This window comes from Platalea leucorodia, assembly GCF_965183815.1.
Source record: "Platalea leucorodia genome assembly, chromosome: 5".
Lineage (NCBI taxonomy): Eukaryota > Metazoa > Chordata > Aves > Pelecaniformes > Threskiornithidae > Platalea > Platalea leucorodia.
In genome coordinates, this window is record NC_138827.1 from 72,615,039 (window position 1) to 72,672,631 (window position 57,593).

Genomic DNA, 57,593 nt, shown 5'->3' on the forward strand with positions numbered 1-57,593 from the left:
ACCGAGCAAGCTTAGGAAATGCAGTTGCTGCTCCAGTACCAGTCTTTTTCCACAGCCTGGAAGCCACAGCCACTCTGTATATCTATACAAAATAGGTTTGATTGTATCAGAACAGTGAAAATAAGATTCGCAACCAAGACTTTTGGTCTGTCCAAAATCCCATCACGGGTTTCACACGAGGCTGAGGGCAGCACAGTGGGCATCAAGGACTCGGCTGGTGTTGCTGGGTTGGTTCCCGCAATGCAAACACGATCAGGGAGCTCACAGCGTACGTGTCTCACAGATACGGCTGGTTGAAGGCACTGTCTCGCAACACAGAACGTGTCTGTCTCTCACCAGCCACAACACGTCCTCTCTCTGCTAATTAGCAACATCGCTGGCAGAGTCTCAGCTGAAAGGATTACACTGTCTTCTCACCTTGCCCTTTCCCTTCCTCCCCCAAAGAGGGATGTTGAGTCCTGTCGGGATGCAGCCTGGCTGGCCCAGGTAAGGAATCGGCCTCGTTCCCCTCCAGATTGCCCCTCTACCAGAAAGGGATTTTGTCTCCAGGACAATCAGTCTGGCCCTGACTGAATGGACGCGCAGCCTCGCATCCCTGCAGCGTAGCGCCGGAGGTTGTCAGCCTAATGTGCTCTAGTGGAACGGAAGCAGAGAGCAGCGTCTGCACCAGGAGCCAGAATAGTCTTTTTCCAGCTCAGGACTGAAGGGTTGATTTCCCAGTTCTGTGTGGCCACAAGGGCAAATCACAGAACTTTTCTGTCTGCAAAAGCAGGGAGAATTACCTGTCCTTTCTCCCATTTTTTGTGTTCCTTGGCTGCTCAGCCTGAGAGCTGTTTGTACTGCAGGTACATTCAGCACCCAGCACAGTGAGGGGCAAATAGTGAAGCTGCATGGTGGAAGCTTGCGCAGTAATTTCTCTGAGTGCACCCAGTGGGGTCCTGTCTGCCTCGTGACAGCGTAACGGCTGGGGGGTCCGGCAGTGCCAGCCTGTGGGAGGCATGGAGAAGGGCTCAGCTGCTCCCTTGTCTCAAATAGCAGAACAGTTAATTTCACCAGCATAAGGGAAATACATACAGAGAGTGAATTCTGCTGCAGCCGGACAGACTTCTCTGAGCAAAAAGCTGAACCATGCTACTCCACCATTTTCATGCCATAAGGGAGGTGCTGGCCTGTGTGAACCCCATCTTTGCAGCGGTTGTGCTACCTTTTTTATCAGCTTGTTGCTTATATAAAATCAGTTTGATTGTATCAGTTTGGTAAACAGAACCTGTAAGAGAACTACACAACCTGGTCATCAAAGATTTTTGGCAACCCTGTGCTAGCACACGTGGAAGGGTTGCAAATATTTTGGAGCACTTTCTTGCATCACCAGGACACATCCCAAGCAGGGTGGCATCATTGTGTGCTTGATGGTGCTGCACGTGGTAGTGAGGTACAGGGTTTAGAGAATGGATTCCTTCTTTTTCCCAGCAAATCTCTTGATGTGCTCCAATTCTGTAATACTCGTCCCTGCTAAAGCTGTTGTTATTTGAGATTGAGCTCTACTTGCATGTGTTAATTCTTCACATCTAACTAATGCCTGAACGTGAAGGTTGCTAGAAACATCCTTTCCAAAATCACTTTGACCTGTGTATTACGTTATCCCATGAATGACTTGCAGAAGGAAGTAATCAAAACATGCATAGTTCCAGCTAGTGCTAATTGCCTTTTCATCTGTTTCTGTCTCTTTTTACTCGTGTCCGATAAATGTTGATTATGCAGGGATTTAGATCTGTATTTCAACCTAATTTGGTTCATTTGATGTGAATGACACGACTTGCTAAGCCTGAGCTCCAAATATTCCTCTAGCCCCGTGTCAAGCACTTCAAGGATGTCAAAAGCAGATACGGAGAATCTGAAGTGCCTGGTCTTAGCAAGAATGCCTAAAAGGTCAAGGAGAGGACATTGTTTCAGGAGGTCTCTGGCCTTGATACTTACGGGTTCATGAAAACCTGAAAACACAGTGCGTGTGTATTGCATATGAACTTTCTCCTTCTAGGCACTATAGATGAGTACGCATACATGATAAAGCTTTCAAATGTTGTGTGATTTTTGATTGCCTCTGATCTTGAGTGGGCAATGTGGCATGTTGTAAAGGAGTCCGATTTCCAGAGGACAGGTCTGTAACAATTTCTGGAAATAACAATCCCTTAAGGTTGCATCAAGAGGGTCCAGAATCACTGCATCTGGAAAATCTTGATCACAACATCTTGACAGGTTATTGAAGAAAAGCAGTCAAAGTGGCATATGTGTTTGAAACCTATTTTGATTGTATGAAGCTTCGTATTTTCAGGAAAGGCCAGACTGAGCTTGAACTATTCTGAACACAGACTGAAGTCGCTCTTAATAGCAACAGTTGTTATCATACATTTTTCACCGATTCATAGAATTTTAAGGCCAGGAGAGACCGCCCATAACCGCAGATGTTCATACCGATAGCAGTTTCTTTGTAAAGTGCCAGTTCAGCATAGACAGAAAGTTTCTTGGAAACATTTCTGTTTTGACTGCCCGACTTTCTCTGAAAGCCAGGCAGGACCTAAGGGACGACTGCTCACCAGGCTGATTCCTGGCTGAATTCTGCCCGGTTTCCCAGCAAGCTCCTGGCACCCCAGGATTTCCGTGTCCCGCGCTCCAGGACCTGCCCCGTCCTGTGCTCCCAAGGCCTCCCCGGGCGGGGGGCTTCTAGGACTTCTCCACATTGGGACAGGAAACCTCCTAGCTTTTCCTGATGCCGCAGGATTTCTCAGAAGTACGGGCAGCTTTCCCTGTTTGGCACAAACTGGGGTGTTTTACGTTGTTTTTTAATGTTGGAATTTTCCACAAAACAGAAATCGCAAGTTTCAGCCAGCTTCAGTCCAGGCTGCTTGAGTGTTTTCTCGAGAGGATTTTGCACATTGGCCATTACAAACTCACATCCTAACTCCGAAGAATTTGCTACAGCATTTTCAGCCAGGGGTTCCTCTAACCTATCTCTCTCTCTCTGCTGGATTAGAAAACTGCTTAGGACTTTTGTCCCTGGACATAAAGTACTGCAGCTGTAACAGGTATTATTTTAATTTTGGTGTAAAGCAAGCAAATAGAAACAAGTTTCCAAAGGCTGTGACCTGAGGCAGGGCAGGGAAAGCATTGTGCCAAAGCTGAACTGCTTTGAGCGGTTTCACCCTGAAGGTCTCTCACAGCAAAGGACAGAAAAGGGAAATACCTGTTTAGAGATGGTGTTGATCAAAACAGCATTGGTCTGAAGATAAAGCAAGCACTAATTAGTCTATATTATTATTTCATAGAGGCATTTGATAGCTCCCATGTATGAGTTAGGGTTTTGTTTTACTCGTGTGGTCAGAGGCAAAGCTGGTGTAAGCCAGCGCCAGTCTTTGCCAGGCAGTGAAGCCATGCTCCTTCATGCCTGCCGAGGAGCCTGGCCAGGGGTTAGGCTTCTCAAATCTGCACCAGTGTTCAGAAGCCAACAACTGTATTTTTGCATGCTGGCCCCCAGCAGGTTACAGGGAAGTGGTGATGGTCCCGCCTCACATGCACGTAGAGGGTTAGATGTGCCACCGTGGAAACCACAGCTGCATGGCTTGTTAAGGTCACCTTTGCTGGACATTCAGATCAAACAGGGCAAAACTCGGGTGCTTCGTGGGAAATGCCCTGCTCTCTTCGCTGGGAAATGGCCTGAGCTGCTCATACCACTAGGGTGGTGAGCACTGGCTCCTCGGTCAAGAAAAAAATCTCAGATGTCATGCTTCAAGGTTGCTCATTTGGCAGCTTTCCTGAGAGCTCGATTCACTTACAGCTGTAAGCATGCAAATGTACGTGCGCTACAATCGCCCTGCTTGGAAATCCCAGTGAAGCAAAGTATTTAACTCTGAAAAATACTTGGAGTAACTTCTTTGCAATGTATAGAGCAGCAAGCATTTCAGAAACAATCTAACTGTGTATTTAAACAGTCATTACAGCCTTCTGGGTAAATAACACATGTTTTTAAAATGGTCTCTATACACAATAGACGCTAACACAATAAATCCTAATTGCTCTGAAGGACCCATTAGGCTCTATCAGGTCAATACATGGCGGAGGTTTTTTGAAAGTCATTCACCCTGTTGTTACATAAGCCATAATTTGAAAGTCCATAAATAAGTATTTGCCCAATGAAGAGTGAGGGCTTTGCCAGGGCCATACTAATTTATCATGTCAACTTCACTATGGGACTGTTTTCTTTTCAAGGGCCCACGTAAAAAAAAAAGAAAATAAAAAAGCACAACGTGATGTGTTTCAAAAACTACATATCTGAAAAGTTTCACATGCCCCCCCCAAGAAAAATCCAATTTGAAGTTCACTGCTTCCTCCTTATCTCGGCATTGTGTGAATCACAGCAAGGAGATCTGAAGATCAGCCCTGGCTGTGGTGCTGGTGGCCGGGCTGTGGCATGGCAGGGACCCTTCCTCATCCCCACCGACCCCCCTGCGCCTTTGGGCCAGGGCCCTGATCCGCCCTCCGCCTTCTGCGTGCTGTGGTGGTGGCACCTCGGGACAGGAACACCCCTTCGGTATACCAACCGTGCCTCGCAGAAAGGGGTCCCAGTCCCCGGGAGACCAGCGGAAACTCATTATGTACATTTTATGTGCACTTTTATATGTACAAATATTGTTAAGTAATAATTGATGCGTCCAGCAAGATGAGCTTCAAATGCAGCCGCTCTTCCTGATTTTACTTTAGTCCTACTTATCTGAACTTCTGGTAACATTTTACAAACAGCAGCACTTGTGTCAGGTGTTGCTAAAGTCTGTGTCACTGTTTGAAATCAAGTTTTGCATTAATTCACTCAGAAGTTGTCTAGTTCCATGTAGCTTTTTGAACGTGACTACAGTTTGGCATGGTTTTGTTTTCCTGCAATATGCTAAGGTGTGTAATTAATTGTACAGGTATATATAAAAACAAACAGTATTGATGTAGGTTAGGATTTTCAAGGGAATTTCAACAAGGCATCCATGGTGAAAAGCATTCAAGTGATTTAAATCTGAATTCCTGTCCCCAGCCCACAGCTTTCAAATTGTTCAGGCACATGAGAAAATGTTTGCCCCTGCTGCCATTGCACTTCGGTAGGATTCAGGTGCCAGGGTCCCTCTGCAAATGCCGGCAGTGATTTTCCTTCTGCTCTGCCTGCTCGTGAAGGACTAAGAGCTGCCCTGTCTCCCTACCTGAAGGTCCCTCCTGCCCCCCGTCCCTGCACCCGCGGCAGGCAGTAAGGCACAGCCTTGCCAGTCTTGTGGTCCCCGTCACCCCCTCGCTCAAGCAGTTCGTTATCAGGGCTCACTGCTAATTCGAGCGGTGCCTGAGCTAGCACAGCCTCCAGCTGGGGTGACGGGCAGGCTGCCCACCGGCACCAGGAGCCCATAGTCACCCAGGCTGGGCCTCCACCGCTCCCTTCCTGGGAGCCGGAGACTTGTCAGCAGTGCAGACAAAACTGGGATTTGCTGCTCGAAGCAAGAAGGGTCGAGGGCCAGGGATGGCGTGCTGGTCCCGCAACAAGAGGGGCAGGAGGTTCCTGCCCTGCTTTGGTACAGGCAAAGCCAAGAGCGAGATCAGCGCTCCCCGGCTTTGTCCCTGCCCAGAGCCTGGGCTGAAAAGCTCTTTGCTGAGTTCTCTAACAAGGGCAAGGGCAATAGCTAGTCTTTACAAAGGAAACTCACTTAGTCCTTTTCTAAAGTCTTTTAAAAAGTCACAGTATCCTTCACAAAGGCAGTTTGTCCAGGTAAACAGTGTAGGCTGACAATACAGCAGTGAAAGAACCAAATACAGCAATATTTACCACCTCTTTACTTTCTGCTTCTACCAGGAACCGCTGCATCCCAGCTGAAAATGCCTCAACGGGTGGAAGGTATGTCCGTGAGGACACGTGTGTTGTCAGCCCACGCTGGAGCCACGAGCAGGGACTAGCTGGGCTCCCAGGCAGACCTGTCTAGCATGGCGGAGCTTCATGAACACCTCTGCGCACGGATTAAAGGTAAAGCGATTTCCTAATAACTTGTAGAGTTTTTTAACAACAACAGCAAGCTCTCAGGGGTGGGAAACACTTTCTCTTTTGTCTCCAGGATTTGGCATGGTAGGTTTTGTGCAGGCACAGCTTCTGTCACTAATGGTGCTGGATGCACATAAAGCACTGTACTCTCTTACTGTACTGTAGAGATGAATAACAAGCCTATCAACTGTACTTGCACTTACACCATATTTAATCCTGTTCTGGTTGCTCTGCTACGTATTCATAAAAAACAAAAAGGAAACAGAAGCACAGAGCAAGCCAACAGATGTCTACCTGGCTCTTAATTGGATTTTATGTGTCCCCAGTGTAGCAAATACAGCATTATTTACAGCCAGGCTCTAAGAATTAGATACATCTGGAGGAGTGGCGAAACCTGAACCAGGCTACAAGAGTTGATAGATTAACTGAAATGAAGAGCTGCCCCATTTCCCCTTCTTGTCTTCTCCTTTCCCACCTATGTACCTGTTCCCCATTCTGTGCTGAATCAAACCAAGATGTTGCCCAAGGGAACGCTTATAAAAATGAAAAATAGCAGCAAAAAAGAGAATTTCTGCTCTTGTGGAGTTTCATCAGCATTTTCTAATTGTACAGCAATGATGATAATAAAAAGGCTGCCCTCTGCTCTCAGCTATAATTTGGATAATCAACTGAAAGCCATAATGAAACTGTCTGTGATTGCTTTCTGCCGGGCTGCTAGTTCACAGAAACTCATTGTTGGGGAGAATTAAAAGTTATGACTCCTGCTACAGGGATATGCCACTGTGTTCCAAAGGAACATGTGACTTGTAATTCTCTTCCGCATAGCTTTATTACAGGCAAACTTACAGTGTAAAGCAGGGAGGTATAGGGACTTGAGCTTTTTTTCTGCCTTTTTTTTTTTTTAAAAAGTAAGTTGTTAAGCATCAAGGCTGACAGTGCCAAATGATATGCACACCTGGGCTGTGTGGACTTGGAGACACAGAGGATTTCAGAGGTGGTAATGAGGGCTCTGGCCTTAAAATCCCTGAGGACTTTGGTGTGTGGTAGCAGCAGTCAGTGCTCCGCCCATAGGCACAGGAGCCACTGGCCACAGAGCGATAGGCCAGCCAGATTTTACCTCTGGGAGGAAGGCAGGAGCTAAGTCATGCTTTGAGTCGTTGCTTTCTGGGCTCTGGAAGCAGTTAGGGGTATTTTGGGGGCTGGCATTCCACAGCACCAGGCCTGAATGTGGGCTGTCCCTGTCCGTGATGTGCCGCGGCTATGTCTTGACTAGCAGATGCAGTGCTTGATGTGAGTGCTTTGGTCCAAACTGCCCTTCCATCCACAGCCACCGAGGAGGAGTGAGGAGCTCCTGTGCAAGGGCTCGGGAGCAGCCTTCCTCCTTGGCCAGGATAAGGGCACTGCCATTGCGGGTGCAGCCTCCGACCCCCAAATCTGGCCTCTGAAGCAGGTCCGTTCCCCTGCGTGCCCTGGATGTGCCGTGGGCTTCAGGAGCAGCGGAAGCCGCTGAAACCCGGGCTGGTAGTTTAGGTGTTTGCTAGTGCACGGGTTCAAATTCCTCACGGCGGACAGCTGAGCACGACCCCCGGGTAGCTCGGGCCGGAGCCCGCGTTTCGCGGGGCGCTGGGGAGGGACCTCCGCCCCGGGCAGGGTCTCTCGAAAGCGCCGGCTTCGTCCGTCCGCGCCCGCCGCCGGCGCGGGGGGACAGCGGTTCGCCACCACCTCCTGCGGCCCCGAGGCGGAGCGGCGGCCCGGCCCGGAGCCGGGCCCGGCGTGCGGTAGCGCGGCTGCCTGCGCCCTGCCCGCGGGCCGGGCTCCCGCCCCCGCGGAGGCTCAGCTTTCCGGGGGGCGGGAGCGCTGCCCTGCCGGGCAGCAGCGGGAGCAGGCAGCGGGAGATGCTGCCGTGACCCTTGTACCCGGGCTGATGTACGGTTGCCGGAGCAAGGCAAAGGCGGGGCGGGACCCCTGCACCCCAGCGTCCCCCCCGTCCCCTTACGGCGGGGCGAGGCCCCGGCCCCTTCCCGCGGAGAGGGGCTGAAGGGCCCGAAGAGGAGGGGGCGAAGCGGCAGCAGCCCCGCAGACGCTGCCTGCCTCCTCCCCCCAGCCGCTTCCCCCGTCCCGCTTTGCTCTTCCCGCCGGCGAGGGGAAGCCGGGCCGGGCCGGCGCGGCGCCGGGGCGGGCGGGGGTCCCGGGTCTCGGGAGGGGCCCGGTGGGCAAGGGGGGAAGGAGCGAGGGTCCCGGCGGCAGGCAAGGCGCCGGGGGCGGATGCGGAGCGGCCAGGCAGCACCGCCACCCGCTCACTTCACCGCCTCCCCCCGGCCGCCGCTGCCGCCGGTCGGGCCGGGGCCGCCGCGGGTCCCCGAGCGCCGGCGGGCGGGGGTCCGACAGGGACGGCTCCTACCGCCGGGGCCGGGCGGGGCGCCGGGGCTCGGGGCGCCGGGGGCAGCGCGGTCTCCCGGCGGGGCGCCCCGCTTCGCCGCCGCGGGAGTCGGTGCCCCGGGCGGGGGCGGCCCTTGGGAGCCCCGGCGGGGGCGGGGGCGGCGGGGGCGGGGCCGGGGGCGTTCCCGGGGCGGGGGGCGGGGCCGAGGGGCGGGGCGCGGGCGCGGCGCGGCGCGGGGGCGTCCGCGCGCCCCAGAGCGCAGGTGGCGGCGGCGGCGGCGGCGGCGGTCGCGGTCCCGGTCCCGGTCCCGGCGCGGCGGCGGCGGCGGCGGCGGCAGGTGCCCGGGGCATGCGGCGGCGGTAGGACGCGCGGCGGCGATGGGCGGCCGGGGGCTGCCGGTGCCGCTGCTGCTGGGGCTGCCGCTGCTGCTGGGGCTGCCGGCGGCGGGGCGCGCCGCCTCCAAGGCGCTGGTGTGCCAGGAGATCACGGTGCCGATGTGCAAGGGCATCGGCTACAACCTCACCTACATGCCCAACCAGTTCAACCACGACACGCAGGACGAGGCCGGGCTGGAGGTGCACCAGTTCTGGCCGCTGGTGGAGATCCAGTGCTCCCCGGACCTGCGCTTCTTCCTCTGCAGCATGTACACCCCCATCTGCCTGCCCGACTACACCAAGCCGCTGCCCCCCTGCCGCTCCGTCTGCGAGCGGGCCAAGGCCGGCTGCTCGCCCATCATGCAGCAGTACGGCTTCGCCTGGCCCGAGAGGATGAGCTGCGACAGCCTGCCGGTGCTGGGGGACACCGAGGTGCTCTGCATGGGATACAACCGCACGGAAGCCACCACCCTGCCGCCTTTCTTCGGGAAGCCCACGCGCCCGGCCAAGGACGCGGCCAAAAACCTGACGCCGCTCAGCGGGCAGCGCCCCTCGGGGCTGGACTGCGGCCGGACTTGCAAGTGCAAGGCGCCCCTGATCCCCATCTCCAAGGAGTCCCACCCGCTGTACAACCGCATCAGGACTGGGCAGGTACCCAACTGCGCCATCCCCTGCTACCAGCCCTACTTCACCCAGGATGAAAAGACCTTCGCTACCTTCTGGATCGGTCTCTGGTCCATCCTCTGCTTCCTCTCCACCTCCACCACCGTGGCCACCTTCCTCATCGACATGGAGCGCTTCAAGTACCCCGAGCGCCCCATCATCTTCCTCTCTGCTTGCTACCTCTTCGTCTCTGTGGGCTACATTGTGCGGCTGGTGGCAGGCCATGCCAACGTGGCTTGCAACCCAGAGCACCACCACATCCACTATGAGACCACGGGCCCTGCCCTCTGCACCGTGGTTTTCCTTCTTCTCTACTTCTTTGGCATGGCCAGCTCCATCTGGTGGGTCATCCTGTCCCTCACCTGGTTCCTGGCAGCTGGCATGAAGTGGGGCAACGAGGCCATCGCTAGCTATGCGCAGTACTTCCACCTGGCTGCCTGGCTCATCCCCAGTGCCAAATCCATCGCTGTACTGGCACTCAGCTCCGTGGACGGCGACCCGGTGGCCGGGGTTTGCTACGTGGGCAACCAGAGCCTGGAGAACCTGCGGGGCTTTGTGCTGGCACCGCTGGTGGTTTACCTCTTCACCGGCAGCCTCTTCCTGCTGGCCGGCTTCGTCTCACTCTTTCGCATCCGCAGCGTGATCAAGCAGGGCGGCACCAAGACTGACAAGTTGGAGAAGCTGATGATCCGCATCGGCATCTTCACCGTGCTCTATACTGTGCCCGCCACCATCGTCATCGCCTGCTACATCTACGAGCAGCACAACCGGGAGGCATGGGAGCGGGCGCAGAACTGCTCCTGCCCAGGGGACCCCCACCGCCCCAAGCCCGACTATGCCATCTTCATGCTCAAGTACTTCATGTGCCTTGTGGTGGGCATCACCTCTGGCGTCTGGATCTGGTCTGGCAAGACGCTGGAGTCCTGGAGGCGCTTCACAGCCCACTGCTGCCGGGCCAGAAAGCCCGCGGGCGCCTCCGTGTACGGTGAGGCCAGCCCGGCGCTGGCGGGCAGGACGGTGCTGCCCAGCATGGCCTCCTACCACAAGCAGGTCCCGCTGTCCCACGTGTGACCGGAGGGAGCCTCGGTGACCCCAGCCACAGGAGGAGAGGGTTGCAAAGACCCTGGGCCACAGAAGAGGGGCTGGCAGCTGGGCCACCCCTGGCATCCGCAGCCCCACCGCGACGGTGCTGCCCGGGACCGAGCATGTGCACCCGCAGGGCATGGAGCAGCTGCGGCCCCAGGCAGGGCAGGGAGAGCTGCCAGCGATGTGGGGGCAGAGTGACAGGGAGGCCTGGAGCCTGGCACCGCCGTGTATGCCCCATTTGGGGTCCCACGCCCTGTTTGGGGTCCTGGGGTGCTGCTGCCTGGGGGGCCGGTCAGGTGGCAGGTAGCCCTTGAGCACTGATTTGTGCCCCACGATGAGACTCTGGGCAGGTCTTGCTGGTGCCGGGGTGAAGGGGAGAACTGCAGCAGGCAGGGCGGGTGGTGGCCCCCGACCCCAGGTGATGCGCTGGCACCGGCACCGAGCCGCTCGGCAGAGCCTGGGGTGGGGTGCAAGGGGGCTGGGAAGAGCTGGAAGTGGGGGCTACCTTCCTGCCGTGCTGCACCTGGGCCCCCGGGGGCCCTGGAGCCCCCGGGCATAGTTATGTGTTGCAAAGGAGAGGGCTGGGAGCCCCTGGTGTGACGCTGCCGCTGGCCCCGCTCGGGCAGCAGCATGCTGAGCGGGAGGGAGGGAGCTGCGCGGGCCGGGGGCTTCACAGGTGGTGGTGGTGCAGGAGGAAGGGGCTGTGGAGGGGAACGGCCAGGCAGTACAGGGACAGGGTCCCAACTGTCTGCAGCACAGGAGGGCACCAGGCGACCCCAGAGGTCCCTTCTCCCCCAGGCAAGTGCATGCCGGCTCTCCCCGGGCAGGGGGCTCGGGGCTGGGCAGGGGCTGGTGCTGCTGGGGCTCAGCTCTGTGGCACTGACTCCCGGCTTCAACCCGCCGCTCTGTGGTGGGCAGCCAGCTCCACTGCCCGTGAGCAACTCACCCCGGAGAGCCGAGGGCCTGCGTGGGTGACAAGGCTGCCGTCCCAGCACGGGGTTCGCAAGGAGCCCGGGGCACCGCTGGCTCTGGGACTGAGAGCAGCCTCCTCCTGAGCTGCCGTGTGCTCTGGGCAGGGGTTGATGCCGGTCTGTGCCTCTCACCTCTGCAGCGGGGTGAGTTTCTCGTGTCTGCCTTGTGCCGTGCAGGTTACCTGGGGTGAGGTAGGCAGCCCTGGCTGTGGCACGCAGCACAGCAGCTGAGCATGGCAAAACCAGCCCTAAAAGGGTGGTTGCGCTTCTGCAGCAGGTAGTGTGTGCATGGCGGGGGGGTTTCTGAGCCAGGCGGCAGTCTGTCGCGCCTGGGGAGCAGCTGGGTTTTCCAGCCAGCCAGCTTCAACACTTCTTGCTGCTTTTTTCAAAGCTGCGCCTCTTGTCGGAGACAGTGCTGGGTTTGAGAGTGAGCAGTTAATTTAGGGAAACTCAGCAGAGCGCTCGTACTCCCTTTCCTCCAGCTTCACAAGCCTTTTTCACTTCCCCAGCTCAGGCAGCAGCAGAGCACTGACAGAACTGGTGCCTGGCATTAAGCGCTGGTGACAGCTGGGTTTTGATAAGGGGAATGATGGCGGGGAGGCCCTGTTGTCAACTTCACCGACCGCAGCGAGGGCTCGGGGCTCGGGCTGCAGCATGGGATGGGGCACAGCTGGCGAGAGGTGGCTGCCTCTGGCTTCAGCCCGCTTGTGAAAGCACCCGATTTTTTAATTTTTTTTTTTCCCCCTGCCCTAAGTGGTGATCACGTATGTAACCGCCCAGCCATTACTCGAGTCCTTTTTGCCCTCCTTCAAGCGTGGCACCGTGACCCGGCTGCTTGAGCACTGGAGAACAACTGCTGGCTTTGCTCCCGCAGGACTGCAAGGGTCCGAGGTTGTTCTCAACACCCTTGGACCACTTCAGTCAAGAAGGGTTCCACCTCATTTTAAAACCAAAGCCTGGGAAGTGAGGGGACACTCAAGTGGCACATCTGCTGATAAAGGTAGTGCCAAGATCTGGCAGGAGTGTCTCTGGGGCGAGCTGGCCGGAGCAGCCAGCGGTGCAGGGACGGAGGGCTCGGCAGGGACTGCTCAGCCGCACATATCAGCACTCTTGTGACAGAGGGCTTGCTCCCTGCAGCGTGTTGCAGTACTTTATCGTGGACAGAACTGCACCACATCGTGTTACAAACTGTAAATAGTTGCATTTTAGCCTGGTTTGTACATACAGAAGCCGTAGTGACCTTTGATACGGGTTTGGGACAGGTGTGTTCTTGGCAGCGAGGCAGGTCAGGCGCAGAGATGCTGTGGGTAGGCTCCTGTTGTAATCCAGGGCATTAAGTGACTCCAACCTGCTCCAATCCACGCCTCACTGGACTCCTCTGTTTCTATAGTGCCTTTTGTAGATACAGCTAAACACACATCATGCAATACAATGAACAAAACCATGTCAAAGGTGATGTTTTGTTGGTTTTGTTTTTTTTTCAAAGTGCAACTGACTGTGTAAAGCTTTTTTTTTTTAAAAAAAGAAATCCAAGATTAGCTACAAACCGTTGCCTATTGAAAAATGCAAGAGCATTTTCAGCTTTGCTCTAATGGTGGGTTAATGCAATCAACTTGTGCTTGAGCCTGGCTTCTCAGCAACAAGTGGCAGGAGGGGGAAAGGAGTCGTTGCCGTGTGCCCTGTATGCTGTAGCCAATTTACATGTTGGTTTTGGCCTCTTCCGTTACTGATGGTGTTCAATATGTTGTTTAAATAACTGTACTATATTTTGTGAAAAGCTGAAGAAATTTTATTCAAAGAAAGAGAAGTATCGAGATTAGTTATTTATGAGGACAAAAAAAAAAAAAACACAGTAGTGTGTGGTGTTTTCTTTGCTTCTGCTAGAACGTTAATTACCATAAAAACTTAACTGTGGGGTGGCGGGGAGGCATGTGCGGGCGGGCTGCGCAGGCGCTTATCACTAGGGATCGTGGGGGGCCTGGTGAGGCAGCAACCCCTGCGTGGGGCGGGAGTAGCACGTTCCGCGTGCCCGAAGCCCACGCAGCGCTGCCCTCGGCACGGGGGCTGTCACGCGCCCTCCCCGCTGGCGTGCCGTGGCCCGCCGTGGCCCGCTGTGGCCCGCCGCAGCGCCGTGCGGCCCAGCCTGGGCGCAGCAGCCCGGCTCTGCACTGAACTGGGTTTAATCCTCAGGGGCCGCTGTGCTGCTGGCTGGTGCCCGTGACCTGACTGACAGCGTGTTTCCTTGACAGGCCAAGGTCACGCCTGGCTGCTAGAAGAGGGTTAACTATCAACTTTTATTGGCGTTTTGCAGTTTGCACAGTATCGGTCCCTCACCCTGCGCTCAGGTGCCCTTTGATACTTTTTCAGGCCAAGCGGGATGCTGCACGCCGATGTGAGTGTCCGTGTTGCCATCTGCTGTGCGCTCGCTCTCGCGTTGGGAGGAGCACTTTAGGAAGGCCAGCAAGGGGTTAAGGCTGGCTCCGTGGTGACTAATGGTGCAGGACTCTGCTATCTAGTTAGGTGTGTAGGCACACACCAAGGCCCACTAGATGATAGGATCTCTTACCTGGAAGCAGCATTCCAGCACCCAGCGATAAACCTGACAGCTGCACAGACTGACTCACCTGATTCCTCAGCGCCGGGCGATCTGCCCTCCCATGCTCAAGTACAGGCAAAACACGCTGTCGGGGCTGAGCCTATCTATCTGTCTTGTGCAGGGCAACTGTTCTGGGGTGCGGAGGGGACGTGCACCATCTCAGCACGAGGTCCTTACCGGACACTCTCCGCCTGCCTCTGGAAGTAACTCCAGCATCTCGCTGGCAGCCTTGTTGACATCCTTGCCTCCCAGGAAGCCGCCGTGTCCTCAGCTCCTCAGTAAACAGGAGTTTGGCAGAGCTGCCATCACCGCCTACCTCCAGCCACTGTTTCGGAGCCAGGGAAGGGCCATTACTGCAGGCAGCCACTTGCGAATCGCCTGCAGGACTCCGTTGCTGTGAGCACGCGTGTGGTCGCACACAGCCCAGCCTAATGCTTGGGCTGCTCTGTTGCTCCTGTGCTCTCCATGTCCCATTCGGTCAGCTTAGGCCATCCTCGAGGCAGTCACAGTGCAAATGCAGCACAATTTCAGGCTGGGCGGCATGGGAATGACAGTGTCTGACAGCACAGGGACCACGTGGCTTCTCAAATAGGTTTTAATATCACAGAGCAAAAGCCAAAGTGGTTGTTTCACCTAAAAAAAAAGCTCTGTCCACAAAGGCAGCCTGAGACTTTTGTAATCAAGCCCACGTTCAGCCAGTTAAATGCTTTTTCCCTGGCTAGTCAATTGCGGGGGTTGGTGTTAGTAAGTAAGTAAGTAAGTGCACTACCGTCACTTTGGCAGCACCCTGTAATTCACTGTATATTGTCAAACAACTTGGTGCAAGTGTAGTTTTCCCAGATAACGCTGGGGAAAGCCAGTCCTACATAATGCTACTGCACTATTGTGCTGTGGGAAATACCAGCGCAGGCTGGGGGCAGCAGCCCGCCGGGTGCTGAGCTCTCAACACACCAGCTCACCCTGCCCCACGCACGCCTGCCAACCCCCTGTGCAAGCTCTTGCCTCAATTGCTCTTCTGTCCTCTTCTGCTTGCTCAGGTTGTGCTTAACGCCTATACCCTTATCCAGAAGCGATGGTCTTGACGTTTATTCCATCCCTGAAGTGCCTGTCCTAACTGCCAAACCCACGCTGAAGTAGTTCTCATAAAAATTTCCTTAGAAACAAGATACACAGTCTCCGTACACAAAGGGCAAGGGCTGCTGACGCCCAGGGCCAGCACGTAGCCCACAAACACGTCCATGGCTTCCTGCCCCTGCTGACCACTAGCACACGATGCTCGTGCTAGCCTTGTTGGTGCTCACGTTATTCTCGCTGGGCCATAACATAGCTATTGTCTCTACAAACAGTACTTACTTACTGCCAGATGGGGAGTGCTGCCCTGGGACTCAATGCAGGCAGAGGTCACCTCAACATAAGATGAAATATTATTCAGCTGTTGGGTTAAGAGAAAGAAGGTACCTCGATCCTGTAGCTGGTTGCTCTTCCCTGGGAGCAGAGGCAGGTAACTATCTCTGTAATTCCAGTATTCTATGACTGTAATTTTTCTTTTGCCTTTTTCCTCAAAAGTGCTGCCAGAATAGTGGAAGGTACAGGGTATCCCCCTCCCCCAGTTCATCTTCCAGCAGAATCACCTAAATATAATTCCTTCTGAAACACTATCACAGCTCATCCCTTCAAAAGGGAGCTGTATGGTTTACTTTTTATTGGTTACTGAAGAAATCCACTAGCCGTGTTTTCCAGAATCTAACTCTTTCAGTGGGACCAGAATGTTAAGTGGAATTGCTGTTTCTCCTCTCTTAAGGAATTGAGTTGTAGTTGAGCCCTGTTCAGCATCTGTTGAACAGACCAAAATCCTATTGACAATGAGCTCTGGGCTATGCTACAGTAAAACTAAAGCCAATTAAGGTTCGAGGCAAAATTAAGTTCGGAGCAGCAGTATCCTGCAAGATAAATTGCAGAAGCAGCCATCAGCTCGAGTTGTCATTCACCTGTCATCCAGATCAGCGGGAAGAGCCTCCCTCTCATTTGGCAAAAAAGGTAAATGACTGTCCCAAGTTTCTGCTGAGCACCTCACAGCTGAACTTGCAGAAGCCATGTGCCTGCCCACCCCATGAAGCTGACAGCACCTGGCAGCGCTAAGGAAAGAAAAGCTCATTAGCAATTAGGTCACAAGTCAATCCAGGAGCTGGTCACTTGTACCTTCCACTTTAGTGCTCCTCAAGGGAGGACTGACTTAAACATCAAATCACCTCCAGAGAGACTGGCCCTACTTAAAGTCCATTTAAGTGCAAAGAAACTGCCAGCGAGTAGCTATTTGACCAGCCCGAGTCAAATTCTAAATCCAAACGACGTGTGGGAACAGCCAGGCAGCTACGCAAGGCCCTACCACACCTTCAGCCAAAGCAGGCTGCCAGGGCCCTGCCCCGCGCTGCCGACCAAGCCGCTCACGGCTGCCGAATGACCTCTGCCGCCGGCTCCCCAGACATTCACAAGTCACCGTGATAAAACGAAGGCGAGGGGCTGGTACTGCAAACGGAGGGGGTTTTTATTTCTTTTTTCATACTTGGGAGAAGCTCAAGTGAGGGGGAATGAAATCAGACAGCCGTACAGAACACACAATTCACCTTTAACTTTAATTAAAATAGAGTTTATTAGCTTTTCTTTTAATACAAACATGAGAAAGGAAAACCACCTGAAGATGTAGCGTTATTTTCAAAATTGAATTGTGATCAATACCTGAAGTGCCAAGTTCCATGGATTTGGGAGCCAGGGGCTGGCGTATTTGCATACCGCAAAAGACTGTATGCATCATTTGAACAGTTGAGCGCAGCCAAACTGATGATTACACTCATCAGCCCCACTCCCAAAGGCACACGGACTTGCTGTTCAGTGTAGTTTCTGGGCCTTGGCTGGAAGAGAAAGTGCACAAAACCCGTGCCATTCGGAGGGAGAGCTGCTCCTAGGACAAACCGCCTAGAATCTATTTGGATCCAAGAAGGAAAGATACTACAAAGACTTGTAACAGGAAGAGTCTAATAATACTTATCCTGTTTAGAGTTCAGTTTCAGAGCCTGAAAGTAAGCTCCATTCCAAAGTCTCAGAAAGAGCAAAACCCAAGCCTCTAGAGCAGCTGCACAAGATAAAATTCACTTTGCCAAAAAAAAAAAAAAAAAAAAGGGGGGGGGGTTTATAGAAAGCTTTTTGATAATTCTCAATTGAACACAATATTTTTTCCATCTACCTTGTTAGGTAGTCCAGGGTTCTCAAACTTGTTACTGTCTCATTATGAATGTAAATCCCTCCCAGGAAACAAAACCCCCAGGAGAGCCAGATGGATGCACAATATCAGCTTTAGGAACTCCACTGTATATAGCACAAGAGATCTGCAGGAGAACTCAGAGAAGCAGTGCTGCACACATGCCACTCACCACTGGATTGCTACACTGTTTGGGATGGTGATGATGTTTCCAGACCGACTTGCTCATTCAATGCCTCAGAAAAATATACAGATTGCGTCTCTTCCAGAGCAATATAAGTATTAGAAAATGAGAGAAGCACCATAATTCACAAGAAATGCAGCATGGACCCTATACATTTTAACAATACATAAAACCATATCTCTGCCCCCATTCAAAACATTCAAAGTCTTTTGACAATCTCTACTGGAGTGAAGTTGTGGGTGCAGAGTTGGAATTCCTTCCTGCTGGGCAGCTTCTTGGTTATGAACAGATCACCAATAATAGCAGCTTTTAGTAGCCAAACCAGGGAACAGCCGTCAACACATGTCTATGCTACTGTTTTCAGCTCCAGAGTGGCTTTATACTTTAAGAGTCCCATGTTTTCTTTTGTTTTTGTTAACACTGCATCGACCTGAAATACAAATGCAGCGAGACTCTGGATGACAGGGGAGAGGAGGGAAGAACATTGTAACTATAGTCATGTGGTTAGTGTTTAAATTCTAAAATTTAAAACTACTTATTATTAAAAACCTCAAGAGTTCACAGCTATAGGCCTACATAGTAAGCAAACATCTGTGGGGGAGAGAAGGAGAGAAGTTTGTTTTTGCACCTCTGGATACATTAGAAGGAGGAGAGAGTTGATTTGACAAAGGTCTTGTCTTTTGCACCAAGTATGCTCCTCAAGCTCTGGGCTCCCTTGGCTAGTTTACCCTCCTCTCCTCCTTTTGCTGGAAGACACCATCACCGCTGGCCTGCGTGCGTGGAGTGGTGGTATTCCTCCGATTCATAGGGATGCTGGTTCATGGTGCTGCACCTTTCTCTCTCCTCAGGAGAGGATGGCGTTAGAACGGCGGATACCAACTAAGTTATCAGCACTGAAAGATCGTCTCATAGCAGCTTTTGACAAGTCTTTGTATTTGTCTTCACACAGCCGGGAGATAGCCTGGATACCATGTTCAGATACAAAACAAAAAGTACGCGTTAGAGAAGTTTGAACATTTCAAGGAAGCCGTTACAAGTGTAATACCAACAGAGCAGGCACTCTGTAGCAGTGATGCTACTAGCTTTTTTACCTAGAATGAGAGTAAATAAGAACTAGTTTGGAGGGAAAATATTAAAGGGGTCTGTCCCCATGCTAACAAGAACCCTGTCCATCAGAAAGTAATACATAAGAAGGTGAGTGGTTTCCATATCCAAGTATCTTCATTCTTTTACCAGTCTCACTATGTAATGGAAAGCTTGGATCCATTTCAGACTTACGAGTTTGTGGAAGTTACGTTCAAAATTGCAGCTAGTAGCTAGGTCTGGTGCACGCAGCAGCACAAAAATTTTCTTTTAACAGTACAAAAACACACACAGCCATTTCTCTGAGAGAAAAGGTTCAAACTGAAAAGGTTTCTGCACTCCCTCGAGCACCTTGCCCTTGGCCACTCAGTGCAAGTGAGCCTAGCAAGTGAAGTTCTACTAGGGCTTCTTGCCTTTACCTTCTCTCCACTTTCACCCCCAACATGCTCTTCCCAGGATCACTCACATGAGCAGGTTCCTGAAGAGGTCTGAGGAGGGAGGGCAGCCCACTGCTCGATGGCATGGCCATAGCCATGGCACTTTAATACAGCTATTAAATATCAGCACATGTGGACAACTTAGTATTTAACTGCTTTTTCACCCATTTATTGGCTTGCCTCTGCTCTGCTTATCAGCTAGTCAAGCAGCTTTTATTCTGGTGCAGCTATTCTACTAACAAGCCTAATTATTTAAATCCTAATAACATGAATGTCCAGAAAACACTGTGTGTCCTCCCCTGCAAGGCCTATTTCTGATTGGAGCCTTCAGGCATTATCAATGCAAATAAATAAGGATACCTGTAATAAAAGGCTGAACTGAATTGCAGTCCTGAACATTTACTTCCATTAATAATTTACCAGCTATCACCAGATGAACTTTCACAGTCTTGCGATCAGCTACAAGCCTACACCTTCCCTTTAAGGCAGCACCCATTCAGCAAAGCCCAGAGTTCTAGAAGTTCAAAAGGTGAAAAGCACTCTGAGCATGAATAAACTTCTAAGTGTATTTTAAAATAATTATTTACATTTATTTCTGCCGACCTTCTGGAGGCATGCATTTGGCTCAAGAGTGGCATTCTTCGAGACACTGGCTGCGTGAGCTCCCGGTGCAAGACCAGACAGACCCTCCATCCTGTTTTAATGCTAGCACATCCATCATAAAGCAACCTGTGTTGACATATTTAGCCCCAGTCGCCCATATGGTGTAAATCAGTTTTCAGTCCCTGGAATACTAATTCACTGCTTCATACAGGCTCCTATCAACTGCTCGTGTGCTTCTAACCGAAAGGTAGAATTAAAAATTTTAGCAAATGGTTTAAATATTTATCATGTTTTAGCATTAAAACCCAAAATGTCCTATATACATGCATTACTAAGTGCATTATGGCAAATCACATACTGTACTGAAAATTACTCTGGTTTTAAATACCAAGCCCCCCAAATGCTAGCAAAGAAGAAACCAAACAGGCTCACAATCTGTAAATCATCCACTTATGCCTGGGCACTGAGCAGTTCAGTAAACAATTTCCTGTGGAACATGAACTGCCCTACAACCACATTTACAATTAGTGACAGTGTTAGCTTAAAGTGCAAGTAACAAGGGTGAGACAAAGCAGAAGAGTTGCATTGCTTAACTTTAAATAGAGGAATTCATAGGCACATCATACCTATCATTCCAAAGGACCGGGAGGGATCACACTTATTCCCAAAGTTCAGCCACTTCTGGGACGAAATAAAAAAACCCCTGGCACTTGGCAGAATTATTGGGGGTGGACAACAAGAACAATATAAGCCAAGAATACCGTAGCACACCCCTCTTTGAAAGGGGCTATGGTATCAGTGTACACAGGGCCTGCGGTAATGCCTTTGTTGAAAGGTCAACAAAACAACATGCAGAGTCATCAATTAAACCTGGACAGATGAAAGGTTGCATTGATCCAACAAGAAATTTTCTCTGAGAACCCAGGTAATTTAGATATTTTCAAAATGTTTTGCGTATCTCCAACAACTAGGAAGAAACACTGACTCTGCAAAAGTTCAAGTTTTTTTAAAACGAGCCTTCACACCGAAGGTGGCTGCGGGGACTCACAGAAGGGCAGCCTTTCCCATCGAGCAGAAAGGGCCAGTAATCTTTATTTACACTCCTCTGGGCATTCTGAAGGACTCCTAAGAAGCGGCTATTCCAAAAGTTGATCTGAAAGCAACATTTCTTTGGAAAGGTGAGGTTCTAAAAGTTGTGAAGAGAGACATATTATTATTTCTGCAGCTGTCCCCAGACAAATGGTTTATTAAACCATGGGAGCAGTCAGAGTGCTCCCTCTAAATCTAAAAGCAGCTGTGCAGTGGGATGCAGTGGGAAACCTTCAGCTGGTAGTATTTAGAAAGGTCTGAGTGTGACTGTCTCTAGGTGCTTGGAATACAGACTGTGACCAGGGAAGGACAGACAATCCATTACATATGACACTAATCCTTTCAATCTTAAGTAGCCTAGCTGAGCTACGGTTCCCAAAATAACATCCATTTTATTTTGTGATCTGCTAGACTTCCATAACCTCTGTCCCTTCCTTTCCTCAGAATACTAGCTTAGCCTAGGCATGGTTTTAGAAGTGCAAACTGTAGTTATAGAGGGGTTAAATTAGCCTGTAATACACTAATCTAAAAGCTTTTTAGTTTTTCTAACCGCCACTTAACATGATTAGCAACAGATGCTCTTACTACACATACAGAGTCCCCTGCTCAGCCAATCTCAGACCATTACCTCCAGTTTCTGTGCTCTCTCTTTACTGAGAGGCTCCAGCAGAAAGCTCAGGTTATTGTCATCTGCTAGGGAGCGAAGATCAAAGTAGTATTTGGCGTAAACACTGGCAGGAACATTGATATTAAACTGCAGCAGCTCCAAGAAGTGTCTTTCCATCTCGTTCCTGGGAGGCGTAAGGGACAGAAGACAAAGGGAAAAAAAGATTGGTTTAGCTGGCTGAAAACACTGAAGAGACCTCAAGCTCGTTTTTAAAACCAGCAACTTTGAAATAGTCATCGAGAGCTCCGCATTATTAGTTTCGAGAGACAGGTCATTCACTAGTGCTCAAAACAAGGTGCAGCTTTTGAGTCCTGGCACCTCCGGCTCGGAGAGAAAGGTAGTGCCCTGTTGTGCACTCGCTCGCCGACTGGGGAGGTTCATTCTTCGGAGTTCCATTAGTGCAGCTGTACAATTCATGCGCCATTCTCACTCTCGTACGGCCCCACACTATAGTGATCAGATGAAAGGAATGATGTATGCTGTTTATTAGCTCTGAAGAACTTGCAGACATTTTCACCAGGCTGATAACAGGAAGGGTGTTTATTGAAGTAGAGGCGGGCTAACAAAAGGAGTAGGCAGATCACCACGGCAACAAATGGATCTATGAAGAGCTGCTGCTATTATCTCACAGAAAAAAGCCTCTTGAAGCAACATGGATTCATCTCCAATAAATAAATAAATAAGCAGCATTAGGTGGGAGAAGGAATTTTCTCCTCAATAGCATTAGGCAGGATAACAAAGTACTATGTCAAAGGGCACTGTCCAGTTTTTACTCACTCGCCTATTTTCACTGGGCGAAATATCTGGACAAAAGTGGGGAGAGCGCCATGACATGAAAAGGGCTGCTTCAGCTACTGTACCGCGGTCAGCTAAATCAGAGGTGTTCTACAGAGGAAAAACAATGTTTTACAAATTAACCTAAAGGGAACTGGTGGTACCCAAACCAAGCAATTCAGTTCAACACTAACTCACAGCAACTGTTCCTACTGGTAACAGACCTGTCTCTACAGAATTTAGCAGCTGTATAGGCCAACTGCGAATACACCAGAAGATAAATTACACAAATTCAGTGCCAAGGCTGTTCTCGCTTTTTGGGAGCTTTTAAAATGGATGCTTTACCTATCAGAGGGGGGGAAATAAATCAAGGAGTCATCCAGGTTGTGTCCTGTATTGGATGGCGGGTCTCAATAGAAATAGCAGCTTTGTGCTTGTTTCTAGCAGGGTGGACTTGAGTACCATTGAACCTAGTGCCAAAATTAATTTCCTGTTCATATGGTCATAAGCCTATAGAAATGTAAATCAGATAATGTTTTGATGATCAGCTGATCAGAGCTTGATTTACCCTGTGAATAAATGCTCTTCACTGCCCCTTTTGTACTCACTACACTAATACATTTTAATTGTGTAAAAATACAATTCTTCATTGGATTAACAAGTCTATTAACAGTGGTTTAAAACCTGGGAAAGGATAATGCCCATGCGTTTTCCATGCCTTATTTACAAATATATGTAGCCAAAAGAATGGACAGCGTGTGTCCCCTTACAAGCAGTCATAGCAAGATCAGCAGCTGCACAGTTAATTTTTCAGTGATTATGGGTTCAGTCTCATCAAAGCAAGCAAGTTTTGACAAAGGATGACTTCTAAATACCAATTTAATTTCCTTTGGTTTTTTTTGCCATTAGAAAGAAGTAAAACAAAACACCCCTCCTCCAAAAAAAAAAAAAAGAAACCCCCCTTTCAGTAAAACACCCACCTTTGGTTTGGTCAGAGGAGAAAGGGCTTGTGATAGAAACAGTAAGACGAACGCTTTACCTATGTTGAGTAGGAACAGGCTAAGGCAAATGAACGCATCTGCCAGTCGCGAGGCCTGGGTCACGGACCCTTTACCTAACTTTAACCCACCAGCAGTTTTTTTAAGAGCCACACAGCTCACACTGCTGACAGAGTCATGAGGTGGGGCTGCCAAACAAGTGTTTTTAAGCAGTAAGGAGAGTGTACTTGGTGGGGATGAGGTGCGCCTACGCTGCTTTCAGAAGAGGTGCCTGGCTTGTACACAGACGCGCGCACACACAGATTTGCAAATTGGGTGGACTAAAACAGATATAAACCCCTTTGCCAGTTCCAGAGCGGTGTGACCCCCATGCTTGGCTTGCAGCGGCTCAAGAAGAGTATGCGTCAGGTTAGTGAGATCATTCTAGGTATGTAGAGCCAAGAGGAAGACTCACAGAAAGTTCAAAAACAAAACTCGCCACCAGTCCTCGTAGATAGTACTGCACAGGAATGGCCCACCCAGGGAGCGGTACCGGGGAGAGTCCTGCCAAGCAATCTTCAGCTGGGGAGCTGTTGGCGCTTTGGGTGGGTTTTTTGGCAGCATCACCAGCCATCTCCAACATCAGAATGCAACCGTGCCTGAAATCCTTTGCCAATTGTTTTCTCTCAGTAATGCTTGTATTCAGAATACCTAATGCTCACCATCAAGTGACTAGTTTAAAAAATATCGGAATGGCTAAACCTGACAATTAACTATAGTACCAACTATTAATTGAAAGTAGACTTATAAACTTTAAACTCAATTTTGCTGAGTATTTTAAGCAGTTTTCGAAGGTCCTGATCGTGGTGATGTTATCCAACCCAGGAGCGGTGAAGTCTGCCAAGCTGCAGGAGTGCGGGGCCTGGGATGGACACCCCCGGGCTACTGTCAGAAAGGGGTTGTACAGTTTCTGCCCCTACCTAAATTCAAAGGTCTAAGTAATTTCAAATGAGATGGGATTACAAAAATCCCATCTTCAAATTGGGGGAAAAAATAAGCCTAAATTCAGTCGATTTTCCCTACCACCATCACTGCTTTGAAAATGTTAGTACTGACAATTTCAGGAGACCCAGCATCAGCAATAGAGAATAAACATCCTGCTTGTTACAGATATTTTCAGTGCTATCAATTTGATTTGTCCCAAATAGGGCCAGAAGAAGAGACATCAAAAAGAGCAAGATGTATACTCCAGCACTCCTAGCATCGCTGACCCCACTTCAGCCATCTCAGAGTTATTTGCAGCAACGCTTCAAGTATGTTCCTCAGATAGATGAGCACTCTGAGCCAGGTTGAGTGAAGATGTACATTGTATAAAATCACTAATTATGCGTTCCTGAAAGCATGGCTGGCACAGCCCTGCATTTGGAGACAAAGAACTCCCAGGCAAGGGGTATGTATAAAACAAGGGACTATGTTTGCTGTTGCTGTTTGTGATGTGAAATAAGTTGAATAACAAAAACTGTTTTGGTGCAGATCGCTCCCCCATTTTTAGAAATGCCGCCCCCCAGTTAAAAGGAAGAAAACTGGATATTCCTCCCCCTAAAGAGTCCCAGATAAATAATTACTTACTGTATTTTAAACATTAGCTTTAGGCTGAATCCAGGGAAGAGAGCTTGGGGCAAGAACAGACTCTCTCCCATAGGCAGCCTCCCAGTGCTGTGGGCAAACCTCTACCACTTCAGTCTGCTCCTGTACTGTTACTTCACAGGCTTGGACACGTGCTCAATTACAGCACAGCAGTGTGATAAAAGTCAAACACGCATAAAACATGTCATCAAGTTTATTAAGGCCAGAAAGCCTAATATTAAGCTAGCCTTCTAGCATTTCTACCACTGTGATAAGGGCAATAGAGGAACAAGCTGGCAAATAGAATTAAAACAATAATGTTGACATCTCAAAGCTCTCGGAGAGAGAACTTTGCAAGAAGGAATTTAACAGAAAATCTAATGGGCCAAATCCACTCCACATAAACACGCCTCCAGCCCATAGTATGAGCCTGGAGCCACAAGGATGAACATCCTCTGAAACTACAGAAATTGTAGGGCTTAAAGCTGAGTGCACCAAGAAAAGAGAGCAGCTTCAAAATTTCCAAAAAACTGAAATCTACAGCTGAGACAAGAACATACACAAGCAACAGCCTTGCATAAACAAGCAGTAGTAAGACAGGATTTTGTTCTCAGCACTGTCGGCAAGCCTAAACTCACACAAAGAGGGTGAGCCGTAGCAGTAGCTGGATGTAACACATGCAAGCACAGATACCAACACAAATGACACCTGTCTGCCAGCAGCAGCGGCTAGGAATTCAGACCTTCAGATATTTACGCCTGAGCTGGATACAAGAGCAGACACTTAAGTCACAAGTTATGGCTTACCTTGCAATTTTTCAAATTCTAAAACAGAAAAGGCAGGGAACAAATTTAGTTCACTTTTTTTTTCCTTCCCAAAAAGACTTTTGAAAAGACTATGAATTGGGCGCTTTAGAGTTACACCAATGCCAAAAATCAGTGGCAACAAGCAGCCAGTCCCATGGTTCATCACTGGGGGAAAGAAGGTAAAGAAAACTAACTTTGAAGTTACTCACCCAAGTCATTAGAAATATTAATACATATTTGTCTCAAAGTAGGGTTATCCAGAGTTTCCTAGGTTAAAAAAGGGAATGAGGGCAGACACCAGAGATATATCATGTACATATATCATAGCACCAGAGACACGCATTTTTTCAGTATGATCACAAAAACGGCCATTCAAAAAAAAAAAAAAAAAAAAAAAAAAAAAAAAAAACCACCACTGCAGATTAGCCAAACCTTGCAACTTACATGTCCTCAACAGTTATGTCCTTCAATATTTGGCAATAATCCACATTCCACACAGCCTGATCATCCCACACTTTAGAAGCCAGCAGAATAGCTCCTAGGACTATCCTCTTCCAGTTACTAGGGCATATGTCAATCTCTGCATAGGTTAAAAGCCTTTCCAAATAAACCTATAAAAAGAAGAAAAAAACCCAAAACAGTTTTATTTGTGTATTTAAGACCTGGAGCTGAGTTCTGAGCAGCAAGCATGCCAGTCCGATACGACTATTTTATCCCATTACCGTAAGTGTGTCAAAATAAGTATTAGTGATTACTACTTACACTTTAGAATCCAAACTTCCAGGAGTTACAGGTTCCATTTTTTAGTACAACACAAGAACTGGACCACCAAGGTATACAATAAAGATACTGAAGAATCAGTTCTGAGCAATGAGCGCTGCTGTTTCAGCGAGACACTGCTAGAGTTCTTTCCATCACAGAGTTACACAGTCACCGACAGGTTCTCATTAGGGCCTATCTGGGATAGTAATTCACTCAGCATCACGCTCGCCTTTCATCGCAGCTAAGGTTGTTCAGCACTTGTAGCTTAACAGGAAGTGCTAAAACCTGCATGGTGATCTGTAGTCGCAGGACGAAGATGCATTAATTGCTACCTTTCCACAATGAAAGGCATTACAGTGCTATTTCTATTTCACCCTGTAAAGAACAGACTTCAATCCTTCACCTACGTCATCCTCTGCTTTCATCTACATCACCAACTGCTTAGATAGTGAAAGATACCCAAGTCCAAAGATATGTCCTGGTCTTTTACTCATTCCACCCACGTAATCTCAAATCAGCCCAAAGACGTTGAATCAGTCCCCTCCTTAAAAGTTTTTTGCCATTTCACACTCCTATAATGATCCACAAACCAAGTAATTTACACTTTCAAATTTGAATATAGATTGTTTTTAATGTTCTGTTCTCTAAACTAAGTCCAAGGTCCTAATGAAACCTCAGAGAAACTAGTGGGTGCAGGAAGCTCTTGTACAGGGCAGGATCAATCTTCATTACTAGGGTCTCCCCACACTTTCTTCCTATCCTTTGCTTTGCCCTCAAGTGGACTAAAGGTATTCCTATAATAACAGAGCCATCTAGTGGTAAAACCCACTTTAAAAACTAACTCTATTTCTATTTTTTGTAAACACTTCAGCTGGCTCGATTGCCCGGGGTTAGCTATCATCTTGTTCTGTCAAAATTGCTTGCATGTCTTTGGAAAAGCAGAAACCTCAAACTACTTTCAGAGTTTCAATAGCTCTAACTATCTGGTCTTTTTATTACTTATTTCCTTATTAAAGAGAGTCCTTCAAGTTGAGTTTGCTTAATTAATTGCCACATTGTCTTTTGGTGACAGTTCTCTTCTGTTCTTCTTTCAGACTTTTTTTCAGAAAGAAGCCACAACGAAGACCGAAGTCTAGTATGCAACAAAGTGCAGTTTAAGAGATTGTCTAATGCAGCAATTATATGGCTTGCGTGTTTTTCTTTTCCTTCATATACATATATGTATATGCATGCATATAATGTGTGTGTGTGTATAAATAATCAGTATTATTGTCAATTTTTTATATCCATCTTGCTTTCTGAAACCAAACAACAAACTGTAATGATATCTTCTTACTATTGTTCTTGAGTTCCAAGTACCTCCATGTCACCTGGGGAAAAAAGTTGTAGCCTCTTTTGTTTAATAAAGAAAAAGTTTGATAGAAAGACGGCCATGATTGAAGGACATACTAATGAGAAAGTTAATCTCCTGGAGTTCCTACCGTATTGATCCTTGACCCCTTAGGTGGTGTTACTTGCACTGTTCTGGTTAATATGAATTCAAGACTCTCACTTTCCCCTCCACACAACTGAAATAAAAGATGTCTTTGTGTCTGATCTTATTATACCCTACTGTTTACAGTGTCCCACTGTTCTGCCTTTCTCAAGCTTCTTCAGCGAGTTATATATTATGGAAGAAAATGTTCGACTGGACAAATAATTAAGCACTACATATTCATATATAGAGAAGGTAAGTTCCTTTTTAGTTAACCACTTCTGTGACTACTTAGAAATCTTCTCTAATGAACTCTCTTGTACAGTGTCTTCATTATTAACAAGGTTTCATGAGATAGCGTAACTGTTTAAATGTCAGTTCAGCCCAGTTCACCCATTGAGGGGAGAAAAAAAAAAGTGTCTTCCAAAAACTCAAGTATCAGTAATCAGGCATCTCTTACCAGTGTCACTATTGCACATTCAGCTGTCAACTGTGCAGCACTGAAAAGTGTCCGAACAAACCGGTAGATGTGCTTGTGATCAGGGTCATGCTTGTAGTAGTCATCTGGAACTTCTTCCCGCTGAAAGAAAGTTCTCTGAATTACTGAAAATCAGTCTTACTTAATACTGACTTTAAAGAACAGCCACAGATGGTTGTTTCTTCTCACCAAGCAGAAGTGTATACAACCCTTCCCTGTCACAGAGACAGAACAAAATCATGTCCTGAAAGGAGCAAGCAGCCTTGCAATATTATGAATATTCCAAACAAAACACAATAGCTTTAGCTCATATCTTTGTTTTGAACACTTTTTTTGATCTGTAAGGCTAACAGGAAAGAGCATGAACTACCATCATTATTACAGGTGCAACTATTGTCCATGGAACATTTCACAGACTAAAAGAGATTTAAAAAAAAAAAAAAAAAAAGGTTTCTCCCTGCAAGAAAAATCACAGATCTATACACATCAGGGAAGCACTGCCTCTGCAAAAGGCAAAATTAAGAGACTTCACAAGATTCCCCAGCTGAGGAAGAGCTGAAGAACATATGTCAATAATTCTGTCACAGGTAGAACTGGAAGGTAACTTACGCTGTCTTCATAGGACTCGTTCTTGAGAGATTCCAGAAAGACAATAAAGCTAATGAACAGCTAGATTTAACTTTGACACTACGCTAAACTGTTCCTAAATACAGGGGAGAAGAAAAGCTTAGAAATAAAGTGTCTGTAAAAGCAATCCTAAAATAAGCATTTGAGAATTCTGACCCTGTCCCCCCAGACATTCTGATACTCGGCGCTCTTCCTGGAGGGATGACGCTTCAAAAGCTCCACCTTTACACACGGTTTCTGCAAGACTGATACTGAATCGGTTTCTATCTACAGTCCAAGTTAGACCTATAGTACGGTAAAGATACCAGATGAGAACAGCACAGCTGCTTGGCATTAAACAAGTAGTCATAAGGTAAGCAAAACAGCAAGCATTTTCATGTGGTTTTGCAGTTTAAAATAGCCAGGTAACAATGTCAAGTAAAATGAAGAGGTAAGTTAACTTTGTACTCTCCACACAGCCTTCTAATAGACCACTAACCCATGGAGGTTACCTCTTGAAGGTGGGCCTGCAGCATTAGGAATAACATGAGCAGATCCCCCTTGCATAATTCCTGTGCTACGAGCAGTACAAAAACACATTGGAAGCACACTTGTGCTGACTGAGGAGGAAAGGACGGAGACTGGTATTTGTGACTAAGCCCCGTGACGGTGGGAACTTGAAGTTTGTTACTTGTGCTATTAGGGTCAACAGAGCCTGGATTTGGACACCTTGTGACTGAATCTTTAGAGGACAAGGTGTTCAGAGATTTCTTCCAGCTAATTAACCTTTTTAAAGGAACTGTAGGTACCCAGCCAAAACCCCATTGCTACAGAAACTAACAAGCCATTTGTATCTTTCCCCTTAGAAGTATGACATACAGCCATTACGGTATTTCTGTCGGTATACTGCAGTAAGATAAAAGAGACCTAAAGGACACAATGATTTTCCTCTATTCATACTCATTAAATAGGAGGTAGGCTATACAAAAGGATCAAAAGATGTCAGGTTGCTAAATAAAGAAAACAAATTGTCTGATGAAGTGGAGTTCATCTTACGTAAATAATTTTCAATGTGAAACAACAGATTCAGGCAGTTAAAAACAGTTTTGGACCAGACTTTTCTCTTGAAGTGCCACAGTCCATACAAGAAATCTTCTACATAGCTTTTCTCCCAAAATTCATTATTTTTATTGAGTAAATGGTTGTGTTTATTCAAGTGTACAATTCCTAGCACAATGGGTCATATTTAGGGATGAAACTAACCAACTTAAAATATTTAATTTTTTATTAAAAACTGTTTATTAATGAGCCAAATCTGTGAGGCAGATTAAGCTGCATTCACTCGGCTAAGTCCCAGAGCAAACTGAATTTTTAAAGCCACTAGAGCTTTGCTAAATCAATTTCAAATGAAAAACAAAGAAAGTGGTTCTGTAGGACAGTTATTAAGCTAGTAGTGCTCAAACGGGACATAAAAAGCACACACTCCACTCCTGAGCTTGCCTAGGAGGTTTTGCATCTTAAAGATTGTCTAAAACGTGCACCAGGACCAGTCACATGAAAATCACATGCCAAATGCTCCTAGCTGTTACTGCAAGCAGCATTAAGCATATTTGCTTTAAAATTTTGCCTTTCGGGTTTTTTAAAGACCAAACTCACTGTCTCCTACTTTGTGTGATGCTTCATGTATTGTGTTCTCCTGTTTGCCATCATTTAAAAGGTTAGGTACATGTCTACTGACCATGTCTTCCTAAATAAATAGAAAAGATTAATTAAAGTAGTGTTAAAGAGGGGAAGAAAGGAGTCAGACAAGAAAGTCCGGATACAAAATATGCAAGAATCAGCATGTGCTTGCTTTCTGTTTTTATTCAAAGCATCAAAAACCAAACACACTTTGCAACATTTAGAAAGACTGTGTTCTGCTCATGATCTAGCTGATATCAGAGGTCCAGAGGACACTGTCTGCACTGTATTTTATATATAAAGATACAATTTAAGATCAATTTGTTTGTGACCTGGTGCTAAGGCATTTTTATGACTTATACAGTACAAATCAAGATGTTAAAAAATATATATATTAATACATATCCAGAGGATCAAAAAGTTACACTTACTGTGAGAGGATGAGATTTTTCATCAAAAATATCCAATGATCTGTCAGAATCTCTACAAAATAAAAATCTCTGTTTTAGCAACAAGAGTTAATTGGTAATGCTATGCTCCACTAAGTATTATTCATTAAAGAGGATAAAGGGACATATTTTATAGTTCAGCTTTTCCTAGGATATGGTATGAAGTTATACTGTATTTTTGCAAAGCATTTAATGATGAGATCTTACAACTGAATATTTAAGAAGCTAAACAATGAACAGCTATCCGTGTTCTCATATTATGCTTAGTACAGTTCTCCCTTAAAATGTGAAACTGTCTCATTAACAGCATTTATTTCAAAAAGGCAGCTGTAATTTTGAAGCATATGCTGTAAGTAGCTATAATAGCAAGGGTTATTTGTACATGGGACAGAGTGTTCCTTCACCCATCAAAACTAATCTGTACCTCTGTATTCAGGAAAACCTAAACAAAGTTCAAAGGCTGATTTGTGATTTGTGTGATGAGTGTATTCTTCTCACTCCCTCTGTTTTGATTTTTTATGCTTCGTTCTCGATGAAGCATGTGCCATTGGATGGGTGTATTACTGACCTTTCCGTATCAGCTAAAGAGGGGGTACAAGCTAAAGAGGAAGCAGATACAGCATGAAGTATCAGATTTTTCAACTCCTTTAAGTTATACTAGCTGTTACTGAAGTGACCAAGATCATATCCCTGGCTCAAAAAGAAAGATGCTATATTTCAGGAAAAAAAAAAAATTGTTCACTCACCTGTTCTTTATATGGTAGAATATTGCTAACGTTACACTAAAAAAGAGAAAGCAAAAAAAGAAAAGACTTAACAAAGCACATTCTGTGCACACTATTCCACTGCAAAAGCAGTTCAGGGCAAAATGTTCAGAACCCATTATGTATTGGCTTCCTCTCACATTCTTGAGTACTCTGTGTCTCATTTCTAATATTTACCTGCCTGAACAGAAATTGGCCAAATCAAATTTGCTAGCCAAACTACTTCTATATTCATTGTACAGATATTTGTGCCACGAAATAAATATTATACTGCATTTTAAACACACTCCTTCATTGCCTGATTAGGTAACATTTATTGAAAATGTGGACTACTCGCAACTAAAATGTAATAAAAGTTTTACTTAATGTTACATATACTATTGTAGAGATTCTGCTGATGTTTTAACTCTATCTCTGGCTGTCTAATTTAGGACCTGCCTAAAAGAGATAATAATAAAGATGATGATATGCCAGCATAATCCAAGAAGGGGACAAGAACAGATGTCAGTTTCTGCTGAGTCAAGTAAGGCAATGGATTTCACATTGACACTCATCCACTGTGGCCAAATTTCAGATGCTTTATTGGCAGTGGCAACAGGAACGCTGCCGTCACAGGCAAGCTCTGATCTGTTGCCAGCTGTACAGCACTTCAAAATGGCACAAGCACCATCTCTTAGGTTTTCTTCTCTAGAAAAGGAATGACATGCTAGATACCTCTGTTTGAAACCAAATTTGAAAGCAACAAATCAACTTAGACATTTCAAACTCTACTAAGTGTTAAAACAGGAAAGCCTTCTGGGCCTGAAGCTACTTTGCCTTACTTTCCCTTCAAGCACAGTAAAACTCTCTTCTCAGTTCTTGGCTGGTATCGTCTATGCACAAAGAACTGTCTCTGTGGTGCCCAGAGCAATAGGTCAAACAGCCATTTCCACTGGAGAACCAAGAAGACTAGTTATCAAACTCACCTACCTAAAATAACAAATATACAAAGAAAAAGTAGAAAGGCTAGAACTAAAACCAAAGCCAGCAACATACTGTTATCCACGACTAGAGGGCAGACTAATACCACTGGCAAGTAGCAAACACAGTCCTGCAAACTTTTCCTGCAACTCCATACAAAATCCATTTCAAGTTTTCCCAGATCGAGAGTTTCTGGATTTGGCTTTCAGTGTGAAGACTTTGAGCTCCCCACACCAACACACACTTTTAAAGCCAAAATGCTGACACGCTTCTGCACTGCCTTAGATTCTCAAGTGCACAATGATAACTACTTTGAAATACAACACTACATTAGCTCTGTAACTGAAAAAAAAAGCTCACTTCAGCAGTCATAATTAACCATACCTCTCCACCCCCTTCCATGACCAACCTGACCAAGCAGTGCTGTGCTGTGCTCCTCTCATTCAAGTGTGCGACTGGCTTTGGAACAGACAAGACCACCACAAAATCCCAAATAAACCTTGCAGTGCTATTCAGCCCCTTGTTGATGACAAATGGTTCTTACCACTTTATTGTGCTTCTAAGGTTAGGCTGACTGACGGTGCTGTCATCTATAAATATTGTTGAGCATGAGCTGTATTTTTTCGTAAGCTGCCCAGGAGAAACCTTAGGGAGAAAAAAAAGAAAAAAAAAAAAGAAAAGAAATACATTCAAGAAGAGGGATTCTGTGAGCTTTGGTTCACCACACTGAACACTGGCTTTACACTTTAAGTAGCTACTGCAGAGGAGGTCTTTGTAGATGAGTGCTCCTGCTATGCAAGCTGCCCTATAGCCATCAAGTTCCCGAGGATACCCTTTGTGCAAGATCGGTTTATAAATCATCCCTTGTAATATACAACATGACGTTTTTGGAGAAAGTAATTTTCAGCACAAATAGCTGCAGCTAAAGCAGCAAGTCCTCCGATTTTCTCAGTTCTCCATTCCATTCATGCCAGTTCAGGTCTCAGTCTTCTCTCTCTATGATGTACTTTATTAGATTTCCCTGTGACTCCATAATCATCATCTCCATTCTTTTATATCCTATACCTTTACATTTTCTGGTTATTCAGAATTGTTCCCTGTAAAGACAGTTTTGCATTTAGGGTTTTGTCTTGTTCTATTTTAGGAAAAAAAAAAAAGAAACCTCTTCCTGACATTGCTCACTTCACTCATGTCTTGTTTAACATCTGGAATCAGGAAATAAAGTACTACTATTACCCTTACTTTTACTATTCACAGCTAGCAATATGTTCCATCATCTATCCTAATCCTGTAGATTTTGTACTGTAAGAAATCTTCCTATATAACAGTAAGTCAGGCTTCCCTGAGCATTTTTAGAGAATGCCTTGCACTAGAGCTAGGACATCATAATTGAGGGAGGAGTTTTAATCAAGCCATTAAAGATTCATTAGTTTTTGCCAGAATCTTTTTAAATGCCTTGTCTAAAAACTTGAAAGTCTTCCATATGAAAATGTTGGCACCCTTCACAACTCAATGGCTGCCTGGGAACATCTCCCATTCCAGCTGAAGTTTGCCAGCAAAAACAATCCAATCACATTTCACCTTGGTGCTGGCAGACTAAAGCTGGAACTGTAACTGAAAAAGAAAGAAAACAAAAGAAAAAAAAAAAGAATCACCCCCCATAATCATACTAAATACAACAGACTTGAAATATCATTATCTTACCAGTAACTTATCGGTAGACACTTCTGCTAGACGGTATTTTTTAAGCTTTGTGTTAGTAACTTCCGTTCTTAGCTTTACTAGTCAGTAATTTTTTTATCCGCTTATTAATGTCATTGCATCTTTTCTGTACATTTTTTTGTTAAATGAAGTGTCAAAACCAACTAATATTTGCAGAAGAAGCATAGAGCACATTTTCAGATTTTAAAACTAATGGATTATCATTTGTTTCTCATGCTGATTATAATGTTTGTTCATCATTCTCTTTTCATGCTGGATACATTTCTTACAATAAGTCCTGTAGTGATGCTCAAACAGCAAGTCATTTAAGATTTGTCATCTCAGCTGAGAAATTAATCCAGTTTTATTTCTGTTTAAAAAAATAAAACAATGTATGCTGTTTGAGTTATATTTTCTCCTTTAGTGTTCTGAAATGCTCAAGACTGATACAACAAAAAAATCCATTCTTATTCTTTTGACATCAGCCATTCTATGCCCTGTGATACTGTGCCCGTTTGTTTAGTTTTTAAATACAGGCAAAGATAATTCAGTTTTACCTTGCTAAGGAGCATTTTGAACATGTGTAGGACTATATACCTAGAACTGCTACTGTTGTTTCTTGAATTTGTCTTTATCCCAATATGCTAATATTAGCTATACAGCACACTAAGAATTTGTTTCACTTACGTGATTGATGTGGTTACTCTTCCTCTTCTCTCGCACTAGAAAGAGGGGGGAAAGAACGTGAACTGAAAGGTTTCTAAAATACAATCCCAATCTACGTTCAATAAAGTCATTCCATTAACCCAGTCTTCTGAAGTACATGAACATTAAAAGTTTCAAATTTGACTTTAGGTGTCTGGAAAAGTAGTTTGAGGAAAAAACACTGAGTTTTATCAAGCTAGTAAACTACATACTACTTCCAGCTATCCATGTGTACATTTAGGAACTACTTCTACCCATTGCAATAAGGGAAAAATGTCTCAGCTTTGAAGAGATGCTGTGCATCATGAAAAACTGGATGATTTCAGATAGTTCAAACAGACAATGTCCAACATGCAACAGCAACTACTCAGCAAACAGAAGGAGAACCATCACACACCGAACCTGCCAAAGACACACAAGGAGGAAGGTGCCCAGCATTATATACGTGTTCTCTCTCCTCCTATTAGACAGCAGAAGGTAAAAAGGTATTTCGCTGCATAGAAGATGCTGGCACAATCTATGCCTATTTATCATATAACTGCAACCATGTTATTTGATCATTTTAAACTGTGTCAGCCTTTCAAAAAAAGATTGTTAGGTTTAACTTTCAGCTATAACAGCAGCAGTAAAACAGTGCTGTTAAAGGAGAGCTGAGAGTTGCACACATGCAGAAAGCTATACAAATGCGACCAGCCCGGACAGGTGACTTCTCCAAAGTTTTGACCTCAGATCACCACCACTTGATAGCAGGACACATTCTCTTACGTATTTAGAAAAATTAACAATTGGAAGAGAGGATCCAAATTTTTTTGGTCTTTTTGCATAAATCAAAACTCATAATCCTGATAACATCTCAGTGAGAGAGAACTTACGGATGTTAATTCTACTAGTTCTAAGAAAGGTTAACTAAAGAAGATCCAGGTAAATTAGAAAATAAATTCTTCTGCCCGACTTGTCAATAAAAATACCCTGTAAAAATAAACTCATCCAACTAATACAAACTTCAGAGATTAGTTTAATAGTTATTATCTCACCTAGCAGACCATTTTTCTACATGAACACAAGTGTACACATTTCAATACATTACATTTGAAGAATACCGAGTCATGTTTAAAAGCAATACTACCCCCAACAAGGATGTTCATGTAGTTTAACATTATTTGCAGCAAGGCTGAAAGGCTGCACAGTGAAGCTGCGCTACAATGTTCAAGAACTATGGCAACTTGCTAATTGCAATTTAAGCAGCGCTCATCTAAGAGGTGTTTGAAACGTGCTGGTCAGATTCTCTGTCTGTTTGCAGACTGACCTCAGGGGCCTCGAGGAAAGGAGGCCTACATTCCCTTGGTATCATCTCTTCTGGAGAATCATGCTAGTCCTTGTTTCCACTGCTCACAGATTATCTGAGCCTTGTGAAGTTGATACAACTGACAATTTTACTCGCCATAAGACTCTGAATAGCAGGACTGCAACTGACAGACCTGTCAAAATAATTCTACTTTCTGTGGCAAAGCTATGCCAAGGTAGAAGACACGCTGCAGCTTTCCATCAACACATCCAATCTCAAGTGCGACACTGCCTTAGAAAAAGCAGTGCTTCAAACAAGAACCAACTATAAAAGGAACAGAAGCATTTTAAAAAGAATATCTCAAACTCCTTTTTAGTTGCAACTTCAAAATTTACTATTGCCAGAATTCTTTTTCATTTGTGCAATACTGAAATGCCTCCAGTTTTTAACAGCATTTTGGAATGCACAAGCTATAGTAGCTGTTCAAAATTGACTTTATTAAGTAAACAAATGATCTGCAAAGAAACTGAAAATCCCAATACATCCATGTAATTAAAACCAGGATTCAAGAATAATTATGCTACTGAAACTATTCAAACAGTTTAAAACAACATATTCAAAAGCAACTGATATGGACTGATGGCTTAGGCTTATTATTCCTTACAGAAAACTGTCCTTTAATATATTTTTTTTTAATTTAAAGCAATTTTTAGAACAGTCCTTGGTTATTAAAAAAAAAAAACAAAAAACACCACTGCTTGAAGTTTGAATTACACTAGTGAAGAAAGCCTTGCTCCTTCAGACTACTAGGATCCAGACTCTGAAATCTCCTGATCTTAGAAGAACAAGTGATTTTAAGTGTAAAGTAAAACAGCCTACAAACACACTTTTGTGTAAACATGCAAATTATTAATCCCTATGCTTTGAAAGAATTAAAGCAATTTAAGTGTTCTCGAGCTGTATAATTAAAATAGGCAGTTATTCTTCCACTTTTTCTCCCGCCTTTTTTTAAATTGGAAAAAACTTAGCTTACCATCTGTTTGAGACTTGCTCAGGAAAATTGTGCTTGCTCTGGGATGATCAGATGGATTAGATTCCAAGGCTAAATCTGAAATAGAAAGGACAAAAAAACAGGAGAGACCTTTAACAGAAGATGATTACTGCAACAGTTCCCACCCAGCCTTAAAATGCTCAAGCACAGTGATGGAGACAAGATCAGAAACACATAGAATGGGCTGTCTTTCTAAAGCAAAACCTTACTTTTGCCAAGATAAATTAAAATCTGACATTTTCCCCTCTGAAAAAAAGCCTGTAGACTTATAACTACTGCCATGAAGCTCTGAAGTAGCTTATGGTTTCCATCAAAACAAAATCTGGAAAGGGACACCTCAGAAAACAACATACATCTTCAAAAGTCAGTATGCGCCCCTGCATGTTAGGGTAGCTAGATGTGAAACCTGTGCTCAGTAGAGGGCAGAAAGCTAGACCTTTATCAAGAGCATTTTAAAAAAAAAAAAAAAAAAAAAAAAAAAAAAAAAGACACTGCTGATCTTTCACTCCATGCTTTAAGTACCCAATACAGCAGGAAACAATCTCTGTGGTCTTATAAAAGAATCTAATAAGTAACTTCTACAGTGCTGACTAATATCAAAACATGGATCTTACACTGTTCTGTTCTTTTGGAATTTCAAGTAAAACCCTATACAACTAATACATAATTATTGAAGAACAAAATGACTGCTTTAATCCATTGCCACAATGAACCACTGATGACATTAGATGAGGATATATTGCTCCCTTAGATTAAGAAGGGAGTGATCACTAAAAAGTTTGTTGATGAAACTGTAAACATCATCATGAAATTTTGAGCTGCATTAGCTTTGACAGAAGAAACAGCTGTTCTGAGTAAGTCACGCTACAGACACACTGACTTATGTGAACATGTGAACAGAAAAATCCAGTACTGTGATTCTGTACATCCTGGAAAGAGCAAATTCGTATCCATTTACATTTGTCATTCTGATCTTCCTGTATGCTCCTTATGTATGCCATGCTAGCCATGAAAGCGCGTGAGCTCGCAAACTTGCACGCTACATGTTTCAAGGTGGTATACCAATGCAGTTGCCACACTCTTAAACAAAGTCATCTAAGAATCACCATCAACTTCGAATGGAAAAAAAAAAAAAAAAAAACAAAACTTAAGAGCTTTTTATGCACTCAACCAACAGAACTCTGGTTAAATAGTAGCCAAAGTATGCACAAACTGTCTTGGTGCTGGAAGTCTTAACGATGTGAATGTTTTGTGCTACTGCACCTAACCCATAGCACATCCACGGCCCTCATGCGTCAGCGAGTAAATGTAATTGCAAAAGTACGTGTGTCCCCAAGACTTCTCATTCCAGATTCCCACTGGTACACAACATTGGTATCCAGACCTGGATGTCTTCCAAGTACTTGGCTTACAACACCACTGATCTTAGTCCAACAGTATTGCTCTGACACTGGTCCAGGATGCGGGCCACTGTAATGTTGAATCTCTACTGTGTAAGTAAGGTAGTCAACATCTATTTAGGAACACACAGATTGTTCAACCAGGAACTTCCCCCCCTCTCAGAAAAGGCCACAGTCAGCTATGAAAGCAGACCACCTCGAGCAGTTTTTAAAAGCTAGCTTACAAAACCAGATATTTCTATTTTCACCTTACTGTGCTCATTCATGGCACACAGTGAACAGATACCTGAACTCAATCATGTAGTTAAAATGTGAGAAGTCCTGGTTTAGAAGTCCTAGAACACAATTTGCCTTACAGCTCATACCTGATGTACCACTAATACACATTTGATTCTCTGGGAAAAAAAAAAAAAATCCAGCATGCAGTAATATGCCATACTGGCACATTTTAACTACTATTTTTAACATCTCGGCAAAATAGTGTAACTGTAGTTTAAAACTTGTCCACTGTGTTGACAAGTTTCTAACACTGATTTAGCACAATCACTTTTAAGAGACAGTACAGAGACCCAACTCTAGTTTCTAAAGTTAGCATCTATTAAAAAAAAACCCCAAACTTTGACACAGACCAAGGAATTCACTAATAAATGCAAATATTAAACAACTTTAGAAATTTGATAAAGGATTGATTAAGAAATTGAAGTATTTTGCTAGTCTACCATATAAGTATCATCAACAGGCAGAACAGGACTGCAATATGCTGACTTAAAATACAGATTATTATTAGCAAGTTATGATGCAAACATAGAGCAAACAACTCAGAATTTATTTATTTATAGTTCAGCAGCAACTTTCAGAATAACCAGGTAAGTCAGGTTAGAAAGGATCTCTGGAGGTCTTTAGTTCAAACTCTTGCTGAAAACAGGGTCAGCTATGAGGTAGAATCAGGCTGCTCAAGGGTTTATCCAGTTGAGTCTTGAAAACCTCCAATGAGGGTCAACAGTGCCCAGATCCCACCAAGGAGAACTAATGCCTACAGAGCTATGGGACTCACCATGGAATGGCGGGGAGGAGCACATGGGACTGTACAAGACTTGTGTGATATTTAGGGGAAGGCAGCAAGGAAGACTGGGGAGGAACAAGCACAGGAAAACAGAGGGCAAAGGGCTACTGAATTCAGTAACTCCTAACACAGGGCTTTGTGTTTCTCCTTGTTGAACTTCACAGGGTTCCTGTTGGCCCAATCCTCCAGCCTATCTAGGTCCCTCTGAATAAGCAGCCTCCAGCATATTGACTGTTGCCCAGTTGGGTGTCATCTGCAATTTGGGTGCACTCCATTGCTACCTCCAGGTCACTGAAAAATGTTAAACAGGACAGGTGGGTTTTTTCCAGGGAAGAGACGGTATGGGATAATGCCCATCCTCCCTCACCCCGTAAAGAAGTACACTGTTAATATCCTGACTTTCCTGAGGTTTTGATTTACTTTGAAACTGTATAGATGTTAGAAATCAGGTCTAGGGCCAAAAGCACTACGAGAATTAAACACACGCAAATATAACCAACCGTCATCCTGGACAAGAAGGGTCTAAGATCTGCAGCACTGCAGAATGCACCAAGGGACACAATATTGACACGGCCACACAAGTCAGACTTGCCCCCCTGAACCCAAGCAGACCCACACATTTGGGGAAAGGAACAGCAGAGAAAGGAAAATAGACTTTACTGGCTCCAGTTCCACAGCGGCTCTGCCAGACGCAAGGTGCTTTCTCCTGGGCAAAGTCAGGTGTATCAGCAGCCATAGCATATTAAACCCACAACACAGATTATACAACCAGTTAGAGTTACGGTACTAATGAACTCCAAGACACATTGTGCAGCCCCCCGGTATAAAACTCTGCAAGAAGTGATCAAGACCAACTGTAGCTAGGCTTCTTATCCCAGAATAACGTGGCATTAGCAGAAACAGCATGTTTGCTTTCGTCTTGCAAGAGACTGCAAAGAAAGACAAGACACTTTTAGTAGACTGCCTCCTTCTCTAAGCAGCCAGAGAATTTTAACCCTGCTTTCTGTGCTGTTCTCCCTGGGCAATGCTTTTTTCCAAGCAATGGAAAAATTAGTCATATGATTTGCTCTTCCTAAACGGCCGGTGTTGCTCATGAAATACCAAAAAGCAACAGCAATACAGTTGATGAAGGAAGCGTAAGGCAAGAGGCAAATAAGGATGTGAGAAGAGGCAAAAATGTAATGCGAAACACAGCAAAAGAAAAGCCAGAGGAAGAGATTAAGCTGTCTGCAACCAGTTTGACTCGCAATCAAGTGTAACTCCTAATACTTCATCCTGGTAGCACTTAGGAGTCCCAAACCAAGATATCTAGCCCTGAAAATAAGGGTAAGTCTTGATTAGGAGCTACATCAGAAGATGTATGATGGAAGCCTAAGCTTCACAGATAGCTAACAGAAAAAGAAAGCAGCATGGCACGCCACAGGATGAACAGAAATAATGGGAATTAAAACAGGCAGAAACAGGAATGAGAGACATGAGAGAAGCAGCAGGATGATATGAAAAGCAAGAAAACAACTCCAAAACATTTTTGTTTTAGAGGCTGTCCACTCCGTAGAAGTCAAGACACATCTTCTATCGGACCCTCACGCTTCATGATAGAGAGGTGAGAAGGGAAGACTCCCACCAGAAATTAAGTCTGTGGGAATGGCACAGTAACGTTGCCACGCTACAACAGCCCTCCACCTCCGAGAACTGCGTATTAAAAATAGCCTTCCCTCTTATTTCTCTGCATCTCTCAGTGCCATTTACTCACATGGTGCTACCAAGCTTGTCAGATCACCCCTGTCTCCAGCTGGAGCACAGAGAAGCCTGAACTTGCTTCCCTCTCTCACCATTCTCATTTTAAAGAATCCCTTGCAGCTCGCTTGCCTTGCAGACAATCTCAGCTACCTCCGCTGTTGCTGCGCACTCCATGCACCGGTAAGAGCATACAGTCCCCCACAGGGCAGATCATATTACTTTTAAAAGCAAACCTCTGCCCCTAGCTCAAGATCTTATGTCCTTTCCTCAACACAAAATCCGTATGAAGACTTTACTTTTACTCACCTATGCCATATAAGAACATATGTGGGTTTTAGGAATTTATAATGCTAGCTACTTACTGACTGCTTTACGCACCTCCACAGGTGATTTCTAACTATTAAGAACACATTTTACACACTGCATCGTGCTACATATATTATCTCATGAATAAAGTTGACAGTCAAAGATGTCACTGTTACTAAGTAGCAGCCCTTTGACGATTTCACTACTTCAGAACACTAAAATATTGCATTTCCTTTAACAGTTTTAGCCCCATCCTTTGCTTTACTAGACAGCAGTAACATTTTGATACAGCACATATTTAAAGCATTAAATCATAAAACCATCTTTTTGCTGTAAATTGAGTTTCTTCCCTTGCTCAGTGGGTTAGTAGCTTTGATTAATGTTTGAGCTTCCCTTATATTTCATTACCTTACAGTGTGAAAAGTGCAAATTACTTAACACTCCCAATAAAGATTTAAAAATGAAAACAAATTAGACTAACAAATTTGCCCATACATTTCAGAAAGTCTGTTATTCCTAACAATAACTTCATATAAAATGATTTGTCCTTTAAATTATGTTGTTCTATTCCCCAAAACTTTCCTAAAAGTTACAATTCTGGTTTCTAAATTCAACCTGCTTTGTTTACTCCTCTCCAGTCACACCGAACACACCACAGAACCCAGCACACATAGGTTATTTTCCATTTGCCTTCTCCTGTCATGACCTCAGTTACACACAGGTTAGCCTACCCTTTAAACGCTCCGTGCGTGGCTTCTTCCCCAGATTTGGACAGAATGAAAGCACTTTGATCTCCTGATTATTCATCTTCAACAAAATACATCTCTCTTCCATAATGGGATGGACTCAAAAGATACAAAACTTGCTCTGTTTTCGTAACTAATACAAGCAAATCTGAATACATAAAGGACTGGATCTGTTGTGTAAGCGAGTGCTTTTAAACACAACCACCTCTCAGAAAGGAACTCTATTTTGAGGGAGAATCTTGGTGAAAACAATCTTAACCAATGTTGCATATGCATAGGTCCCTTAAAACCACTCCTAACTCCCCAGAGGAAATCAACTCTTTATATAAAAAGGAAAACAACTAAAAACAACCCACACAGTTGGCCTTTGTTCACAGAAAGAAGTCGTTGAGGCTGGAAGAGACCTCTTGAGATCACCCAAGCCCAACCCCCTGCTCAAGCAGGGCCCGCTGGAGCAGGCAGCCCAGGACGGTGTCAGGCAGGTTTTGAGCATCTCCACAGACAGAGACTTCACGGCCTCTCTGGGCAACCTGTGCCAGTGTTTGACCACCCTCATTATTAAATGATTGTTTCTAAAGATCATGACTTTACACAATACACACAGAAGGATGTTGTAAAGCTATTTAAAATCTGTCGGTTGTTCCTCATGGCACTGCTATGAGAACAGCAATATCATTACCAATGCCCAGCACATATCTAAGTGCACTGTGATGTTTTAGAAGGCTGCAGAAATTACTTCAATATACAAGATCTCTAAATTAAGAATGAATTCTTTGCTCTTTTACACCACACTCCTGAGCTGGGCTGGTTCAACAAGAAACTGACACAGTAAGCATTTCAAATTTGCTACTAAAATCAGAAGAATTTAGAAAGCAAAAGTGTAGACCATCTATTAAAAACTGTGGGCTAGCCAGGGCTCAAGTTTTCTATTCATTTCTATTAATTTTTTAAAAAAATCAATACAGTATTAGTGCTTTTGCATTTCTTAAATTGCAGGAGGATCCACACCACTATCGTTGGTCTCCACAGCAAATCCCAACATGATCCTATTGCACTCGGTTCACAGCCCCTGTTGGGGAAATATGACCGAGATCTGTTCCACCGCAATACCTAGCCTTTCCGCGACTGAAAGAAGTCAAGTAGGCTTCCACGTGTTTCATCATGGGTTATAATCACTTCTACACATTTTAGCTAGGCAGAACGGCAGGATGTCAGGAGTGCCCCAAATTCCACAGTGAAGGCAGGACCAGTTAAAAGGGAAGAAAACTAGATGTCCCTAGGATTTTATGTTGGAACTAGAAGGAAAACAGTAGTTCACAAGCTAGATCTCAAAAGTAACTAATGTTTTGTTAGAGATGTGTTTCTGTACTGCATCTAATGTAGGACCATCTAAAAAGACAAGAAAAAAGAACTGGTTCCATGCTGTTCATTTTTTATTCCCCACATAGACCTTCACACGTAACACAGTGCACGACCATGAGAAGCTAAAGCAGAACTCCACAGCTCTACCTTTTTAATTGTGTCCAAAACCAGGACAAATTGATAGGCCAAAATAAAAATTTCTAACTGTACACATTAAAGATCAACCAAATTTTACACTCCTAGATCCATGCTGATAACTGCAAGTGTAAGGGAAGCTTTCCCCAAACAACTCTTCACATGCTCTCTGCTTTACTTCTCACAAGACATGGTTCAGAAAGAAAAACAGGTGAGTACCAGAAATTCCAGTCTCATCTAGTGTCTGCAGGTAACCAAAATAAGTGTGCTAGGTGTCATATGCCACCTGATGGACTGGCATATGTTAAGTTTCTTCTCTTCCAATTGCTCACATTAATGCAAACTTCAAATGAAGTTTGGGCTTTTATGAAAGTCAACAATTTCATCAAGTTTTGTCCCATTTTAGGCACAAGCTCAAACGCAGTCACTCTTTACAGTGGCTTTGTGGATTCTCAGCTTACCTGCAGTTTGTTCTATAAAAGTAAAATAACCATCTGCATAACAAAACATGTCCAACAGCTTTACAGAAAAGCTTTATTTTTTGTCTTTGAAAGAAAGCGGCATTCAACAGTTTATTATCTGAGTCTGATTGACATGTTTGATGACAAGCCAGTGTTACTTTTCACACTCAAAAAACCCAACAACTATGTTTGATTACTGCAATGACTCAAGACCCTTTCAGAACTCCAAACAGCAGCAAAGCTGTGCTATAAACACACAGCTCAAACACTGCAGAACACTACCTGGTTCACACTGGGATTTTTGTGTAAGCTGTTGAGGTAACCCTGATATTTGCATCACCTGCAAGTATGATCTTCAGTTTCATTCATCTGGCTTTACTATACATTTAAATAAACAGTGCCAAGCTTTTTAAGCCAGTTGCATCTTTCTTTGTCCCTTCCAGTAGAAACATTCAGAGTTTTCTTCCGAAAACATGGCTTTTTCTAGTGAGTGAAATAAAAGTGCACATTCAAACTCTAGCTGTAGTAAAGAAAAAAGAAATGGATTTAGAAATCTCAAGATTAGCTTGTTGGCAAGGATCTCCAGATTCAAGGTCTGGGTTCTTAATGTTTGGTAGCATTTTCCTCCTGCCTCCCACAGTAAGTTCTTCCTTCTTCCTGTATGTGGAAGAAACATTGTTAGAAACCTTAATTTAATGTGTAATGTGAATTTGGGAGGAGTAGGTTTTTGTGTTTTGTTGGCTTGTGCAAGAGTTCATTCCCCTGTTAGTCAGCTTTTCAGTATGACCTCACCACACTGATCGCACTTGAGAGAACAGATACTTCTAGCCACAAAGCTTCTGCTGCTCTACATCTACCCTGACAGGTAGGAGGGAAAAAAGCAAGGCTCCTAAAAAAGCCAGAAGAGGAAAGGATACTACAGGTAAATTACATGGAAACCCTAGTTAAAAAAAAAGCCAAGATGAAAACTAATTCAGTATCCTTAATTCCCTAAGTTTCATCAAAATCCTCAGGTTAGCCGTATATTTCATAGAATAGAATCACAGAATCATAGAACCATTTAGGTTGGAAAAGACCTTTAAGACAGAGTCCAGCCATAAACCTAACACCGCCAAGTCCACCACTAAACCATGTCCCTAAGTGCCACATCTACACATCTTTTAAATACCTCCAGGAATGGTGACCCAACCACTTCCCTGGGCAGCCTGTTCCAGTGCTTGACAATTTCCTTCCAATATTTCCCATTTGATGAAAATCTCCCTGTTATAATAGCTGTTATACTGGAAGTCTGAAGAAACACTCACCAAACCAATCAGCTTCCCTTCGTATGAGCTTCATGTATATATGTCCCATATCAACTATTCTTAAAAACCTAAGGCTTACATAAACTTGCTCACTACAGAAGTCTCCAAGATTTAGTGAAAAGGATAGAGGATTCCGTAGCTGTCAGCAGTACCCAAGCACAAGAACAGAAATACAGATACTATACTATGGCAATGATTTCCAATTCCCAAATTTGCAGATCAATTTCACCATTGTTTCTGATCGACTTATCAATTCAGTCATTTCCACTACAGGCAATTTACAGGTCATTTTGTAAAGGCCATGACATTAGGCATCTTAAGCCAACAACATGGAAGGTGTTTTAGGCTTGTAGAGAGTCAATTCTTTCACATTGGTCAAGATTACAAACTATTTGTAACTGCTACAAATACCTTTGTAACTAATTCCTAGTCAGTTATAGGAAAGAGATATCGAGAGTTCTGGGGAAAGGAGAGTGAGCGTAAGCTAGGTGAAAAACACGGCGAATACAAGGAAAAAAGGAGAGGGAACACCAGAACAGGGACCAGAGCATCAGTTGGTTTTCACCCCCAACTTCATATTTGTCTAACTAGACGACAGTATTTGTCAGCCTATGCAGCTACATATCTTCACATACAGAGGCACAAAACGCAACACGAGATGGTTAAGCCTTTCCTGTGCTGAAAACTGCTGGCATCAAAAAAGCTGACTCCTTGCATCAAAGTGTTCGGGTTGTTTTTTTTTTTTTTTTTTTAAATTTAACTTACTAAAATTTTAACCAGGATTTTAAAAAAACCAGGAAAAAACCCCTCCACCCACATGCTTGAAGTAAGCTGACATTATACAAGATAGGAACAAATGAACAGTATTTAGACCTTCTGCAAGGAGGTTTATAGACAAGCTGTTGATGAAATCACATCACAGACAATCAATATATTCAAGTGTCTGCTCCTCTTCAACACTGTTTAATAACTGTGGCATGCAGGCGACTTGAAGCTTTCCCCTTTCCGCATGGCAGAGCCCCTAGAGAGCCAGGGGGCTGCTGAAAAAAGAAAAGTAGGCCCAGAGGCGCTTGAAGAGTTATTCTAGGCACTAGTCTGTCTGAGCCTGTTCAGGTAAATCTCACTTACTTCATTCTCTATTAAATCTCCTCTTCAAAGTCCCCTTCCGTTTGTTTTCCCATCTAACCTCCGTGTGATGACCACATCCCACTGAGCACCTCTCCTGATCCCACTTGCTGTTCCCTCTCATCCCTGCTTGTCTTCTCCCTTGTCATTCTCCATCCCCCGCCCACCCCCCAGTTCTTCAGGTGAAGGTACCAGCTCGTTTTGTCCCACCAGTTCAGTAGGTCAACAGTCTTCCCCTTGGTTCATGTGAATCAGGCAAATCTCTGCTCAAACCCACTGAGCTCAGTAAACAGCAGTGGTGGAGGAAGATAACGTTTTCAAGTACAAATGAGAAAAGTCTGCCAAGCGAGGCCTTGTTCTAGTTTTATCCAAGGATCAAAGAATTTATGAAAAATTAGATCTATGTTTAAACACAGGGATCTGGCAAGAAAGTGTCAGCCATAAGAAGTTCTCCCCCAAATGACCAGAAAAAAATCACAGGAAAAAAGAAGCCCAAAAGAAAGATTAGCAGACACTCATTTGGGGGAAAAAAAAAAAACAACAAAAACCACAAAAACAACCCCCCCCCCCCCAAACAGTATCAGCACAGCCCAAATGGCATGTTAAGATCAAAGAGCTGCTATTTCTAAAACTAGAGAGGAAAGCCTTTTCGGTCAATTCAAACTGCTTCAGACTGTTGCTTGCACGCTGAAGAAAGGAACACTTAATGCTCAGGTGAACAGTCAACTAGCAGCTTTAGGTTCATTTTAGCTTTTGATACTTAAAATTAACAGTAGGCATGAACCTATTTGGAAGAAACTATCGTTTTCAAAGTTATGTTTATTCCTGTCTACTTAATACAACTTGGCTTAGCATATCAAACCACAAATGCAGGCTTATTTCTCATTCTGAAAGAGTGTGCACTGAACAGGTTATGGCTCAGGACCTTGAGAACGATAAAATACAAAGTCATCCTTTAAATTTTCTCTTAGCAGTGGATCTGACAATCCCTTCCCATTTGAATTAACTTTTGTTGAAACAGTACTCTTTGAATTTCACACTGTGTTTTATCTCCATCCCAGTTACCACTCCTTTTTTGTCTTACATAAATACCACCTCATAACCTCCCCATTTTAAGGAAGTGAGATTTTTCTTGTTTAATTCTGATCTGATACAGACAATCTAAGCAGTGCTGACTGGAAAGCAGTGCTTGTTAAGCAGTGTGCTGGGGAAGCTACAGAATAATCCTCATTTAAGAGCACAGATCTGTGAGGACGACATTCCACTTGCTATGAAAAAGCAAGACAAAACAATACAAAACAAAAAGTCCACAGCTCAGCTGGCAACTTCTGCATTCCTGATACAACCAAAACATTTAATTTTAGCAAAACAAGTGCAAAAGTATTAAGATGGACTTAAGAACAACAAACAACTTAAAGACAGAAATTTAAGGAATGAAGCATCTCCATCACATTTGGATGCTAGCTTTCTGATATATTTAGCTGTGTTCTTAGAAACTCCTAGAACTGAGCAGCACGGAACAAAAATAGCCAAGATGATCTTAACTTTTTTTTCCTGTAGCTTTCTCTCTTTCCCCCTGCCAAAGCATTCAAGAAAAGGCCAGTTTGTAGGTTCCCAGCCTTCTGTTATTGACAAAATTGGCGTCTTAGCTAACCTATTACAGTATACATTAAAAGAGTATAGAAGCAATAGTTATCCCTCAAACTGCTGGACTACTTACCACTACAGCAACAAACTAATGCTCCGTAGTAGTCAACAGCACAGAAACATGCAGGCTGCTTGCATGGTTTGGGTATGCTGACAGCTTTTATATCCAAGAGTTAAGAGGGATAAGCATAGCTATCTGGTATATATATGCAAGTGCTGCGTTTACAGATTTATTATTTTCATAGAAGGTCTTAAATTAAACAGATAACAGTATCACTTAAAATTTCAGTATAAGGTCTGTTTCATAACACTATTTCAGACTTCACAAATAATGCTTTGCATTTTGAAGTTAACTGCTTCAATCCTACCCTGGTAGTGCTTTATAACATTTAAAAATGAAGACAAGAAGTTTTACTTCTAATATTGACCATCCAGAATTGTATTTTCATAAAGATATCAAACTTTGATACTTTTTGCAGCCCTGAAGAGTTGTATCAATCAGAAAACTGCAGACAAATAGCACGTATCATTTGTAGCACATCTACTTCTGAGGCCATGCAACAGTGAACCACATAGCACTGTAAAAGTGATCTTTAAAATCATCTAAAAACGTATACTAGTTGCGCAGTTCTACTTTTAGGATTACCTCCTGCCTCAAGACTAAAGTTTTGATAGCCAGAAAAGTAAAATTTGTGATAGACAGCTACCATCTTAGTCTTGGACTATACTCTTTTATTCAGGTCTGCAAATTCAAAAAAAAAAAAATACTTCCCTACTTCAAGGCCAGTTCTGACATCCGGATGAATTCAAAATTAATAAAACTTAGCACTGCTGACAAGATCACACACTAAAGATACAAACAAATACAACCCTTATTCCTGAGCAGATTTATTTAGCTTAGGCATTTTTGCTTGGCTTATTAGAATCTTTAGAGAGTTTAGCTCCTCCTCCTTAACGACTACGGGAGAGTTGAAAGACTTCTGTAATATCTTCTCGCAAAAATAAAGTTTTATTTCTCCTAGACGGCAGATATAATTTCTCCTACTGCTGTACTGCACAGCTGTCTCAAAGGAGATCCAAGGGGCTGACTGTTCCATCTCATTTCTGTAACAGCTGCACCATATGGTGCTGTGCAGAACCATGCAAGTTTAATAATTCCATTTCTGAAGGTTTCCTCACACTCTTCTGCAGCCAGTTTCTCTCCGATAGCCAAAAATTTTTTCTTAAGCTCAAGATGAGTATGTAGGGCCACTGATAATTTTTACTGTCAGCATCGCACATTAAAGATGTCAGACAGGCTATCTTTTTTCAACTGAATGTATTTCATATAGGTGTGGTTATAATTATGAAAAGGAACAGCAAGACTCTTGTTAATTAAACTAAGTTTTCAATATCATAAGCTACTACACTGTGCTGTACGCTTAGGGCATCACGTGAGCATACAGACGGAGAGGAGCACCCCTAACCTGTTACGTGTTGTCTCGGTAACTCACTGCAGCACAAAGCTGCAAGCTCTTCCTAGGCATGCCTGGGAAGGAGACGCATTACGGAGCAAGTCTGCGTGGCACCAGTGCTCCAGGTACAACTGGAAGGAATCGGAACAGCAAACGCGTACTTTCCTATGAGCTCAAGGAACGCAAAGTGGGAACACCGGGAGCTACATGACAAGGAACCTCGGCGCAATGAGTCCACAGCTAGAATCGAGCGAGCACCCTGCATAGCTAGATGATAAATTACCCAGGACCAGCCACAATGATGTCATACGCACACAATCTTTGTAATTCCTAATTCCCTTATTCCCCACACACCCTCTTCCTTCCTCCTGTTCAACAGAGACTGGAAACGCAGCAGCTTTTGCGAACTGCCTGAACATTACGACCAAGTCACGGCTCCATGGTTAGGGAGAAACGGGCGGCCGGACTCCCACCTCGAAGGGGAGCACCCGGGGGCTCTGCCGCGACTCTTTCGGCTTCCCCCACCCCTCTCTGCAGCGGGCCGGGAGCGGCCGGCGGGGCAGCCAGGGGCCGCGGCACGGCGCTCCCCGGGCAGGGGCGGGGGGAACCGGCCGCTCGTACTTCGGGCAGAGGAGCCGGACCCGCGGCCGATGTCCCCCGCCCGGCGGCAGCAAGGCGCCGCGCCCGCGGGGAACCCCGGCGCTGTCAGCGCGGTGACAGCCGCGGGGAACTTTGCTTGGGGCGCGGCGCGGGGCCGGGCGGCGGCGGGCCGGGCCCCCCCGCCCCGAGGGGCCCGCCGGGCCGCCCGCCGCCCCCGCCGCCGGGACAAAGGGGGCGCGCCGCGGGAGGGGAAGCGCCGCGCCCCGGGCTGCCGGTGCCCCCGGGCACCCACCCGCGGCGGAGCGGGGCGGGGGCGCGGCGGGGACAGCCGCCGGCGGGGCGGGGATGCGGTGCCCGGCGCTCCCCGCCGCCCGCCCGCCCGCCGGGCCCCGCCGCTCGCCCCCCGCCGCCGCCGCTCACCATCCGGGAACTCCCGGTCGCTGATGTGCTGGAGGTGGGGGCCGCCGCCGCCGGGATCCGAGTCCCCCGACTCGGCCTCCGCCGATCCCGAGCCGCCGCCGCCGCCGCCCGCCGCCGCCTGGTACGCGTCCGCCCAGCGGTCGGGCCCCGGCGCTGCCCCGCCGCCGCCGCCGCCGCCGCGGGCCCGGCTGAGCTTGGGGCTGGCGTCCGGGGATACGCAGCAGGTGACGGTGTTGCCCATGGAGCTCGGAGCTCCCCCGCCGGGCCCCGGCTACGCGGCTCCCGGGCTGGGGCGGGGGCGGAGGGGGAGCGGAGGCGCCGGGCTGAGGGAGGCCGGAGGGGCGGGCTCAGCGCCGCATCGCCGTCACCGCCGCCTCCGCCCCGGCCAGGCGCGGCCCCCGCCCGCCCCAACGGCCGCGCGAGCCCCCCCGCCGCCTCCTGCGCGCGGCGAGCAGCGGACGTCGCGCCAGCGGCCACCTTCCCCCGGGCCGGGGGAGGGGCGGGGGGAGGCCGGCGGGGGGGGGGGAGGCCCGGCCCCGCCTCGCTCCCACCCAATCGCCTCCCGCCGGGGCGCCGCGTGACGCCGCTCCGCCAATGGGCGCGGGGCTCGTCACGCGGCCGCCGCCGCGCCCTTCCCGGCCCGCCCCCTTCCTTCCCCACGCGCACACGCACACGCAGCGCCGGCCGCCGTCCCTCGGCCACGCCCCTCACCCCGCCCCCCGCGGGGCCACGCCCTCGGCCACGCCCCCGGCGGCGCCGGGCTCGCGCTGCCCGGCCGCGCACGTGCTGCAGCGGCGGCATAAAAATAATAGTAATACTTTAATAATAATAAAATAGTAGTGAAATAATAAAAATGCAATAATGTAGCATAATAGAATAACACGTACGTGTATTAATAAACAACCATATCAGTGCATGGCGCCCGTGCGCTCGCTGGGTGCTGCCTCGGCGGTGGCCGGGTGCAGCAGCCCGGGGAGGCTCGGTAAGGGATGCGGGCAGCCTCGGTGCTGCCCTTGCGAGATTAAAAGGCTGTTTGCGAGTCCCGCCGGCGCTTCTCCCCCACGATTACCGGTTTTACGGGCTTGCGGGTTGGCCTGGGGGGTTTTGCCCACCTGTGCCCACGCGCGCTGAGCGCGCGGTGGCTCGTGCGCCGGGTGCCTGGCTGGGCTGGGGGCTGCAGCGGCCGCCTGGGAGCCCTGCGGTCGGTTCTGATGACTTTACGGGTGAAGTCCCTCAAGGAGTTGAGCGTAAGCAGCGCTGCGTCCCGTGGCTTGCTTATGGCTTATGATTTGCTGCTCTGCGCGTTACCTGCGTGCAGTCTGGGGAGGAAACGTTACATGTGGCTGCTGGGATTCCCAGGGACTTCTGTTTCGTGGTATTGAAAGTCTGCAGCAGCTGCGTTCTTGCTTGGCGAGTCTCAGCTACCTGAGAGCCGCTCAGAGGACTGGAATGCTCAAATACACTCCAGGGAAGATGGATTAGAGGGCAAGATACCCACAGCAGTCAGAGGCCCTGATAAAGACGAACACACATCGTTCTGCAATGGATCACCTCACTATCGCTACAAAAATTTAACTCTGGCCCCTGATAAGAAGAATGGCTCTGCAGAAGACTTAAGACGCACAAAGTATTACAAAACGCCGCTATCATGCTGGCAGTTATTCCAGAGATAGGCAGGCTCAGGGTTTTACGCCATTTTGTAGGACAAATCCTAACATTGGCTCTCCCATGTGATCACGGACGCAGAGTTTTCAGATAAACCATGCCTAGTTTCTTTGAAGCGAGTAAGTCATAGATGCTGCGTTTCTAGAATCTGTACAACTTAATCTCAGGCACAATAAAGGGAGGACTGAAATGATTTATAGTCTTATATGAGGATTATTCCCTCAGACTGATGAATTATACTTTTTCACTTGCCAGCAAGTTCTCTAAGCTGCGTTAGCTAAGCTTCTCTACATGCTACTGACGGTTTGTAAAGCCTTGTTACTCCGGAGAAACCTGACCTCACTGTGGATTACATGAGGGCCTCAGAGAAGATTTGCTTTCAGCGCTTTTTGAACCACTTCAGCCCAACGTCCCTCCGCAGCCTCTGTACTCTATTGGAAAGCTGTAGGACGGTGGGTCCTACTCCCAGGTCTAGGAAGGACCGGGACTTAACCATCCGGTGGGACAGGAGACTCGCCTGAGTCAGGGAGGGAAAAAAGGGGCTTCACACAAAACAGCCATTCAGAAGTTGGTGTCTTCTTCCCTCTGGCATTGCACCCACTGATTTTTGGTGAGGATGGTGGGGGAAGAGAAGAAAGCTGGAGGGTTGCTGTGGTTTAGTGAAGTAATTAATTCTCAAGCAAGAATAAGAGCTGGCTTGCATCTGCACTATTTAATGTTAAAACTGGCATAATTTACCTTCTTACACCAGAAAAGCAATACCCGTACTTGTTTGCACCTGGCTGACTCTATTTTAAAAAGCAGCAGCAGCTGAGCAAGCTGCACTCCTGCTGCGCTGCCAGGCCCCGTCCAGCAGCTCAACGCCTACGGAGGCGAGCCTGCTCCGTCCACAGCAGTGGTAGGAATCACAGGCAAACCTGCACATCTCAGCCAGACAGCTGTGACACCGAGTGTCTGTTTCTTAAACTGTGTCTGTCCTGTTCCTTGCAGCCCTGCCAGCGCATGCGATGGGGCTGCCTGGCTTCAGTGGAGGGAGGTACAGCTGCAGCAAGTGCCTCGTGGGATCCCAACAGCAAGCTGGGACCTCTGCTAAGTCTGGGCTTTGGGGCAGCCTCAAGGAGCCCTTTGCCAAAGCTGCAGTTTTGGGCAGTGGAAAATCATCGTTCAAGGGCGAAGAAGAAGTGAGCAAGAGTGGCTCACAGGACAGCCGACTGCCGGGACCCAGCCATCGAGGGCAACAGCCAAAACCACACATACTTGTCCCGATACACGAAAAATGCTGGGAACTCGGAGTGGCTGGAGTATGTGACGTGTCTCACTGCTATTTGGGCGTGAGGTTTTGGTTCCTCTGCCTCCCGGAGGCTGAAGTTTCCCATGGGTCTCATACTTGTTCTCGGTGTGTAATGCTGCAAAGGGGAAGAGAGGAGTGCTGCTCTTCCCCCACACTAGCACTGCTGCAGAGTACCAGGATATATACCAACATGCACAGGGATGAAAGAAATCAGTAGTCTGTTTCCCTGTGTAGCCTTGTTCATGTAGGCCTTAAGCAAGAGGAAGCTGACTTTAATCCCTGGAAATCACAGAAACAGCAAACTGTCCCACCTCCCCGTCATTCCAGGAGAATTTAAGCTTCCGCTTCCACATACCTCAGCACGCCAACAATGAGTAATTTCCATATCTGTGCATGCTTCCCTGTAGCTGCAGTAATGAGGAATATTCATTTCCTCCTCCATTTTGGCAAAGTGACTCTTAAAATCTTAATACAGATCTGATTTATCAGGATAATATGACAAAACCTGTTGCTGTGTGTATTTTCTGCAGAACAAGGCGATCCTTTTAATAGGTATAGCCTGAGCAACACCCTGCAGAGATGAAACACATTATCTTTTATTTATGCAGCTTAGCACTCTATTGACTTACTGCTATAGCAATATACTGAATACTATCTATCATGATTTATTACCAGTCCTGGTTCTCTTCCTATTTTCCGTCTCGTCTTTCTACTGTTTTGCTTGATTTACCCCAGTGAATCATCAGTTTCCATTATAAAAAAATCAATTACTTTGATGTACAATGGGCAGCACATACCTAGTTCCACATTTTGCATGGTAAGTAGGCATTTTGGATGCCGGATCTTGGCAATAAGGAATGTGTAAGCTGAAAATAGCTTACTATGGACCATTGAGACTCAACTCCTTTTCCTCCTGTTCTGGGAAGAGAGGTCTGTGCCATGGGACCCTCAGTTACTGTCCCTTCTCTCTGAGCAGGGCAGCCAGCGGCAGCAATCCCTCTCTTGCTCACAAACACCAAATACGGTGCTTTTACATGACTGACTGACAGTTGGACTGAACTGTTTTTCCACCCTGCTTGGAGCGTTTCCCATTAGTTGCAGCGTTCACCCCCTGCCTGGTTTCAGGGCTGTCCTGGTTCACCAGGGCTGCGGCAGGGGTAGGGCAATTCCCAGCGTAGATGACAGTGCAAGGAGGGTGGGTCAGTTTTATTGACCTCCCCCGATTACACGGCTGGCCCATAAAGATTAGTAAGTCCTATGGCAGAGTAGCAATAAAGATGTCCCAGGTAACGGGGGAGAATCGCTGCTATTCCTGGGGAGGAGCTGAGGGTAACACTGGCAAGTGTGAGTCCCACCGATGGCAGAACACCGTTTCTGTGCCTCGCTTGGGAAGGACGCTCTGGTTGCAAGGTGTACTGGGTGAAGACCGTCATGAGAGAGACTTGCGAGTTGATGGAAATAGGATTCACGGGCCTGTTTGCTTGCTCGCTTCAAGCCAGAGGCAGACACTTGGGAAGAAGCCTGATCATGAGCTACAGCCTGTTCTGAATGGGGCTCGAACCTGCACGTTTGCAGACAAAATTCAAACAAATTGGAAAGAACTTGTGTCTTCCTCTGCACTGGGCAAACACTTCTTAAAATGGTGAAAGTTTTTCCTCATGGGATGAGAAAACAGTTTATTGCTCAGCTTTAAATGCATGCAGTATTTGTAGTTTGGATTAGTGCTGAGCATTCATGCTCAATTAACCTCTTAGGGATTATGTTTAGTTTCATTTGAGCACTGTCTCTGTGCTGCATTCAGCCAGGATAACTCAGGCAAGGAGGGCACAGACCAAAGTCCTGGATTTTAGGCAGGTGTGATCCTCAAATGAAGGCATTCTGGGTTTTTTAATTCTCTCTCTCTTTGCCTGTTTCAGTTGCATACGTAACAGGTTTTGGTCACTCACTATGGGGAAGAAGGACTAGCTCAGTGCTGTCCTGAAGGCTGGCACATAAAAATATTCCCCCCAAAAGTGCTGGCCGGGCTCTGAGCACAGAGCAGGGTGATACAGCAGGAGCTGTCGCTGCACCGCAGCCAGCGGCCATGCGCCATGCTCGGCTCGGCTTGGGGAGAGCATCCCCTCTCCCACCTGGCAGCTATTCCCCGCCGAGGCTGCCATGCCTTAATGTGAAGGCAAACATTTCCCGGTGAGTGGGTTATAGCAGGTTTTCTTGCAAGGTGCTGCCCAGCTGAGCTGTGGCGGGCAGACCAGGGATTTGCAGCACCCAGAGCATGCACGGATGCGGTCGGGGCAGGGACACGGGCCCTACAGCTGCCAGGGGCGAGATGCACCTCTCTGGAAACCGAGTGTAGGAGTAACTTCAGTAGGGTCCCTAGGTCTGTTCCTCAAAAGCATACTGCATCTTTCTGCCGGGGCACAGAGGGAAGCAGAGCAGCTTTTGACTCATTCTGTCATTGTAGGTTTGCATGTTTGTTTTTTTTTTTTGTTTGTTTGTTTGTTTTTTTTAACCTGGAATCTTGCTTCTATGAAGATAGAAGGTAATTCTCTTGCATTTGTGTTCACAAAGAAAACGTGACCTAAATGTAACCTACAAAGTAATAGCTCAAGGGTACTGACTGCCGAATGGGTTCCAGTGGGTGTTAATGCCAGCGCAGATGGGAGTTTATAAATTTGACATTTAATGTCACTATTCCGTGAAGAGATCAAGTTTGTTATACAGGCCTTCATTCCTCCTCCAAGTGGTGGCTCATGTCTAACTTTTATTAATGCGCGGTGGGGAGAGAGTATGTTTGCTTTAATTTTCACAAAAGGGAAAGCAACTTTCCAAAATGCGGGAAATGAATCCTAATTTAAGCCCTCAGGGGAAGTTGCTGTAATTGCCAGGAGAACTCCACGCAGCCTTTAAGGAAGGCCGGGCGGGATCCTGAAATGAAACCTAAGTCAGATCGTGATGACAGCCGAAGGAGGAGCAACCTATATTCCCGAAATGCAGAGGTCAAAAAGACCTATGGTTTATTCTGAAAATACAAAAGACCAGATTCACTCCTGACGTGAGTCTAATGAGGTCAAAGGATCTATACCAGCGAGGAACATACCCTGCCAACTACAGAATGCAGCTTCTGAGCCATAAGCTTAACTATATGTATAATTATTTGCAGGGTGCATAATAAATGAAGACTGCCAGGCTTGACAGGACTAATATTAGTGCTACCAGCTGTGTTTTGGCTTGTGGGCTCACAGGGGAAGGTAATTCTGTCTCTGTACTTGGCCAGTTTGCCCCATACATGTGAGCCGCTCTCTGCTTGTGTTCAAAGGAACTCCACTTCT

At 46.1% G+C, this 57,593-nt stretch overlaps 2 protein-coding genes across 2 annotated transcripts; one reads left to right on the forward strand and one right to left on the reverse strand.

Annotated features, from left to right (window-relative positions):
* Nucleotides 1-8,815: 8,815 nt before the first annotated feature.
* On the forward strand, nucleotides 8,816-13,168 carry FZD5 (frizzled class receptor 5; the record flags this gene model as incomplete). Its single annotated transcript, XM_082311746.1, has 1 exon — nucleotides 8,816-13,168. One exon carries the CDS (start codon nucleotides 8,816-8,818, stop codon nucleotides 10,544-10,546), a length of 1,731 nt encoding a protein of 576 aa, XP_082167872.1. The 3' UTR covers nucleotides 10,547-13,168.
* Nucleotides 13,169-16,770: 3,602 nt separating this feature from the next.
* CCNYL1 (cyclin Y like 1) lies at nucleotides 16,771-51,614 on the reverse strand. Its single transcript, XM_082312328.1, has 10 exons — nucleotides 51,309-51,614; nucleotides 37,528-37,602; nucleotides 35,192-35,226; nucleotides 33,348-33,448; nucleotides 31,826-31,861; nucleotides 31,062-31,113; nucleotides 28,327-28,446; nucleotides 26,075-26,241; nucleotides 21,409-21,571; nucleotides 16,771-18,529 (listed from the first exon to the last, which is right to left on the reverse strand). Exons 1-10 carry the CDS (start codon nucleotides 51,547-51,549, stop codon nucleotides 18,413-18,415), a joined length of 1,107 nt encoding a protein of 368 aa, XP_082168454.1. The 5' UTR covers nucleotides 51,550-51,614; the 3' UTR covers nucleotides 16,771-18,412.
* Between the last annotated feature and the right edge of the window lie 5,979 nt (nucleotides 51,615-57,593).

Bases quoted from the DNA above. Each gene is read 5' to 3' on its own strand.
- CCNYL1 (XM_082312328.1), bottom strand. From the start codon at position 51,549: ATGGGCAACACCGTCACCTGCTGCGTATCCCCGGACGCCAGCCCCAAG. The intron at 31,114-31,825 runs GTGAGTGAACAA...TTTATTTTGTAG, and splicing joins TTCTACCATATAAAGAACAG to AGATTCTGACAGATCATTGG. The intron at 26,242-28,326 runs GTAAGAGATGCC...TTCTTTTTATAG, and splicing joins AATGTGCAATAGTGACACTG to GTTTATTTGGAAAGGCTTTT.